The sequence below is a fragment of the Tursiops truncatus genome, chromosome 2 (genome assembly GCF_011762595.2).
Source record: "Tursiops truncatus isolate mTurTru1 chromosome 2, mTurTru1.mat.Y, whole genome shotgun sequence".
Lineage (NCBI taxonomy): Eukaryota > Metazoa > Chordata > Mammalia > Artiodactyla > Delphinidae > Tursiops > Tursiops truncatus.
The window spans coordinates 16,683,906-16,755,994 of NC_047035.1; positions in this window are offsets into that span (position 1 = coordinate 16,683,906).

Genomic DNA, 72,089 nt, shown 5'->3' on the forward strand with positions numbered 1-72,089 from the left:
GGGAAGAATAAGAAAGAAAAAGTCAAAAAAACATTGAGATGCCAGAGAAGTTAGACATCCTACTTTTGCAATGAAGAGTTAGGTGATATTTTTCCAGAATCTGGGACCACAAGGGATAAGTTAGGAGTCTGGGAATGGAGAATAGGAAGCAAAAAGGCTTTAAAAGGTGAAGGTGAAGGAGGAATGAAAGGGTAAAGAGCTCTGAAGAGGTGTGGCCCTGAGTGAAGTGCCCGAAAGGTTGAGTGGAGATTTTGAAGCCAAAGAGAACTGATGATTTTACTCTTGGTGCATTAAAGAACAGAGTTGCTCCAAGTATGAACAGGACTACCTGTTTCTGAATGACTTGAATGCTTATTAAAAATGTAGATGTCAGTCTGAGAGAAGTGCCTGCTGATTCGCCTTGTTAAGAAGCTCGTAGGAGATTTTTAGAAACTGACATGGGAACGTGCCTGTTAGAGAGCCATGGTCAGAGTCTGGACAAGCGAAGGGAAAGGGGATAAGATAGATGGTCCCAGGCCCTTTCTTCCCACGCAGAAATTTGGCTGCTCTTCTCCTCCTGTTTACCCAGCTATCTAGTTGTCAGGAATAGTTGCATATGTTTTGACCACACACAAAGGCTCACGTCTGCTGGGAATGGGTTCCTACCAAAAAGAGAAGAGGGAATTTCAAAGTTAGATTTAAGCAAGATATTTTCTCTTTGTTTCCTGAAATTGTACAGGAAAAAAAGACCTGATTTAGATGTGCTAAAAGAGATACGCCCCCTACACACACACACACACACACACACACACACACACAGAGAAATGGGATGGGTGATGATGGACGGCCCCTACACACACACACACACACACACACACACACACACACACACACACACAGAAATGGGATGGGTGATGATGGAATTCCCTGTGAATCAGCATCCTGAGGGCAGCCAGGGTTTGATAGTCATTCAGGGACTCATTTCAGTGGCCTTTCTCTGCTTGGGGAGAAAAAAAAACGATATGCTTTGGAGCTCATTACTGGCCCTTTACAAAAGAAGAGTGAGACACAAGGCACAAGTAATCAAATTGAATGTAGCTAAGTTTCTTCTTTGGAACTGAGAAAATTCATATTGCTCAATTTTGATCATCAATCCAGCTATAACTTTTTTTGACTTATTTATGCAGCAAGTCAGTATCTTTTGAGTGTTTTCTAGATGTCAAATAACATGCCCTATGCTTTGTATGGAAATTGGCATAAAGAACAATACTGGCTCTGGAGGTAGTCATCCTCAGTCTGGGAAAGAGACAGGGAAACACCTAAAGTCCATGCAGTGTGAACCAGCAGTCATTCTGGTGCATACAGAGTGCTGAGGCCTCCCATGTGAAAGGCCGGCATAGCACCCTGGCCAAGTCATGCAAGCGGAATGCTTTGGCTTTGACTCGAAATACGAATAAATGTTCACTAGGTCTTCCATGCTGTCCGGGGAATAAAAGGAATATTCTCAAAGGAATGTAGTTTAGGCAATATCTTTGTGTCATTTGTGCAAGGATGATTTTTGAGAGTTTGTCATTTTACTATTATTCTACCTTCCCTTTACCAGAACTTACTGGAGAAAAGCAATACTGAGATGAAGCAAAACAAACAAAAAGTTGGCCTTCCTTTACCCAATAACCAGCCGCGGTGTAAATATTAGCCTTGTAGCCACACAGCTAAATTAATCTGGAACTTTGATAATGAATTTATGAAGCTCCTATCACCTTAAAAGGGTGGTCTGGAAGTGAGATCAAGAAGAAAAGATTAAGTACAAATGGAAAGGACTCCACAACAGGATAAAAGGAATAAAGAAAGTGTACAGTGATTGGCTGAAAAACTTTGTGGATATAGGTCTCCATCACTTACAGGGTAGGAAGTCACACATAGGACTAAGGAGAAAACTAGGACATTAAAAAAAATGACCAAAGTTATGGAAACAGTAGAATAACCAGAAAACATTCTAATGTGCTTTGTGAGTGAAATAGGAGAGGCGATATCAGAGTCCTTGTGCTTTCCCCGAAGAGATGATCAGGGTAGCTAAGCCAGAATGCTGGGGGCTGAGGCCTTGATACCCAGAACTGCCTGCTCATATAAGCTCACCTCTGACTTCTGCTCTGCGAATCTGGTGTCCCAAGGAGGGAAGCCAGATGATTGCTCCTTAATGATTGCTCTTAAACTCACAGGAATTGAACAGGAAGAAAATTTTCTTGGCATTCTCTAATATTTTCTCATTTTCTGGCATATTTTTCCACCAGAAGAACAGAAATTGAAGGGAACAGAGGAAGTCTGACACGCATTTTCATTTCACAGAGGCCTACTAATACACGACTTTGGAGAAAAAAGCATCCAGCACGGGAACTACAGGTAGGGGATATATTTCAGCTAAGTTATTTTCCCTGGGAAAGAGGAAGCTTTATATCTGGCCCTTAAACTCTGTATATGTGTGTGTATGTGTGTGTGCGTGTGTGTTTAATTGTAAATGTTCTCCAAAATGCTTCATTAAATATTTGCTGACTGAAAAACAAATATTTGGTGATCATATATATTGCAAAAGGGTATTTCAGAGAAGAAATGGATATAACTGCTAAACAAATATATACACAAAGTGTGACAGGTTTTTCTTTTCCTCTCCAGCTATAAAAACTGTGTTAGGCATCCAAACACAGAGCCACTATCTTTCCCTCCTCCCATAAGAAACTTGAGTGCAAAATAAAACATTTTACTTCAAGAATGAAGGTACCATGGGCCAAATAGCCCTCTGATAGAGTGGGTTGCAGTTATGAAACTTGATCCCCACAGGCATTAGAATAACAATTTGTAGAAATGCAAAGGATAAATCTTGGGTAGAACCGAGGTGTTCCAGTCTGTGCAGCAACAGCAGCAGAACCCCAGCCCCCGAGCAGTAAATGTTGATGCTCTATGACGGATGCTACCAATTACCTCTGAAAGTTCCTGGCATCTTTGGTTGGGATCAGTGGTGCTTTTTATTCTCCCATGTGTTTCAGACCACTTCCTATACAAAGACCGCAAGTGGATAATTATGGAAATAGATACGATTTTAGAGCTGGAAGGGATCCTAGAAATAATGGGAGGCTAGGTCTTCACTTTGCAAATGAGTAACTGAAGCCCAGAGAGGAACACTGCTCCATCCAGCATCACAGAGCCTGGTTTTGGCCAAGCCTGGGACAAAACATATGTGTACTGATACCTGGTCCAGGCCTGTTTCTGTTGAGTATCTTTTCTTCAACCAGCAATGGCTCCTGTTCACCAGAGAAAACAAAACTCCATTCTGGTATATGGTTCTTCAAGATCTGCTGAAACCTGCTTGTTTCTCTAACTTTATTTCCCTGTGTTCTACCTTCTCACTTCCATCACCTTCCTTCACCAAGTACTTATATTATTTATTTTTTGTGGTACGTGGGCCTCTCACTGTTGTGGCCTCTCCCATTGCGGAGCACAGGCTCCGGACGCGCAGGCCCAGTGGCCATGGCTCACGGGCCCAGCCGCTCCGCGGCATGTGGGATCTTCCCGGACCGGGGCACAAACCCGTGTCCCCTGCAGGCGGACCCTCAACCACTGCGCCACCAGGGAAGCCCTCACCAAGTACTTTTAATTGGAGGTGCTTCCAACTTCCCACAGTCCCCTTAATACACCATGAGTGAGTTGTCCTCACTTGCAACACAGGTGGAATTATTCTCTGTGCAGCTTTTAATACTCAGATGACATCTTGCCTTCTCCACGAAGCCTTACCTACTTCCTACTTCATGGTAAGGTGCTTCCTTCCAGGATTCTCGATAAACTTCTCAAAGCATCTATTCAGTAGCAGCCGTTGGAACCATTGAAAAAAAGTCTTAGTCTTTCTTCTTGAAGACCAAGATCTTTTCTTACTTATTTCTGCATTCTCTCCATCTTTCCCTCCCCTAGCATTTGGCACAGACCCTGACACAGGGCAGAATCTCAGTAAATATTAAATGAAGAGAAAAAATGAGTAAACCAACTGACACTAAATTGCCAAAAGGGAGTGTCATTGACTAAGACATTCTTATAACCTATAATCCATAATGGTCATAGAGGATGCTCTTATGTCTCAGGTGACTGATTATACAAAGTTCAGGCTAAGATGACCAAATAATATATTTGGTATCTTTTCGTGGTTAGTAGCACAGACTTTGGAACTGGACTTTTTTGGTTCAAAGCCCAGTTCTGCTACTTAATAGATAGTGTGCAACAAATTCATAGATTACTTGCCTTTTGTGGGTCTCAGTTGCCTTTTCTATAAATATGCAATAATAATAGTATCTAACTCTTAGGGATTTTATAAAGATTAAATACATATAGATATACATTGAATATGTCTATAAATATTCACTCAACAGACATTTGGCAAATACTACATAAAAATGAGTTTTTCTCCTCCTTTTTCTCTCTCCCTTTTCCTACTTAATATAATAACAGTTATCACTAAGCTTAGTAAGTGAGGGCTTTACTGGGATGAGGGAGAAGCCAAAGAAATGCAAGAAAATAAAACCAAATGGCATATATTAATGATTAGGAGGTATGTTACTGGTTAAGAGTGCAGAATCTGAAAGATATACTATTCATTGGGTGTCAACATTGTGGTAGTTCCTGGACTAACCCCTTCATATACATCACTGAATCCTTGGTAGAATCCTGAAAACAGACATTTCCTTAATTTCACAAATAAAATAGGTTCAGAAAAGAAATTTGCCCAAGGTTGCACAACTGGTAAAATTTTAGAACTGAGATTTATTATGTGGTCAATGATTAAGATGTAGTCTCTGGAGCCAAACCCTTGAACTCAAAGCTATGCCCACCACCCATGACTGTCTGAGCAAGGGTGATTTGCTTAACTTTTGGGTCTCTGTTTTCTCATCTGTAAACTGGGTGCAATAATAGCCTATGTATCATAAGTTGTTGGGAGATTATATCAATTATACATGTAAAGTGCTAAGAGCAGAGCCCTGCATATATAGTTGTTCCTGCTCCAGTAGAGCAAGGCCTCTTTTGTCAACCTGCTCTTTTGATAAAGTTACTCAGATTTCCTGAGAGATGCCTTTTTGTATTTCTTCTATTTAAAGGGATGAACAATTTTATGAAACAAATAATACAAAGAAAAGAAAGAAGAAACTGATTCTTGCTCTTTAGACTTAAAGCAATTCTCAAAACCATCCCCTCTCTAAAGGCTGGATTAGCTAAATGTGTGATTGCATTGATGACAGCCAGATATAACATTAAATGGAAGTGCATGTTTTGGCCTACACAATTACTTGATGCTCAAGGTAAAGTCTTTATGGTTTAAATGAGACAGTACTTCTCTTTGATGAATAAGAGAAGGCATCTGGAATGAGCAAGTAAAGGCTATTTGTCCTTATAAGCATGTCCATTTAATTTGCCAGGTAGAGCATATAAGTGCAGAAAGGACAATGGTGGCATCCTGAAAAGAAACTCTTTCATGGGTCTACTAGATGACCGACATTCAACAATGACCAAGGTCTACGTCAAGTGCTTATAATGCACATACAGTAGCAATGGTTGAGAATGACTTTTGCCAGAGGTCGGTTCATCTGGTGCCACAGATCAACAGGGGCAGGAGAGAACGTGGAACACAACGACAATGTACGTAAGTGTCTGTAGTCTGCACACAATTCAGCCAAAGCGGAGGGAGGGCTTCCAGAACAAATCATTTCCATCCCTACCACCCATGTCACAGAACTTGTCCCATTAAACATGCAGAGCTCTAAAACACTCTGTAAAGATGATGTAATTGCTTTTAATTAGTGCTTATTAAAAGCTTCTGCTTGGAATAACTTGAGCAATACCATAAATAACTATAGTATTGGATTATAACCTAAAGAATTAAGTAACTACAAATTCATATTGATATAAATTTATAACTGAATAAATAAATGAAGGAAAAGCAACAAATCTTCCTTACTGGAGAATTTCAATGAATAACTATGGAAAGGTTAAAGACGTTAGAAAATCACCGTTAGAATGCCACAGTAGTAATTTCCAAAGACAAGAACCACAAATGGGTGCTGAAATGAGTACGAAAATTTAAGCAGAAAAAAGAATATTTGCATGTTCTCAAAGTACCTTATCCAAAATTTAGTAATTATAAAGAAAAAAGAAAAGTTTACAGTGGAGAATCCCAGCACACATCATTTTAACAAAGTAATCAAAGTTAAGATCATCGCTAGTATATATCAACATTGTTAACTCCTTACTGTCATGCACTGAAAAAGGGCATAGCACTTCTGCAGTATCCTTTTCAATAATGCATAATCTCAAGCAAATTATGAGAAAACATCAGACAAACCCAAATCCAGGAACATTTCACAAAAGTGTCAAGGTCATGAAAGACAAGGAAAGACCAAAGATTGGGCACAGATTACAGGGGATGTGACAACTCAATACAATGTTGGATTGGATCCTGGAACAAAAAGAAGACATAAGGAAAAATTGGTAGAATTCTAACGAGTTCTGTACTTTAATTAATAGTATTGTCCCAAGTTAATGTCTTAGCTTTGATTAAAGTTCTATGGTTATGTAAGATGCTAACATAAGAGGAGCTGAGTGTGGACTATATGAAGTTCTCTATACTACTTTGAAAACTCTCCTGTAGGTCTAAGTTGATCTCAAAAATTAACTGTTAAAATAATAGGTTTCAGAAAGGGACCATTTTCCATTTGCTATGTAATGTGCTTTCTTCCCTGGTGTTGGGCTGAATATCAGAGAGCTATTAGTCTTACTACAGTGCAGCTTCTATTGGAAGGATAATGTCTTGCCTTTCAAATTCATAGTCAATGAAGCAAAGGAGCCATACTGAAACCAAAAACTTAGTGAATCATGTTTTCTGCTCTCCTACCCTAGCAAAGATAGCTTTCTATACAGGGCAAAGTGTGTTTTAGCTGGTTTTGTATGAAAGAAGTCATTGAAACAAATATTGGAGCCATGCGTAAAAGGAAGTGGGATAGAGAACAGCATAATATTTGAAATATGGCTCAAATTAGGCAATAATAGAGAAAAGATTTAATGGGTCCCTGAGAGTCTGTGTGAGAGTGTGATTTGGTGTTTCCCAGAGAACATTCAACTCAGTATTAATCTTGTAAGATGTCTGGAAAGAAGGGTTCCGTTACAAATAACTTTGGGAAACCCCAAAGTATTCCACTTCTTTGATGGTCAGAAGGCATATTTGTAATTGCAAGCTACTGGAAATCTTACAGTTAAGAAAATAGAGAGAAACAAAACTATTTAATTTGCTTATAGTGCTAAATCCTAGACATGTGGAAGAAGAAATTTTCCCTATACTACCTGTTAACGTTAGGAAGGACTAGTATCTCACAGCTTTGAGAATGCCCTTCTATCACATAATTCCCTCCAACAGGTCCACGCAGTAAAGAAAGCAAAACTGGAAATGAGAGAGACAATGGTGAGGAGTATGGCCCTTTCTCTCTTCCTATTCTTCTGAATGAAAGAAAAGAAAAAAAAATACAGATTTTAATATCCTGTGGAAAAGGAAGCTGGAGATTAAATATGGAGGGAGAAGGTAGGTGGCAAATGAAACTTCATGGTCTGGGAGCATTAGTATATTATTGAAAAATCTAATTTTTTACCTTTTTTCTCTTCTTTTTGCAGTAAGTAGTAAGGACTGTTATCCCCTTAGCATCCTGGAGTCACAAGTTAGGACAGGAATAATGCAATTTAGTAAATGGGAACTATGTATATATAGGAATATTTTATTACGCTAACGAACTTGAAATTAATAGCCATTCTCCCAATATTCTGGGTTAAATTGTACCCACTTTCAGTGTTCTAAACACTGCCATTATTGCTATTTTATTTTACTTTATCCCTCCTTGTTCAAAATCACACATAAAATGTGCACACTTAATATATATGGTATACAGAGAGCAAACTGAACATGAACTGCTATTTCATGTACCTGCATGAGCACATTGCTCAAGGTAAAGAGCAGGGTATTTTGTCTCAAATAAAATCAGTGTGCATCTAAGCTGACTATGGAGAACATTTATTTCCTTTATTTATAATCATTTTCAAGTGGTAGAAAGATGACTATTTATGATCCTAATGAAAATCTCCTAGTTTTCAGGCATTTTGAAGTTATTTTAAGCTTTTCTTAAATTTCACCTGTTTGGAAAAAGAGGAAGTAAATAAAAGTTATTAATAATGTGAATTGCATTGTCATGGCAACAAATTTTTCCAGGTACTCTACTCTTATGCAACCATTAACACCTAGTCTCTATCATTCAAGAGAAATCATTTTCGGAAGGAAAGAAAATTCCTGTCATCAAAAAGGACAAGATCCTCTATGTAAATTCAAATTATTTGTCCAAGATGAAGATAGCTTCCCAGTCCTAAAATGATTACAATGTGCATTTTTCATATTTTCTTCTTGGTTGTTTTTTACTCTTATGGGATATGTATCACTGAAATAAAAAATCACCATCCCGGCTGAAGGATTAGCTTGAGATTTGTGACAAAGACAGTTATACATCAAAATTTGTGCTCCTATTTTGGCTGGAAAGTGGCCATGTTAACAGAACGTTTCCCAGACTGCCTTGCATTGAGGTGGGGCCAAGTGTTTAATTCTTATGTGTGGAATATGAGAGAGGGTGATATGTTTCATTTTTCGTGCTAATGTATCTAATGAGCTAGATATGTTTTCTCCCTATTGCTTGTCCTTCCTCTGGGGGCTGCAAAGAATATTGAGGCCCCAGTCAACTGAGAAGAAGGTGCAGAATGGAAAGAACTTGCATCCTCAAAGTATCACTTGGAGGACATCCCCCCATGACCAAGGATACCTGCACAGGTGTATTAGAGAAATAAACTTCTATTGAGGTAAGCCATGGAAATTTTGATGTAAATTTTTTAATACCAGATTGTAACCCTAACTATTATATGATGTCTTACTAGTTAATTGGGTCAAGACTTCATTAAATGCACTAGGAAATATTAGTCATGGTTGAATACATATATCTATTAAAATAAACAAGTTTTATTTTACATGATAGATAACCCAAACCAATGGATGACTATTGTTCTTCTCTGCCATTTTTATGCTGTGGGCCTCTAATTCTCATGCAGTTTTAGATCCAGTGATTTTAGGCTTGGTACCAAATTCATTAAAGTTTTGGTCCCTAAGCAAGCCTCACAAATTTTACTTATAATACACTAATCATTGTTAAGGGGACAAAAACACTAGTGGCTAAAATTTCTTATAAAGGGAAATAACTTAGAAACCTGATTGTTTGGAAGATTGGTTGAGTTCAAGATGTCTTTAGGCTTGTCTTCATTTTGTTCTTTTCTCGAGGGTCTAGGAATCAGAATAAAAGGAGTATTAAAGAAGGAAGGAATCTTTTTATCCTCACCTACAGGATGTCTGCTATACAGTCGAATTTGGTGCCATTAGTTTAAAAAAAATACCTGGGTTCAAGTCCAGACTCGCCATTTCCTATCGTGATGACTTTGGGGTTGCTGCTCATGGTTTCTGAGGAGCAGTGTGAATTCTCTCTTTGGTGATAGTGGTGGTAGAGGGGTTTGCAGTGGCTGATGGCTGACTTAAATGTTTCTTTTCTTTTTCTTTATTAAGACTTAATTTTTAAAAGAAGTCTTAAATTCATATCAAAATTGAAAAAGAAGTACAAAGATTTGCCATATGCTCAATGCTCCCACACATGCATACCCTTGTCCCTATCAGTAGTCCCTACCAGAGTGGTACATTTATTACAATTGATGAACCTACAATGACACATTATTATCACTCAAACATTCCCTTAGGAACGTAAGGGGGAAACACTTATCTGCCCCATGGACATTGACCTCCATCCCCCCTCGCCACTCCACACACCCTTTAGCTGCCAAGGTATAAGAGAGGAAGCCCCAGGGCAGCAAGTAAAAACTACTTCATTGATCTCAGGCAGAGGTTATACCTGCCAGAAGAGAAGCCATTGGAAGCTTAGGAGAAATTGGTTCCTGCAGCCATGATTCGAGTAAAGGTAGAGCAAGATTATTTTGAATTGGTGCAGGAGAGGGAATTGATACACAGCAAAGATTCCTTGTATGATTATACTTATATGTTTACCCCTTTTTTGTACCAAGCTCCCCATTAACTATAGTGTATATGGACATGACATGATAGAAGTCCTTTCTTAGAAAAAAAATTCTTGATCTCAATGAGCAAGTTAGGGAAAACTGATATATTTGAAGCAAATCAGGGAATACTAAAGACAATTTCAGTGCCAGAAATCGTGACTTAGGCTAAAGGAGTCAAGGAAGACTCTTGGAAAGGGGGTATGTAGCTTGCTCTGGAAGGTGAGTGGCTCTCATCACTGCACTGATTTCCAGTATTAATTTGGTAGCGATAATACTGATTGATCTCTACGTGTTTATAGGCATTTATAGTTTACACATTTCTTTCACATACGTGAACACATTTTAAAGAACATTTTAAAAAACATTAGCTCCAGGCTTCCCTGGTGGCGCAGTGGTTGAGAGTCCGCCTGCCGATACAGGGAACACGGGTTCGTGCCCCGGACCGGGAAGATACCACATACCGCAGAGCGGCTGGGCCCGTGAGCCATGGCCGCTGAGCCTGCGCGTCTGGAGCCTGTGCTCCGCAACGGGAGAGGCCACAACAGTGATAGGCCCGTGTACTGCAAAAAAAAAAAAAAAAAATTAATTAATTAAAAAATAACCATTTTTACTATAATCTCATAGGTGTAAGGCAAGCTCTAAATGCCTGGGGAAAAAACTTAAAAAAGATGTGTAGACAAAAATAAGATATAGACAAATATAGACAAAAATAAGGAGGATTAGGCAGATACAGCCTCTTAATTGGCAAGGATTGATACACTTTCTACTTTGCTGGAGATGGTTGGAGAGAACCCATTTCTAATCCTTAACATGAGTAATGTAGGTGTTCTAGATTTTAATTCACAGGGGCAGTTTTCAGCTTCTCAGTCTTTTCAATCATTTATTGTTTCTAATAACCATTTATTGTTTCTAATAGGCTCAAAACATTGTAAATCCAACAGTAAGGGCACAAAGCCACTATTGTTAAGTCATAGTCGACAATCTAGCTAAGGAGATAAGCCTTGAACAATGCATTTCTAACCCAAGGCAGTTAAGACAGTACTAGGAGAGACTTTCAGACATGTGTTAACAGCAGGGATGAAATAGAATGATTAGCAATTGATTTCTGTCTTTCCTCTGGGATGTATTTGGAAGCCACCTGTGGTGACAACTGCTGCTGGTCCCCTTGGCAAACCTCTAGCAGAGCCTGTAGCACTGCCCTGTCCAAGTCTTGCATTTTGCACATTTCAAGAAATTCTATCTGGGCCGTGACCGAGTTGGCTGCTTTTCCTCCGGGCATCACCCCTGGGGCACTCTGCACAGGGTCCCACAATGGCTTTTAAATCCAGAGGTAGAAGACTGAGGAAGGAAGAATATTTTGCAAGTACCTGTATAGATCAGAGATCTTGTCAAAATCTGGATTGGGTATTTAAGGCCAAATAAAAATCTGGGAATAAATACATGTACATATTTCAAAGGAGTGTTTTGAATATTCTTCCCTTACTTAGTAGTTGTAAATACTAAGCATGATTCAGATTTTTAGGAAAAAAGATTGTATATAAAGTTAAAGAAGATAATTTAATTACTGGCTAGAAAAGATAAGATATCAAATGGTAAATGATATATGACTTCCAAATTTATTTCAAGTGACAAATATAAATTTACCTTAATATTTAAATTTTATTCTTGCTTAAAAAAATTTGCTGATAGTCAACTAAACAGAAAACATATACATTTTAAAGAATTGCCTATCCTAATATTACTTTAAACTTGTAATTTTGACTTCTTTCACGTTTGACTCACATGTCTTCAAACCAAGTATTACATAAGGAGAAATTAAGCAAAGTGATATTGACCAGACCTTCTCCTAAAATTCCCAGGATTCTTAATTGTCAGGAAACACCTGAGTCCTGTATAAACAGTGTGGGTGAGTCTAGTCCTCAAGGTTCATTTTGCCAGGGAATTTACTGCCAGCCTATAGATGGCAGCAAACTTACATATCATTGCTCAATTTCTCCTTCCAGTTATTCTTTCCTGCTAGTTTTTCCAACATGAAAACAAGTTATATGTTATTATTAAACCATACAATGAAGAGAAAGTCATAGCTTTACTGGGACATAATTTCAGAGACCACTGGAAAATTAAGGGAAAACAAAAGCAATAAAAGAAAAATGCTTGGGATTAAGATTGGCAAAAGACAAGAAAGTTGATATTTTCATAGTCACAACTTGTTTCTTGTATGAGTGTTACTGAGTGGGAACTTGGGTACAGCTTTTTTATTAGACAATTTGGCACGATATGTTCTTTAGCATTGCCTAAGTTGAAAGATGTTGCCCTATTTTATAGTTTGGGTTTTTTTTTGGGTTTCAGCAAAGCATTTTTTAATTAATTAATTTATTTATTTTTGGCTGTGTTGGGTCTTTGTTTCTGTGCCAGGGCTTTCTCTAGTTGTGGCTAGCAGGGGCCACTCTTCATCATGGTGCTCAGGCCTTTCACTGTCGCAGCCTCTTGTTGCGGGGCACAGGCTCCAGACGCGTAGGCTCAGTAGTTGTGGCTCACAGGCCTAGTTGCTCCGTGGCATGTGGGATCTTCCCAGACCAGGGTTTGAACCCGTGTCCCTGAAATGGCAGGCAGATTCTCAACCACTGTGCCACCAGGGAAGCCCCTATTGTATAGTTTAATGATGTGTCATACTGCCAATAAAGACTTTCTCTTGAAGCAAGTGAGCTAGAATTGAGATATTTATGAGAAGACATAACCAATACATCTAAAAGAATAGGTAGCAATGACCAATTAGCCATAATGTTAAGTTTCATTGTGTAAGAATCATCCACTGAATGTTCTATTGCCATGGTCTTATTATCTATTGCCCCGTCTGAAGAATCATTACTGTTAAGCAGAGATTTAATTCAATTTATTGATGGCAAGCCCATTAAACCTTTGATATCAGTTGTATTACGTGCATCAGATTTCTTAACTAAAAATGGATTTTTTATGGGGAATAATAGAGGATAATGAAGATAGAAGCAATCAATGAAACTAAGGTCTAGTGATATTAGCACATCAATATTTGCATTTTAGTTCCCAAGGATCTGCACAGAGGACATCTGCCCTATTAGCAAGACTTCATGAGCCTTAAGAGATTTTGGTTTGCATTATTCCTTGTTAAACAAAATGTCATAGGAGCTAGGCCCATTTACCTTTTTAAGCCACCTGTCTCCTGGAAGAAACAGGTGTGTTGTGCAGGTGATGTTCTCAGTATAAATAAGCACTGACAAAGAAAGGCCGTGAGAGAAATACATTTACAGCAGAGAAGCTAAAATACTGACAGCTTGGCCATTAGTGACTAAGTATTGGGTATGCAACACCTTTTTCTTTCAGTGCCTGTTGAGGTTAAAAATTTGAGCTCTAAATGTGATAGTAGACTAGTCAGATATCAACCTGCTAAACTGGTATTTTTGAATGATTATCTATTAGATGATAATCATCATACTTTGATTATATCCAAATGCAGGTCTGTCATACTTTTATTTATGAGACTTTTTCAAGTAAACTTTAAATTGACTAAACCCACTCCCCCATGTTTTATTCAATGCGAGAATATCAGGGATATCACAGATGTGCCATATTTTTTTTAGTAACATAAAAAGTACATCATTTAACATTTAAAAATGTTTCTGTGTTTAAAAAAGCCTCTGGTACACTACATTTACTGGATACATGTTGACTATTATTATTATAATAATTTTTGAACTTACATGAATCTGATGAATGCTATCAATTAGAAAAAAATCATTGCTAAAGCACTGCTAAGCACTTTGAAAATTGCAGCAACTTAATAAATTCTCTTGGAATATTTACTGATTGAAATAAGGAAATTTTGGAAAGGGAATGGAGTTTACTTACAGAGCATCTCCTGTGAATCAGGATACATGCAAATTTCTTCACATATTGTTACAAAATCGGAGATACAACATTATAAAATAGGATTAATAATGTATTTTACAGATGAAGTCACTGGGAGTTAAATTTACTTTCATGAAGCCACACAGATGGAAAGTAAAACATCAAGTTTTCAATCCTCAGATCTGTCTTGATGGCCCACTGCACTGTCTTAGACAGAAGTTGCCAAATCATAAGCCTCCAGAGACTGAGAAAGTGACACATTAGACATTAGACAAGATGGAAGAAAGTGCCTGTACTCCAAAGTTAGGTAAATAATTAGGGAGTGGTGGAACCTCAGGTGACTTGGAGAGGGCAAGTTCCATATAAACATTGTACCTACCACTCTGCTTCAGAAATGTTTTAGTGGAGTTGTTAGATCATCCCATTTCTCAAAAGAAGCCAGAAATTCAGGTTGGTTGGTTTGTTTTTCTGTGAAACCTCCTAGTTTTTAAACTTTGGCAACTAATTTGAATGTGGGCAAAAAATAAAAATAATGGAAAGCATATCTAATGGTCACAGAGCCACTGCTTTTCAACTTCTGCCTTAGAGGGAGCTCTTGACCTACTTCCATTTTCAAAATAAAACGTATGCTAGCATGAAAAAAGAACAGGGATATATTTGTCCCACTTGACTAAAGAATAAATTTTTAAGGAAGAAGAAATAAAATAAGTTTGTATTGTGATAAAAAAATAACTCTCCTTGAGCCCACTTCCTTTGACTTCTTACTTCATTCCTTGAGTTATTTTTCTTATCTATTTATAGCTCTGAAAGAGTGATAAGAATCATGACCTATCTAGGTCTGGATTTAGACATTGCATTGGTCAATGAATGATGAACAGATTCTTGAGGCTTATACATGTTTCATGCAGTATGGAAAGAACTTGGGCTAGAAGATTAGAAATCATTTTTTCTTTTAACCAGGAAGTCACTTTTCTTGTATGAGCTCTGTTTTCTCTTATATGAAATGAAAACTTGGATTTCATCATAACTGGATAAAATGACCAATGAAATTGGTGAAGAACTGCAGTGCTTCATTTTCGTCACCAGTTGAGTTCATTTACTTTTCTACCTTTGAAGAAAGGGTCAGTGTTTAGGTCATGGTGATTAAAGACATGCTTGTTTCTGTTGATTCCCTGACTGATTCAGTCAATACTGAAGATCCACTAAACAATTTCAATCAACCTTTGAGGATCATGGCTAGAATAAATGGTGAAGGGTCACCCACAAAAGATATCTTGCTTAATTCAAATTTGATTTCCTACAATATATATTTAGTCTAATGATTATATCTAGGATGATCATTCACTACCACTTTACAAGTTTCTTTAGTACTGTCTTCAAGGGATTCTCCATTTGAAAGATCGTGTCAACCAAACAAATGTGTATAAGAAAAATATAAGTAACCCTCTAATTTTGCATTAATCAAAGACAAATATAACTAAGCATGCAAGAAAAGCAGTAATTTTCAAATGATATTAAATTGCCTGTTTAATTAGATGCTTGATATTTAGCTATCCTGTGCTTTTTTGTTTTTTCATTTTAATTAGCAAGCACATTCTTTCCTTACATAATAACTGGAAGATTCCTGTTGCTATCATAATTAACATCTAGGCATCCAGAGTTCGTAGAATGAGAATAACTTCTTTGATCCATGGTTTAGACTTTAAACTCTGTATATAATTCTTTTATCTTCAGAAATATTTCTGGACACCATTAGAAAGTTTCATCCTTTCAGGAGACTTTTGTAAGTGATTTGATGCTATGTATCCATGATTATTTTTTCCCACTATTTAATGGGGACACTGAAAGCGTACATATCCAAGAACGCTTATATCTTGACAGAGGGGTGTTCAGGATTAGCTCTAGACAGTAGAAAGTGGGCAAAATGGTTACATACCCCTTCCCGGCCTGGCCCCAATCTCCCCATGAGATTTTTAGGCTTAATCTCTCTTTTCACTTTCTGGCTAGCCAAATGCAGAGAATCCATTACAGGTTTCTGTGGTTCCAAGGGCCACCAATGTCATTTAGGAAAAAAGACCTCTCTTCCTCCAAATCTATAGGCTGCTTTGGGTTGTGTCAGGTGTGTGCCATACAATTATATTGTGTTAAGTTCCTGAGCTTTCAGGATTTCCTGCATCAACGCCTGGTGTTATTCATCCTGATTAACAAAGTTTCTGTCATCTTTCCACTTATTCTGCCCTTTCTCACAGGCTGGAAAGGGGATCCTTTTGTTATTTTTCAAATCAACCCTTGACTGGTTAATAGTCACATGATAACATTTCTGATGCTCAGAGTCTGAGTCTGGAAAGAAGGGATATGTGTATTTTCCCCATTTTCCAGATAAGGTCTCTGAGACATAAAGATGAAATGACTTCGGCCAAAGTCATAAAGCTAATAATTGATCAAGCCAATCTTGCCTTCTTGTCATAAGATCATTCTATTAATTGTGGAAGCTAAAGTCTTATATCCCATATCCTTAAGGCTGGATGTGATCAACTAATCAATGTCAGTGGAAGAGGGTCAACGTCTTCCTACCATCTAATGGAAGAACAACTCTGTATTTAACCTTCTAGACATATTGCCCATTTGGTACCCCCTTTGTTGTTTAATGAGAAGAATTTTATAGGACAGCATATCCATCATAACAATTGACAAAGTGATAGTGGCAAATACAAGCTCAGCAAAAGAGGTGTCTTTTGTCATATTGTTATATACATGTTTTCATTTTATGTAAGACCACACTGACCCATACTAATATTTTTAATCTATTTTCAGATAGTCTCAAATGTTGTTTTGAAAAAGCAAACATTTTTCCCACATAGGATAAGGATATAAAACTGAAAAATCAGTGTCAAACATTGGCTATATGAAGAATACCTTATTTTCATGACAAGTGAACCCATTTCTTTGCATATTTATAAGATTCATTCTTCAACAATTCCATCTGAATCTATGTTAGTAAAGACTTCAAATAAAGGATACACTGCATCTCTATCTGGCACCTAGTATATAATGCATGATGAAAATTGTTTTCTGAGTGAATGAATGGATGAATAAATGAATGAAATAATGGTTCCCAGCCTGGAAACCCTCATTATAAACCAGCAGAGAGTCAAGTGAATTTTTTGCTTTCAATGTTTTTAGAAATATGACAGAAACTGAACATTTTTCTATAATATTTTTACTCTAGGTTAAGTAAATCACCATGTTTCTTTCCTTTTACCTAGAATTCGATCAGATCAATGTGCCACGTTGGATGTCTCATGTTGTGAAGAAACTTTGATTGATATTATATGCCTGATTAAAAAGTAAGAAATGGATTAGCTGTTACGTAATCAGTGTTGTTGAATAGACAAGATTTTTCCAGAAGTGACTGATGAAACTGTATTATTATTGGTGGTTGAATATGTTGTATTCAACATTAAAACAATAGAAAAATCAAAGAAAATAAGAAATACTGCCTCATTTAACAGATATCTGATAATTGCTAAAAAAAAAAAAAAAAAAAATTACCGCGTCTGTATGTCCTGATTAGTACTTCGTTAAAAAATCATGAAAGCAAGTAAATTTATGGTTAATCCAGTAGAACACATACCTAGTTTGATTCAGTAGAGGACTTGATTCTAAATCATTATTAGTGTTGCCAGGCATTATTCTGTTCCAGTTTCTAGGAACTTTCCACTATTGTTAAATTTAAAAGGTAATCCTGTAAAACAATACGAGATTTTCTCCACTAAAGGGGAAATAAGAAGTCACACTTCCAATCAGCCCCTAATTCAACCTGAATTAAGCATGTCAACTGTTGTATCTTAGAGTTGGTAGACTTTATTTTTTTTCTGGATTCTGCATCCCTTTGGAATCTGTAAAGCTTGGTATAAACTTGGAAATCTCACAAAAACAGAATCTCATGAAATTTTCAAGGCTCTATGACTTGATCAGTTTGAAAATATGCTGGCACAGCCAGCATCAGCTCCAGCCAAGTCATGGATGTGCAGCGGGGCCCAGCAGTACAGAATGCAAAGCAACTTTAGAAAGTAAGTTCAAAGTGTTTTCAAAACTTCCCAGGAGTGCTGCCATAATTTCTGGGCAGTGGTTCAGGTATGAAAGTTCTTATTTCGAATGAATCTGTCCTGTAATTCCTGCACGGCAATTCTAAATGGAAAGGAAGCTAAGCTCCCTTTTTCTCAAGGTCATTCAAGCGTATTCTTCTCTCCAACATAAATATTACCCTTCAGTTCTCATTCACTAGGAAATAAGGCATCAGAAATTAGATTTTACTTGTCTCTTTATGAAGGAATGAAGGAAATAATGAAGGAAATCAACAATTTTTAGGACCCTCATTTTGTCATATTCTATATGAGATACTTTATAAATGTTATCCCCTTTAATCCTCATGAAAACCTTTTAATGTAAATATTGTTATTCTGATGTCACTGAAGAGGCCCAGAGAGATTGAATAATTTACCAAAGGTCTACACATCAATGAGTGTTAGAGCTGGCATTCAAACCTAACTCTGACATGAAATCCCAAACCTTCTTCTGTATACCAAGAATTTGCTTTGGAAATCGCTTTAGAATTTTGGAATGCAATATATTTTTGAAAGATCTTCCTATCTTTTAGTTTATTTCTAAAACATGCATGCAATTCCATTCCATTATGAGAGATTACAAGGGCCCAAAATCCACTTCCACACAGTTCACCAAACTCAAGGTGCTGCATGTTAATAATCAAAAGTTGAATGACGGTCTAAGCCTTGTAATTTCTAAATGATTTTATGGGTCTTATCAGAAACAGGAAATAATTCACAAAATGATTATTGATATCAAATGAATTTTTTGTGTCTTTTCTTTGGCTTCTTGGTTCCCTTTCAGAGCTTCCTGCTGGTCATTTAACAGAAAATGAAGCTTAAAGCTAATAAAAAAGGGAAAATAATATTGAGCTCACGGAGATACAAGAACGGATGCACGCGACAGATGGAACTTGGGAGATAATGACCAAATATGTGTGAGAATTAACACCATTCCATCTCTGTGTCCCCCACCCAGAAAAACATTACCACCTTCACATCACCGTATACTCCTGGACAGTTAGGTTAATTCAAATTACCCCTAGGCTCTTTATGGGTAACTCAGAGAGAAGGGATGCCATTCATGGAGCATGAAACTTGCTGGCATTGAAATTAATTTCCAAGCACCCCCCGATGAAGTGAGTTGCAATCAAATTGCTGGAGGTCCCATAGGAGCCCAGTAACACAGAGGGCCCACCTAAATTAAAAACAAAACCAAAAACAGAGACTCTCAGAGTTGGATGGATCCTTAGGGACTGTCTGATCCAAATTCTATCATTAAAACTGAGATCAGGAAGGTTAAGTAACTTTTCCGAATTTACAAAGCTTGTAAGTGGATGAGCTGGTATAAAAAAATCCATGGTTATGATTTCAAAGTGTAAGCTTTTTAATGACTAGCAATATTCTTTGGCTTTGAGCAATTAACTTCTCTAGAATTCCATTTCGTTATCTAGAAAATGGAGATGATGACACCCAACTCACGGTGCTTTAGAGAGGAGTATATGGCCATGTATGAGAAGTGTGGAGCTGAGCGCCTGCTACAAGGGGGCAGCTCTGTGAGTCATTACTGACATTTGCAACAGCAGTAGCAGTAGTAGCAGCAACAGTTCAGTTGTACTCGAATCTGGGAGAGAAACCATGCTTGGAATTCAGGCATTAATGCTCAGCTGAATGCCCTTTCCAATAAACCGTGTTTTAATTTCCTCAAACAAAATTCATTATTTGTGGAAGATTGTTTGGATAGTTTGGTAATATGCAATTTGGACTTACTGGTTTTCTTAGAAGCTTATATATAATATTTTCTTATGCATGATTTGTACTGCCTTTTTGGAAAAAAAGAGAAAGAAAAAGAAGGCAACATACACATTTGGATTTAATTTTTATATCTTCAGATGACTAAACACATTATCTTCTGCAAGCCATTTTGCTCTTATGAACCTTAAATTCCTCATCTACAAGGTGGGGATAAAATGTTTTCCCACCCAAAGTAAAGGATCGCTGTAAGGATTAACATTTTAAAATGAATATGGACATCCTGTTTAATCTTTTTTTTTTTTAACATCTTTATTGATACTGTTTAATCTTAATGAGCTTCACTTTCTACTCCAAATGCAAGGATGTTATCTGGCTAGCTGTCTGGCAGAGCTCTAACAGCATGTGCCTCTCATGGGGCCCTGGACAATTCCCTTATCGGGACGAAGACTCAGTGTCTGTATACACTTCATAGGGTTATTTTTGAAATAAAGTGTATAAAATGCCTGGCACATAGTCCACTTAATAAATTGTGTGTATTATAATTATTTTTAGTAGACCTGAGAAGAAAGAGTCACAAAATCTTTAGTTATATCGGAGACTTAACCCTCTGAGCTGCATGCAGTGAAGGGTAAAATTACCTTTTTTCTCATTCCTAATTTCTCTTCAATGCCTAAAATTGTTTTCTGGGACTCAGAAGCATCAATACATGTGATTCTGAATTTTGAGAGAATCACATTTGGAATTTTTGCAAATGTATGACAATTAGTAAGCTGGTTAGACTATTCTGTTAGAAACAATCTGCTTTTTATAATAAGAATCAGGGAGCATTTCATGCCTGCTGGAGAAGGGCGTGAGTAGGACTCTGGCCAGGCTAGTTCCATGGTAAAAGAAACAATTGAGTAGATGCCCTGGAGGCAGTTAGCTATCACTGTCATGTTGGCTAATAGTGGCAAGGTGACATCCATCCACTTGGACAACTTTATTCATGTCTCCAGCCAAAAACCTAATCACTTTGATGATTCTTCCTCAGTCTCACAGGTAGTGAAAGACAGTCATTTAAAATCTCAAATTTTGAAAGTCAAAGTCAATGTGCTAGAGCCCAAAGAGAGACTGTGAGGCAAGTTAAACATTCTAGGTTCCTTATGAATTAAGTTGTTAGTTCTTGAAGTTTACTTTCTCTGTGTGTGTGTGTGTGTGTGTTCTAGATGGATGTTTGCTGTGGCAGGCACAAAGACGTCCTCCTAGTGCCCCTACAGGGAAGGACTTGATACCCCACTGTAGAGTATGTGGTCAACAGCCATCTTCCAGTTCTCAGCAATTTCAGGGTCTGCCTCAGGTTCTGAGAGTTGCCTTGCTCCAGCTCACATCCTTCCACTATAGTGACAGTCCACAGTTGAGCCAAGCAGAGTTATAACGTCTTATTCTAGAGCTGCCTACTAGATTCACTGAGGTTACCCTGAACTATGTCACCCTGCATTGGAGTTTAAATTTTTCCTCTGCCCCATCTTTCTTCTTCCCTGTTCTTTCCACAGGTGTTGATCCATAATTAACATCTTACACATTAGACTCCATTTCAACTGCTGCTAGAGAACTTAACATACAACATAGGATATCGAGGGTGGTCCAAGTCAGCAGGAGACAAAATGGGGTTTTGAGCTAAGCCATTTACAGCTCAGCTAGCAATGAAAAACCCATCATGGCTGGTAGGTGGAGCACAGGTTGTCACTGGCATAAGGTGGCCTTCCATTTGGTAAATACTGACCTGTGGGAGTTGAGAGGATATATAAGTAGAAGGGAATGTGCTGCTGGACATAAAATATCAGGCAGTTGAGGTGGATGAAGAAAAGAGTAGCTATAAGGATAAGACATTAGATGGTTATTACTGTGCACCATTGCTGTTCTACATAAAGATAAATGGAGAGCTGAGGGAATAACATAGAACTTGAAAGTCATGTGCAGAACAGATTTAGAATGCATACAGAAAAGGCCTCATTTCTTCTAGCAGAAGAAAAATCAAGGATCAAGCCTAATATTTATTAGTCAAAGTGGTTGAACTTCAGAAGAATTAAATGCCCAAATAAGACAAATATGTTACAAGAAGCTTAGGGCCCTATTTGAAAGTAAAACCCGAAAACCTGGTACCCTGACACTTGAGGACATCTGCATGGACATACACCCAAAGATTTTAACTCTCCAGGCTCCTTGGGAAGAAAATACGCAAGGGTCTTCCATGTTCATAAAAATTTTAGGGGCTCAGTGGTCAGAGGCATGCTAGGACAGCCTTTCCAAAGTAAAAACAAAACAAAACAAAAACAAAAAACCACAAACAATACTACCTTTTCATTTTTCACATCCTACCATGAAGAAGTAAACAAAACTCCTGGGGGGACTTCTTGGGGTTCTGGAGGCAGCATACTCCACACCTAAGGACAGAGTGGTCTAGCTCATATACTGTGTGAGTCTTTGCATGGGATCTTGAAGAGGATAGACCTACTGCAAGTCTACCCTATGGTGCAAGCAACCCCACTGCTTAGGCCATACAATCTGGCAGGCCCTATGGTATTAGAAGGAGTGTTGGTAGATAAAGGCTTTATGTATAGACAAAGATTGGAAGATTGGGGGAAAGGGGTGAGATTCAGGCATGTGGGTTGACATACGGGAGTGGACAAGAGTGAAGGTCCTTGCATCACATATTGATGCTACCAGAGAGCATAAAGACACTAAAACAACCAAGTGCAAATACGACTGGTCAATTAATGTCAACAAACTTCTCATCAGCTTTCCCAGATCTGGCACAACGAGCACATTAAAAAAATGGCCTTGATAGAAGGGACAGAGGACCAACAGCATGGAATTCTGACTTACAATGGCTTATCTAGCTGTTTCAGCCTCTGAATGGCCAACTTGCTAACAGTGTCAAGCCACTGGTATGATACCATTTTGGGGAGACCAACTGATTACTTGCTGGTAAGTTGACTGCATTGTGCTTCTTCCATTCTGAAGGGACAGCGGTTCATTCTCATTGAAATAAATACATATTATAATTGTTGGTTTGTCTTTCCTGCCCTTGGGGCCTCTGCCATCATCACTCACTATTCAAGAACTTAGAATCCATTGTCATGGGATGCCACATGACATCATGTCAGACAAAAGGATACACTTTATAGTAGAGAAGGTGTAAGAGCATCCTCAGAGGTATCCTTTGCTAAGGAAAGCATTATAGTCATCCATGAGAGAAGCTTTTCCTTGATACCATATTAAAAAAAAGATTTAAACAGTGGGTTCTTATACAAGAGGCATTGAAACACAGAATTAACATTATGTTTGAAGTAGCTTTATAGAGCAAGCAGAGGTGATCTTTAGATGATCGGTCCTTGGATCAAACCACTGTAAAAATAAATAACACTGCAATATAACTTAGTGAATATATTTCAGAAGAATAACCAAGCCATTGAGGTGGAGCTCTCTGTGTAGCTTTCTGTTATTTTGAGTTGACAAGAGGATAAAATCAAATGTGCTTTATATAGGTATGTATATAATTATTTATTTATTTACTTGCTTTTTGTTGAGATGAATAATCCATGAGTATCCACCATTTCAGCATATCTTGTGAGCAAAGGTATTGAATGAATTCATTCTAGCAATTTGCTCAAGGAAGTATATATAATATATAGCAAAGAGTATTGGAAGATATAGTGTTTCCCTTCAGAACAAAGGGAGGGCAGTCTTATGCCCACTATACAAGATTATGGTCCTTAAGCTCTGAGTTCTTCTCTTCTATCAACCCACTTCAAGTGCCACCTGTTCCTTTTCTTGTCCCTTTGTGAGAATTGAAGCTCAGGGAACCAGTGGAAGAAAATGTGGGGACTCTGGCTACTGCCATTGCTTTGAGTAAAAAGTCCTTTGTCTCTGACCCTGGAGTCTCATATCTTCTGCCTGAATCCATGAAACTGAGACAGATTAACTTGTTAGTTTGAAAATAGGGTAAAACTTCAGACTCTTCACTGTTATTGATATTTATTTATTTAGATATGGAGTTCTGAGTAGATAGAATGTCTTTTAGACATTTTCTTTTTCAAAAATCTTAATATTCTTCCCTTCCTCAAAGGTACTGGATAGTAATCAAGATAAGATTGACATTCTTATATGAGGTTGGAGAAACTAGATATATCTTCCTAGTGTAAGAGAGCATTTTCTTTCTCTGCTGTGATGTGAACAGTTACTTGTAGGTTGGGTCAACAAATATATATATATATATATATATATATATATATATAGAGAGAGAGAGAGAGAGAGAGAGAGAGAGAGAGAGAGAGAGAGGCAAAAGCAGAGCCAGAGAGACATAGAGATAGATTAATTTTAAGAAACTGGTTCATGCAATTACGGAGGCTGGAAAGTCCAAAATCTGCAGGGTAGGCTGTCAGGCTGAAGACACAGGGGACAGCCAATACTGTAGTTCATGTCTGAAGGACATTTGTTGGCAGAATTCCTTCTTGCTCAGAGGCAGTCAGTCTTGATTCTATTAGGCCTTTGACTGACTGGATGAGCCCCTTCCGCCTTGTAGAAAACAGTCTGCTTTATTAAAAGTCTACTGATTTAAATGTTAATATCACCAAAAAAACCTGCCTCACAGAAACATCCAGAATAATGTTTGATCGAATATCTGGGCACTGTGGCCCAGCCAAGTTGACATATAAAAGTGACCATCATAGGTACCATTGTGTAGTATATATACATGTCTCATGACAGTCACTGCAAAAAAAAAAAAAAAAAAGATTCTGTTGTCAAATGATTTTGGAACAGAAGCTGTACAAGTTTATCTTCCTTGATAGTTATAATACACATCAATACAGTAAATGTTCTGAAAAACACTATAGTAAACTCACTAAACATTGTTAAACAAACTTGAAAAACAAACTTTTAAAATCATGTAATATGTTTGAATAAAACATTAACAATGGTTGGGACTAGTATTCTATGAAATGCTTTGTTAAATAGTCCTTTGGAATATAGCAGGAGTGATATTTTTAGATGATATTTTAATGTTTCATTAACCTTAATTCTTCAAAGAACTTTGAAATGGAAGTTATAGAATATTTACTCACCCATCCAACATTTTGTGGCTCATCTATATCAGATTCCCACTGCAATATTAGAAAATGAAAGTAATTTTTGAAGAGGACTTTCATTATGTAACACAGTCTTACCCCTATTATATCTTTTCTGTATGTTTTGCATTTTTCAAGCCATTTAAGAAACAATAAGTGTGCACACTAAACTATTTGCATATAATGTTACCTTTAGAAGCTTATAGTTTACATGATCCACAAATATTTTCTGGAAAGAGCTAGATAATAAATATTCTAGGCTTTGCAGGCCATATGTCTCAACTACTGGACTCTGCCATTGCAGTGCAAACACAGTCATCTACAGTATGTAAATAAATGGATGTGGCTATGTCCCAGTACAGCTTTATTTACAAAAACAGGCTGTAGGTTGTATTTGCCACCCATTTGTCTAGAACAGCACTTTAGAAAAATAAAGAGAATCATGAATGGAAACCATATGTGTAATTTTTAGTATTCTAGTAGACACTTTAAAAAGTAAAAGGAAACATATGACATTAATTTTAGTAATGTATTATTTAATCTAATATATTAAAATAGTATCATTTCACTATGTAATTAATAAATACATTATTAATATGATATTTTGCATTCTTTATTTTTGTACTAAGTCCTTGAAATCCTTGAAATATGTATATATATATATATTGTTTTCTTTTGTTTTTTTTGGTCATGCCACACAGCTTGCTGGATCTTACATCCCAGACCAGGGATTGAACCCAGGACCTTGGCAGTGAAAGCACGGAGTCCTAACCACTGGACCGCCAGGGAATTCCCTAAATCCAGTATATATTTTATTACTTTCAGTATATCTTAATTCAGACTAGCTACATTTCAAATGTTCAAAAAATACATATGTATAGTTGGTGACCATCACGTTGGACATTATATCTATCCTCTCCACTAATTGAGGGTTCTGTTTCTTTTCAAATAAAGAATAGTCTTTCTATATTTCTGCTAAGATAGCAATCAAAGATGAGCTTTTAAAATATAATGAATAATTACAACTTCAATACATCTCATCCCTACCAAGATAGAGTTTATAAGTCTAAAAATATTGTAAATGTTGCCAATAACAGTTTAAAATGCTTAGTTTATAGCCAGATGATGCATTCACATGAATTAAAATTTATAGGTATAACAGGGTATGCAAAGAAAAGTCTCTTCCCCACCCCAGTCCCTGTCATTTAGTTTGCCCGACCAATATAATTTTCTGGTTTATTCTTCCAAAAATATTTTTAGTTACCTATTTTAATAGCTTCAAAGTTCAGGTAAGGAACACCTTGTTATGTTTTCAGTTCTGTTAGGATACAATATGGACTAGTTTATGAAGGGAAATATTTAGGACATTTCCATGTAGGTCTTAATGAGAGTGTCCTAAATATTTCTTACCTAAAGAAATTTTACTAGTTCTCTCTGGGCTTCCACATTTAAGCTCTTGCTCTCATATAATGCAGCACTGAGATTAAGATAATTTTGGAATGGTAAACTAATAGTGATATGCACCTTAAGTGCTTGTACTTATTTTTTAATAGCTTAATGTAAACTAGGAGAAGATCTAATGTACTTTATTTATATCATACGTAGTTGCCTACAGTCCTGTGTGTATGCGTGTTTAAGAACAGTAGCTTCAAAATTGCAAGACAGACAGAGGAGATTTATGATAGGTAAGACTGATGGTAGATGCTGAGAATAATAAAATTGTCAGACAAATCAGTTGTGGTTTAACACAAGCCAATCAGTTGTTAGAAGTATTTGGTAGAAAAACAATAAGAGAACCATTTACTCCAAAGACCAACATCTTGCTTATTTGATAGAATTTATATATATATAATTGGATTTTCAGAAGTCCTAATTGAATCTACCTTTGCTATACTGACTATAAATCCGAATGAGCTATTAAATTAGCCAAGAGAGAGATACTCATTTAAAAATTCTGCAACATATATTTCCTTCAGAATCTGCCATCTGATTATACTTCACCCTTTTAAAAATCACATCCATCAGCAGCAGGGTAGAGAACAGTTGTAGTATTTATTTACTGGCGAAGTAAATCTTTGTATTGCAGATCCTCTTTTTAACATCAAAATTGTATTCAAGACTCTCCTAACAAAATGCTGTCATTGGGAGCACGTCAGAAAGACCAAATTTATGCCTCTCATGATAGCCATAACTTGGCCACAATGCATGTAATTAAGGTATCAATTTAACAACCTGTACAATAACACCGTTCTATAAACATGCAGGAAGCAGTGAGTTATGGCAATTATGGGTCCTCCCTCCAGTGCTGAATTTCCTCTTTGTCAGAGATTCATATTCAGGGCCAGACAGTGTGTCCTTACGGGGTGTGGAGTGACAGCTGTCAGCTCGTCTTCTTCTCCTCTTCCTTCTTCTCCGACCATACAAGTTGAGCTCCCCTGTTGCACAGCACGGCAAACTCGATGGCTCACTTTGAAAATGATCTCTGTGGCTCCTTGGGGTCTTTAGAGAGACGGTAACACATCATGACCAAGCCACACCAAGGGTTTTATTGAAAAAATAAGTCATCTGCTGCATGCACACAGCTAAGTCTAGTCAGCCTTTCTCTAGAGGGCAATCTAATTCTGAGCTGGAGTTTTCCCTTATGAGAAATTCAGACAATATACAGTGAAGTGAGGCTAAAAGGTGATATCGTGTAAACTGTCCATGAACTGATGAGAGTTCAGACTATGAAAAGAATACACAACTTTTTGTACAACAAGAAGATACTCAGTGCTGCAAAGTTATTTCTTTAAAAGTGTATACGAATGAAAAAAACTAATTGGAAATGTAATCTCTTCTCACAGAGATGATTAGAACATTCTAGTTTAATTCTAGAGAAGCTAGCCTATCATTTGGTTCTTTCTATGCCTCCTTGTTTATCTGTGTATGCTGCTTGGCAAATGTGTTTATGTCCTTGTTAGGCTTTAACTTAATCTCTCCTCTCTATTGAACTTGCCTCCAGGGCACATGGTTCATCTATGTTATCTTTCTCTCTGGCCTGAAGAATTTCTCTTAGGAAAGAACATCCAGCTTGATTCCATTTGTTTTGCTGCTTAAAGATCAGTATGAACGAGTGGGGAGTAGGTAGGCAAGAAGGGTAGGGTAGAAAAATACTATTCTATCTTTAGCTTTTCCTCTGCAAGATTTCATCTTGGTGGCAAGCTGAGGTAACAGAATCAGCAGCTTAGTTCTTATAAAATTCTTTGAGCTGCTTTGGGACTTCTTAGCTAAAGGGACTTGTGAGGCTTTCCGAAATGTATTTTTAGTGAGAACCCCCAAAACCTTTTCCTGAAAGCAATATAACTTCAAATGAAATGTGGGATTCAAGTCCCAGGTGAGCCACTTGGACAAGGCACTAACCCGGGACTTCAGTTTCAACATTTGTAAAAATGGTGACAGTAATAAAACCTACCTCATATTGTTTTTCAGAGGATTCAAGGAAATGTGTGTGTATAGAACATCAAACAATTGTTCCCTTAATTACTAGTGCCTTTAGTTAAAAATGATGGTATTCGTTATTGTTATATGGTGACAATAGGGTCAGTGAGCACTGGAGGAAAAAATAAGGTATTTATATATTGGCTCTCTGTTAGCTGGAATGGGTTAGGCTACCAAGTGGCATAGAAGACAATATTCACTTGTAATCTTGGAAGTGAAATAATGCAACTGTTTAGTATTTTAAAATTTCTGATATTGAAGAATGTGAGACAATAAGCTATGAGCTCTATCTATCTAGTTGATTGGGTTAGCTCTCTTTCATCTGGAATCAATCATGCACATTTTCAAACTTCTCTTCATAACAATGCAATAAACCCTGAGTGCAGAGTGGGTTGCATGTTAAATGAAGAAATAGCCTACGTTCATGCTGTAAATGTGATCCCAGAACAGAACGAGAATTTAGATCTTCTGGTCCTGTGACCAGCATCAATCCACCAAGCTCTTTATTTTGCAACCTTAAAAAGCCAAACAAAACTATCCTCATTTGAAGCGCATATAGCTGACCTCTAAGAAGATCTCCAAAGTAGAAGTAAGCTGAACTCCAGCTTTATAAATAAAGAGTAGTTGATATATAAAAATGATGCTAGCCCTGGAGCAAAGAGAGCTTCCCTCTGAGACAGGATGGATCACGTGCCAGGGCTGAGAAGCTTCCTGTTGCTGCAAGGTGTTGTGCAGTTGCTAAGATTGAATACCGAGATCCCCCTCTGCTTGGGATCATGAATAAAACCGTGTGGCACCTTTGATAAGACTGTTACCCTTGGAGCTGGACCAAATTCCATTTGGGAAGCTGTATTTCCCATCTATTTTTCAATGGCTCCCTATAATTCCATCTTGATTTAAGTTACTCTGCCATTAATCATTTACCTCATTTCCTCTCATATTTTAGAAACTATAATAATAAAAACTCATCACATAATGGCTAATACACTGTGCCAAGATAAAACAAAACAAAGCAGCCATTAACAGTGGAAAGATATTTTAAAAAAAAATCTCACTAGCATCCTGGGATCATGGAGAGAAAAAAACAAAACAAACATTGTCCTATTTTACAAGAGAAAATACCTAGAAAAATATGGGGTCAAGGACTGAAATTGACCTGGTTGATAATCAATCAATAGCCTAATTAATTATTGACTGTGTATCTACATAATTACTAACGTGGCCTTTAAAATTGACAGTTTGGACATTTTCCCACTTACATTTGAGGATTTAACTTCTGCGAATCTATTTGTAGAATTTCTCTTTTCACCTTGGTTGTTTGGTCACTGTTACTGATAAGGCATAAGAAGTGACTTTCAGTGTCATTTGTAACTCAAAAATATCTGTTGACATTAAATCCATAGCAAGAGCTGAGTCACAATGCACATGGAAATGTTCCCTGGTTGTACTTCAGCTTGGGGTACTGAGCTCAGAGATGGATTTCAGAGGATATCAAGGGCTGACTATTTCTTATACTCTATTTAGTCCTGTTTTATTTGTACCTGTCAATTCTAAAAAGCTTGCACTTATCTGGCCTTAATAATCATAAAATGAGATTTAAACATCTTTGAGCCAAATAGCCCAGGTAAATTATGTCATTGTGTTTTGTCAGTGAATTAAGGTGACACCTTAGAAGCAAGACATCATCAAATTTTTGAAATAGAAGAAATCAAGCTGGAACCTGGTCTGGCTCTTCCCCCCACCCACCCCACACAAGCTTGGGGCAGGGGTCACATCTCCATCTACAGCACTGTGGCCAAATTCCCCTCTAGCCTCTGAAGGATCGTGTCCATTGAGTGTTCATAGTTCACATCTTTACGGCATAGCCTGAGGGAGGCAACGAAATACAGGAAAGGAACATCTGCTTTGGTGTCGCACTTTCTTATTTTGCCTTCAGAGATGCTGTGTGAATTCGGGGATAGAATTCTTACCCTCATTTATTCTTAATCCCAGATTTCTTAATAAAAATTTTAAAAATAAACATCCCTTCAAGTATTTCAGAACATCTCTATTTTCTCAAATTATCTCTCTTTATGTCCCATTTGCTTATTTTTTTAATGTACTTACCAAGCTCTTCTGAGGTCGGCCTTCTGCCGTCTGAGAAGCAAATGGTCCAAAAAGAGTACTCATTTCTTGACTCCTCTGTGTTCCTGAACCAACAACAATAGCAACCAAAGTAAATTAAAAAAATAAAAAAACATCTTGAGATTCCTCTGTGATCAGTGTGGGTCCACTGGGATAACTGTGCCCTGAGTAAACCCCACTTAAACTTATCCAAGAGCTAGTGATAGCATTTATGGATGGAAGGATTGTGGACAAGTGTGCAAGTGTCATGAACTCTCTGGGAAAGGATGAAAGCATTTCATTTTCCCAATTTAGTATGATTCCTTTTCACTGGTAAGCACTAGAAATATGGTAAGTTCATCCAGTGTTTTAGGCTAAAAATATGTCCTGAACATTGCATTGCAAAATAGATAACACAGATCCTGCTTATCCTCGCTCATCAAGTATTAGATTTCATGCATTTCTGGTGAAAGATAAACCCATCATGCTTATGGATTTTTTTCTTTAAGCAGACCTAAAAGATTTTATAAGGTCTGTCATTGGAAACCAATATGAAGGAGCGAGAGAAAGAAATTGACCTGCTGCTACAGGAGAGACCTGAAATATTAGATTGTTCCCATAACGCAAGGGCCACTGAGCATGCAAACCCCCTCTCAGCTAAGCTCTGATGCAGGCAAGAGTGACAGCTATTTATTAGGACAGAAAACAGGATATGCACTTTACAGATCAGCGACATGATGTAAATATTGACTTGCCTCAATTTTTAAGCTGATGAAAGGGTGTTTGTCATGTTAAACTCTCCTTCAGCAAATTGGTCCTGTCAACACGGGATGATGGGAGGGGTGGATATTGACGTGAAATGAGAAAGGATTTGCAGAGTATTTGTATTTTTTTCTCATTTAAAATACATGGAGATACTTTCTAAGTCCCCATGGAGAAGTAGAGAGACAGGATCTCAATTTCTGGAGCAGCATGAGAGGAAATTCTCTTACTATCTCTTGGTTAAGGAAGGACCTTTACTCAATCATGGTCATCCCAGAGAAAGATTACGGTGCTAATGTTTTAGCATTACGATACCCACTTAACTTCCCCAGATGAAAAAGTTTATCTTTTTTCTTTTATTTTTCTTTGAACAACTTTGGGAAATTTTCAAATTTGATGTTTGAGGAAAGTACCAGAAACTTAGAAGATGGCATCTGTCTTGCTTTTGCAAATCTGTCCCTCTGAGTGGCTGCAATAAAATCCTCATTCCTCGTGGTAGAAAGAGGTTTCTGCTGGGGTTAGCAGAGGAAATCCATCTGTTTTCCTGGCTAATTTTACTGACTCATAAGTGCATCAGAAGCCCACTTACCTCAGAGCCTCTACCTTCTTACATTTAAAAGTGCAAAGCAGGGCTTCACTGGTGGTGCAGTGGTTGAGAGTCCGCGTGCCGCTGCAGGGGACGCGGGTTCGTGCCACCGTCCGGGAAGATCCCACATGCCGCGGAGAGGCTGGGCCCGTGAGCCACGGCCGCTGAGCCTGTGCGTCCGGAGCCTGTGCTCCGCAACGGGAGAGGCCACAACAGTGAGAGGCCCACGTACCACAAAAAAACAAAACAAAACAAACAAACAAAAAGTGCAAAGCATTTCACTGACACCTGCCTTAAGTCATTGTTTTAAGGCTTGATTTAGAAGCAAACAGAGAGTTTAGTGGGCTTTAAAAAAGAAGCTGCTAGAAGATTTAAGGTTTCATGCACTCAGGTTCTCCTGCCACTCTGCTCTGATGAATGCCATGGGGGCTTTAGGGCACATCCAGAGTGGTACTGTTTCAGGTCAATTTTCAAGATAAATGAATTGTATAATAGAGTCAATTAAATACATACACTCTCTTCTGTCAAAAGGTATATAAGAATGAGACTCAGTTTATACTCTACAACACTTTGTATTTCTACATACCTGTATGCCCCAAGTGTGGTTCATAGTCAAGCAAATCCTGGGTTTAGAGGTAAGAAACTCCCACCCATTTTTTGGCACCTACCAGCCCTTGGAGGCCATCCAGCTTCATGGGGAAGGAGGACAAAATACTGAGCTAAAGACACATTGCTGCAGTGTTGCTTCAGGTAGCATATCTGATTATTACCGAGTGATGACTCACCATCTGGTCAGAGGTTACGGACAAAGGATCACCAAAGCAATATTTCTTAATAATTCCTTCTACCTTCTGATCTGTTTAGTAAAACATTTGGGCTTCAGCCCTGACTCTGCATATACCTTTGGCAAATTAGCGTTATTCAAGTTTGGGCGGTTTGTCAACTCAAAGTTAAGGGGGCTGGGAAATAGGAAATGTATAGGGTATCTAGTTGAGAGATGAGAGAAGGTCTGCATGACGTTAAGGTAATAAACACGCCTGTGGTTAAATTCTGGCTCTGTCATTTCATGGTCTTGAGCAAGTTTTCTAACCTTTGTGAGCCTTAGTTTAAAACTCTCCCTCTCATTCTTTTTCTCTCTTTTGCAGGCTCTCTCTCTCTCTTTCTCATCTCAGCTTCTGTGTCCTTAATAGCATTTGCCAGTTTCCATGGTGTAATAATTCCACAATGGCAGACTTCAAGCTACTCACATGGAGTCAGTGAATGTGGATTTGGGACAAGATGTGCAGAAATGGCTCTGGGGAGCTGGTGTGAGCAGGCTCCAGCACGCCGCTGGGTGTAAACTACTCCATACAATGCCAGACCAATGAAAGTTTGGTGTGATCATGCAGAAGAAGAAGATGCAAGTGCCCATGCAAAAATCATGACAAACAGAAGATGCACAGCCCTAGACTGTGAGAGGAGAGAGCATCTCTTGTTCTCAGGACAGTGAGAAAGTGGTGTATCTATCCTGGGGTCAGGACCAGGTTCTTACTGATGCAAAGGTTGGACAATTCATAAGAAGCTGGGCAGTGTCTAGGTAATTTGTAGGTGGTAAACACTGTCTCTGGCTTTCGTAAGAATGGTTTCCATTAAATGCAATCATTTTCAGAAAAGTGCCAGGTTCTGGCTTAAATTCTGCCAATACAAAGATATCCCTTCTGTCAGAGAACACAGATATCTACAGTCAATGTGACAGAACAAACGGGTAAGCAATGCAGTCCATGTCACAGTGGGGTAGCTGAGAGCTCAGTTTACCTTGGGAAGTTCAAGGCACCATTTGAGGGAGCGTGAATATTTTATTCAGTGTTGGGAATGGATAGGAATTTGATGAGGTATCTGAGGCAAAGAGAATCTTAGCTTGCAAAGGTGTGGAAAAGGGAAAGAGTGTTTCTTGTCTGGGGACCTTTTCTGCCATCATTTCGGTGTAGATGGGATGTAGAGTGTGAGTGAAGAGCATGCATACATGAGCATGGAAGGATAGGATGGGGCAAGTCCTCAAAGGTCCTGTATGTCCAGCACAGAAGTATGTCTTTATCTTTTAAAAATGGCAACACACTGGCAAGTAATGCCATCACATCACTCATGTGGGACCACAGGGCACCTTATTGGTGGAGAAGTGATGAGTTTAGCCCCTTAAATCTAATAGTTGCCTGAACAATTTTCTCCATATAACTCTTCTTGCATCTAATTCTCAGGTTAATCATCACCTCCACAGAGAAACTTCCTTCGTTGACACATTTGCTTATTTTTATTTTCCATAGAGTTTCCAATAAAAGCAATTTTTCTGTTTTATAGCTCTGCACCCAAGTTTCAGGAATAAAAAATATACCACATTTGCTTTTCTTTATAGCAATTTAATTCTGACCTTAAATATTCATTCTCTTAGGATGATGAGAAATTCAAGCACTGTCATTTTAGAAGCTTTTTGCCCCAAGAGTTCTGGAAAATTCCTGGGATGCAACATAGCACAGAGCATTAGGAAGATTCCTCACATTATGTGACAGCCCTCTTCCCAGCCTCTTCTGCACCATGCTAAGGACATGGAGAAATTTGGGGAAAATAAGGTCCAGTCTTTTTACATCTGCCATACAGGTATTCCCTGTTCAGGTACTACCACTACTTGGGGCACTTGCTGAGAATATGGCTATCAGGGGAAGACTTGCTTCCCTTCCAAGGATCTAGGGGTCACCTGCCTCTTCTGCTTGAAATAAGATAGAAAGAAAAACAAAGGGGAAGACACACAATTATTTCTTTTAATTTAGTCAGAAGTATTCATGTGTATTATTTTGGGGTGTTTGTCCCTATCCTAGTGGACCTTGGAGGAATTTCTTGGTCTCCAAGCTATGGGCAAAGTGTCTGGTGCACAACTGGGTTTTTATTAATATGTGTTAAATAATTTAATTTTTTCTAACCCACTGAATAAATTTTTTACTAACATAATTTTGCCAAATGAAGAAACTTAAATATAATTATTTGATCCTTAGCAAGTACTTTACAACTAAGGAGTTGACATAATCTTAAATATTCTGGCTAGTTTCACTTATAACAACACATGTGAGTGTTGTTATAAGCATTGTGAGACAAAAACTGAAGGGTCCAGAGCTCTATATTCACTTTTCCTTTTCTTCTAAATAAGATGTTAAGGTCCCTAAAACATATAATGAAGTCTTTAGGTTATCTAGCTCTCAGGAAGGTTGATTTTTTTTCTCTTTATCTTCTTAATCAAAATTCTACACCAATTAAAAAACAAAAAAGACATTGGGGCTTCCCTGGTGGCGCAGTGGTTGAGAATCCGTCAGCCGATGCAGGGGACGCGGGTTCGTGCCACCGTCCGGGAAGATCCCACATGCCGCGGAGCGGCTGGGCCCATGAGCCATGGCCGCTGAGCCTGCGCGTCCGGAGCCTGTGCTCCACAACGGGAGAGGCCACAACAGTGAGAGGCCCGTGTACAGCAAAAAAAAAAAAAAAGACACTGAAATAAAGTCTTTTAACCCTCCCCTTATATTGAATTTTCTATATAAGTGTGAGCTATTAAAGATACTGATTTTTTCTTCCCACAAATTGATGGCCTTAAAATGCTCATTAACTGGAAGTTATATGGGCATATAGCTACTCAATAAAGGGTAGCTTCACCAGTGACAAGCAGAAAAGTTCACAATAAGCATAAAACCAATGAAATCGACCAATGCTCTTAGCGATCAGACTCTTAAGTTAGAGAAATTTTATATTTATTCATACTCTGACATCTTTCAACTCAGAAAATCACCTTTCCCCACTTGAAATAATCCAGAGAAGGCTACTCTTTTATAGGGCTGCTTGTATGACCTTGATTTTCAGCATTTTCCAGGTCCAAAACCATTCGTAGGTGCTTCTCTAAACATTATACCAAATTAATTATATTTGTTCAACAATCATCTATACTAACCTCTTTTCTATAGTGATCTCAATTAGCATGTAGCTACTATTTTCTCCTGTAGGCAAAGGTAGTGTCATAAAAAAGGGCAAATATTTAGGATTTGGAAAACTCAGTATTGCTGGCCAAAGAAAGTGGGCAAATACCCATGTCACTGGCTTTGCTCTCTCTAACATAACATTTGATCTTGGGATAGTTTTTAAGATCAAAAAATTCAAATGCAATGGTCAGAAAATTACTCTGGACAGAGTCCTAATTATTCTCCAAAAGAAGGGGTCCCTGAGGTCTCTTCGAGTCTTGGAGAGTACGTGTTAATATCTATATCTTTGTCTGAACTGGCTTATCTCCACCATAGTATCGCCAGCCTGTACTTGTAAATTAGAATGGTCTTCCGCATTACATTCTCTTTAGAGCAAGATTCTGCTCTTAAAACCCTTTTTGAATATCACTAAATATACATATACTAAGTATTTTGTAAAGATTAAAAAATGTTGTGAGTCTATTTTTTTAAATTTGTGCTCTAAAGTAGGTTCCACTCCCAGCAATAAACAATAAATTTAAGAAAAAAAAATTACAAGTGTAAGAGTATTCAGTTTCTTCTGATCTGGCTACCCAAATTTTATAGTTCATACTTTTTCTTTTAAGTCTTCAGCCATGTGGCTTAGTACTAATTGTTATGTTTGATCAAATGTGATTTATGCATGTGCATGTCTCAGCACTGATTTTTAGAGACTGATTAACACCATCCAGGTGCTGGCTGATCAGCCAGTAAGAGTATTGCCCTTGCTTACATAACTATGATCTGAAATACTCAGAGAAAAATAAACCTTGAAACCAATAGTGCATTACAAGAATAATTCTCAATATTCAGTATAACACTTAGCACATGTATTCAACTGTCAAGTTGGGCTTTATGTAGAGTTTACAAAATCGGATGTTGTTCATATGTTGTATCTGCATACTTTTCAGTTTTAATGCAATCTTATGATAATTCCAAATTCTGAGATCTTATTTGCTTTGGAAAAGTAACAGTCACCATAGGGATATATTGATATGGACTTTGGATTCCCTGAAGTATTTTTGCCAGGACTCTGGGCGTTCAAATGCCACGGAAAAGGTAATAAGTTATTTATTGAAAAGAGTGTACAATTTTGATAAGAGAGGGACATCAAATAAACAATGTTTTGAATTGGGAGTTGGTCATTTCAGACAAACATAAGAGCTATTCTGTGAAAGACCCTGGCTTTTGAACAGGTCTTCATTTCTGTATGAGGCAGGTCTCATTGCTACTGCAAACTTCTCTGATCCAAAGAGACTTATATTACATTTATGCAATTAGTGTAGACACAGAATTTAGTACTCTTACAGTTTTTAGCTTGTTTCAGTCTCATCTCTCCTTTCCTTAAATATAATCAGGGAAGATGGTTACCTCAACTAAACCAGATTGAAAGAGATGCCAAACAGATGTCACTTAACTCCTGTAGAAGAACACAGAGTGGGAGAAACATTTCATAGCTGTTGTAAGTCAACAGCTGAACACCAGTCAAAAATTCAGTCCCCAGAATACCGAGATGTCGATTTGCAAAGAAAGGGGATACAGAAACCAAGGAGAGGGAATGAAGATTCCAAATTTTGAACTAAATAATTCTATGTGAGGCCAAGATATTGTCTTCATTCTTTTTAAGTGTTTAAATTGTGTTGCTCTGTTTTATACGGAAATATTGTTAAATAGAAAACAATAGGACTCAATAAAACAGAAATAGAGACCAAGCAGGAGAGTGAGGAGAATGAAGTAGAAGAAGCAGAGAGAAAGGAAAGGCAGCTTTGTGAATCAGAGACCACGGCAAGAATAACCAGGGTTTGGGGAAAAGATGTGAAGCTATCATGAATGTAATCCAATTGCTTGGCAGTAATTCAGGAAACACCTAGGGCCACAGAAAAACATTTCCATTTTGGGATACTCTGACAACTTGAAAGAAAGAATTAAACATACATGCAAGGTGTATCCACAGATTCACAGGAACTCTCAAGAATTTAAAGCACAGTGATTCTCATTTTCCTGACTGTAAAGATGAGAAAACTGAGGTCTAAGAAGTAACTGTTTCTGGAGGTTATATAACCAGTATAAGCCAGAACCAAGCTCTTCAAATCCTGCATTCTTCCTGCCTCTTATAGTACCTTGCTTGCTGGTGTTCTGATGCCCAAGACTGTGTCCTTTCTCCTCTTAGATGAATCACATTTAACCACAGTGTCAATAGTATAGAAAAATATTTTGGTACTCTTCTCTAGAAATTGTAATCAGAAAAAAAAATTGTTAATAACCCTGGCAGGGACAGAGTATACACTCCACCTGTAATCTGAGAAAACACTGCCTCCCTCCTACAAATGCCACATGCTTTTTGAAGCAGCACATCAACAGTCCATCATCTTTATGGTCAACTTCACGTTAAACTGGGATGGCCTATCACACATGGGGGAGGTACTAGTTGGAGGGGGGTTCACATGATAGTTTTGTTAAGAACTAGACCAGAGACTGATGGATGGTTGGTTCCCAGAACCATATTGTTTCATTCTGGATAAATATTGATTATACAGTATACATGTGCTTCTACTGATTAGATGGACTACATCATAGGTGTTTCCTGTAGCCTAGAAAAATGTACTTTGAAATAAGAGTTTTTTTGCTTCTTCCTCACCTAGTGAGAAATCTTCTCTTTTTCCTTCAACAAATCCAATAAAGTTTTGCTGGAAACAGAATTTGGAAGGGCTTTCCTTAATTCTACCTTCTTTCTGGCATAATCAGATCCTAAAATCCTGAATATCAAGGACACTCTTCTTTTCCATTTTGATTCAGAAATATGAAAACTAATGAATTATTGTTGGTTTTGCTGGATACATATCCTTAATATTTTCAGAGCAAGTGTATATCAAAAAAATCAGAGTAAGCTTACCATTAATTGATTTAATGCAGGGTCGTTTGTTGGCACAATAATTGTTTATCTATGCTTGTTAAGACTCTCAAAAGCAAGAATTTCTATTATTAAATATTATTATCACTTCTGCAAGGAAAACTTTTCCTTAATTGATTTTTATAAGGTGTTGGCAGTGATATCTCTATTTGTAAAATCCTCTCTCATTTCAATAATGTAACAGCTGAATTCAATAATTTCAATAAAACACAAGGGTTTATTTCAATTTTAATGAAACTAACTGTAATTTATATATCGCTCTTGAGCACCGTAATTCACACTATCCATGGTTGTAATCTCATATTAAAAATCAAAATATTGTGTAACACATTTAGAAAGGGTATGAGAGAACTTCATTCTTTGAACTCAAGTGCAACTCTTCATTTTGATCTGAACAAGCTTTTCTTTGCTCCGATTTTAGAGATGAGTCATCTTGAAAAAAAAAAAAAGTGCCTCACATTGTCTTTCCTACTGCCCATAATTCACCCTTCATCCTTAGCTCATAAATCAGGGCTTTCACCTTTCTCAGCTTTTGAAAACAAATCCAAACCTTTGTAAATGCATTTTCTATTGATCCAGTGCTTATGAAAACCTCTACTTTTTATTTATTTCTTTATTTTTATTTTTTAATAGATCTTTATTGGAGTGTAATTACTTCTGTTGCACAACAAAGCTAATCAACCATAGGCATACACATGTCCCCCTATCCCCTCCCTCTTGAGCCTCCCTCCCATCCTCCCTATCCCACCCCTCTAGGTTATCGCAAAGCACAGAGCACATCTCCCTGTGATACACTGCTGCTTCCCACCAGCCAACTATTTTACATTTGGTAGTGTATATATGTCGATGCCACTCACTTCGCCCCAGCTTCGCCCTCTCACCCCATGTCCTCAAGTCCATTTTCTATGTCTATCTCTTTTTTTTGTTGTTGTTTGTTTGTTTGCAGTATGTGGGCCTCTCACTGTTGTGGCCTTTCCCGTTGCGGAGCAACAGGCTGCGGACGCGCAGGCTCAGCGGCCATGGCTTACGGGCCCAGCCGCTCCGCGGCATGTGGGATCTTCCCGGACCGGGGCACGAACCCGTGTGCCCTGCATCAGCAGGTGGACTCTCAACCACTGCGCCACCAGGGAAGCCCTTCTATGTCTATCTCTTTATTCCTGCCCTGCACCTAGGGTCATCAGTACCACTTTTCTTTTTTTTTTTTTTTTTAGATTCCATATATATGTGTTAGCATACGGTATTTGTTTTTCTGTTTCTGACTTACTTCACTCTGTATGACAGATGCTACGTCCATCCACCTCGCTACAAATAGCTCAATATCGTTTCTTTTTATGGCTGAGTAATAGTCCATTGTATATATGTACCACATCTTCTTTATCCTTTCATCTGTTGATGAACATTTTGGTTGGTTCCATGTCCTGGCTATTGTAAATAGTGCTGCAATGAACGTTGTCATACATGTCCCTTTTTGAATTATGGAAAAAACTCTACCTTTTAAGCTCAGGTCTACCATTCATACCCAACTCCCATATAAATCTCAGTTTCAAACTGAGGAGAGCTAAACTGGTTCAAACAGATTTTGAAAACAGAATCTCTCTTCATGGAAAACAGTTTGGATTTGAAGGAAAGACCAGTCTAGAAAAAAGCCCTATGCTTTCCCAAGACCACAGAGTGAGATATTGCACTGTACGTTTTCTGAGATTCATTTGGTCAAAAAAAAAAAAAAAAAGAAACTTGCTCTGTTGGAATTGAAGTGAGCTCATAGAAAGTCAAAAGTTCATGGGATGATGCAAGAGCGTGAGAAGAGCTTTAGCTGGCTGTAGAAAAGTGATGACATTGCTGAGTGACAAACTGCCTGATTAGAAGAGATTGGGGGAAGGACAGGTGAAAGGGTCTTGAATTTAAGTTGAGAAACAATGGCAGAGGTGGCAACTGTAAGTTCTTTATGTGAGGAATGATGTCATGAAGTGGCATGTCATGAAGTTCTGTACCAGGAACCAGTGAAAGATGGATTGGGATAAGGCTAATGACTAACTGACTCCTGCAAGAGCTGTTGAATTCTGAGGTAAGAATAAAAAGAAAACAGTGCTAGTACAATCGTGTGAAGCAACCTTTGGCCAGTGTCCAAAATCTCTCCAATTTTTCCATAGATCACCCCTTTTTGATAGAGGAAGTCAAATAGAAACACTAGCCCTCAGACATTAGGTATTTCTTTATAAAGTCTTGCATTATAGTATACCATGCAGTGGAATTTAGGATGGAATTAACTCTTCCCCCTAAACTCTCAAAGGAGATAAAACATACTCAAAGATCTCCACAAGAACAGGTATGGTGACTGTTTTACACCTTGTGTCACAGGATGTATCTCAGGGGCCCAACATAGTCCCTGGCAGGCATTAGGTGTTCACAGTACAATTTACTGAATGAATGAATGAATAAAAATATTCTTGGTTAAGTAGCATAACTGGGAGGCTGAGCATAGTTTTATTGTCAATAGATAATTTGTGGGAAGACAATATCTAGGCAATACCCAGAATGAATTAAAGAACAGTGTAGTGGACTTGTTTGGAGTCATTTGTCTTGTTGTATAATTCAGGATGTGACTGAGTGCAAAATATTCTGATTGATACAGGGAAGCTCCTGTGTTCATGCCTGGGGAGACAGTATATGGACTGAAATTTTCTGTAAATTGAAACCCATTATTTTTCCACATTGTTCAAGGTGGTATGCCATGGTTTATAAAGGACTCAAGGAATTACTTCTTTCCTAGTCTAACTTGAACCTTATCAACAGAGAAACTGTAAAGTTCATTGGAGAAAGGCAAAGTCTCATCTTTGTCTATGACTTGTCATCTTCCAAATGCTGAAGCTGCACATTTTAACAAAATCTATCAAAATTAAAACATTTTGGAGAATCTGGCTGAAAAATTCTGATGGGTATTTATAAAAAATTACAACTGGACCACAGAATAGTTTATCTAAATTGACAAAACTATAAACACACATACATACACATTCACACACAGAATTCCTAATTTTTAAAAAAAAATTATTTTGGGATGGCATTGCCTTGCTATATACATTTCAGCTGTTACTAACAGTAGCATTTTTTCCCTTAACTAGAAACCATCTATTGATGCAATTTGTGTAGGAAACACCAATCTTTCCAATAAACTATTTTTTTTTTGTCAATTTACAGGTCATCTTTTACTTGACATTCAAGCTTATCACTCATGTAACCTGAACTTTGAGTCTTATCACAGGCAAAAGCTAAGTCTCTCTTAACTCCCTTATATTTACTTTTGGCTCACATGCATAATTGAATTTTGGCCTTTGGAAGAGACTCTACATATTTGTATGTAACTGAGCCACAAGTGACAAAATAATAATGTAAATTAAAATCTATTTTAACAATCTAAGACTCATTAATCCCTTCTAAATGTAAAAACTTAAATCTTTTTTGGAACTTAAGTAACTTGTCTTTTCTCTTTCAAACCACTTCACCAAAAATAGTCTGGAGAACTAAACTATATAGAAGTAAGTTCAGAAATTACATATTCTCTTTATTCTTCCATTATTTTGTCTTAAGAAAAGCAAAAAACTACTTGCAGAAATTTACCCAAAAATAAACTGCTCAAACAAGTAATTGAACAGGTAAGATTTTCCCTTTTTAGCCAAAGATAAAGTGTTTCACAATGTCCCATTGTGATGCTGGATTTATGTAATTTTTCAATAGGTCTAGTAATTTTTGTTTCATACATATAAGGATATTTTAACAAGTATATGCATTTTATCTTCCTGGTAAACTTCTCTCAGTTATTTCTACATCAATCAGACAGATCAATAATGCACAGAGATTTAACAACACAATGAGAAAGCATGGTCTAATGGGCATATACAAATTCTGCAAAGAAAAACCAGAACAAACACTCTTTTCAAACATTATGGCAGATTTTATTTCCAATTATATGATCCCTTACCTGTTAGAGTATCATTATTCCCAACTGTGTCATGTCTCCAGATAGACTGAATGTGTACACCAGCCTCAATGTCAGAACTAGTCAATGACTTGCTCTGTCCAAGAGAGTGTGAGCAAATCAGGTACAATACAACTGAGAAGGAGCAATAATTTGCTTGTGTGGTATGTTTAGTCTCAAATGTTTCTATTATTTGCCATGAGGACAGTATGTCCCAAGCAGGTGCTCCTCCTTCACCACAGGTACTGGAAAGAGAAGACATGTGGAGCTCAGAGGAGCCCAGTAGAATTGAACACAATTGGAGCTGATGCTCAGCTCTCGTATAATGTGAGTTAAGAGAAAAAGGTTTTGCTGTTGTTGTGGAAAGCCACGGAAAAGAGGAATATTTGTTATTATAACAAAAGCTGACAGATACAGGAACATTGAACATTTACTTACATTGACTACGAACTAGGATATAAAGTAATTCTCAACAAATTTTAATGAATTTTCTCTGACCTCAATGCAATTAATTTAAATAAAAAATTTAAAAAATATCTATCTATCTATCCATCTTTGTAACTTGGAAATGACGTTAATAAATAATGCATGGGTCCAAGAAAGAAACCAATGGAACTTTTATTTTAATATGTGGAAATTAAGTACATATCAAAACTGAAAGGGTATAGCTAAAGGTGTACCTGAGAGCAATTTTCAGTCTTAAATGTTTACCTGGGAAAATAAGAGGGGGAATAAGGACCTACTGTATAGCACAGGGAACTCTGCTCAATATTATGTGGGAAAAGAATTTGAAAAAGAATAGATACATGTATATGTGTAACTGAATCACTTTGCTGTACACCTGAAACTGTCACAACATTGTTAATCAATTTTACTCTGATATAAAATAAAAAGTTAAAAAAAAGAGAGGGGAAAAATACAAATTGATTTTTCAGTTTAAAAAGTTAGAAAAGTAACAACAGAATAATTAGTACAAAGAAGAAAATGAAAATAAAAGCAAAATCAAGCAAGAAACAAAGAATCCATAGTCAAAAAAATGGGTTTTGGAAATGCCTAGTAAAATAGGCAATGCCCTAACACAGTTGAGCAAAAAAAAGACACACACACACAAAAAAGCCAAGTATTATGAATTATAGGGGCTGTCACAGCAGATAATACAGATATTTTTAGAAGCAGGAGAGAATTCTCTCAAATTTTCTGCCAATAAAATGGAATGCTTATATCTTGCTAAGACCAACTCAAGAAGAAATGGAAATCACAAGTAACCTCAGAAATTGGAGAAGTTGTAAAAATCATCCCACGTAGCACAGATAAATTAATAAATGAGGTTGAATAAATAAACATAAAAACTCTTTGAGAAGAGAAAAAGATGGAGCGTTTTCCAGTTCATTTTATGTGAGTAATATACTTTAATACCCATTCAATGAGGAATAGTATAAGAAGGACAAATTTAAGGTCCTATTTCTTCACATTTAAGATCGAGGCAATAAAAATAAAAACTAAAAATACAGGCAGCTCAAACTCAACAGAGAATAAAAAACAAATTTGTCCTATCTTAGAAATACAAGGATATTTTATATATATCTTAGCCATAAGTCTATAAATCTGCATGGATTTAAGCTTACCATACAAAAGTCAATCACATATCCATACTCCATCCACAAAAAAATGAAGAATGAAATTTGTAAAAAGAGATCAATTTCAACATTTACAAAAGTATAACATTTTTGGACCAAAATCTATACAAACTATGTAAGATACATGTAAAAATTTAAAAAAAATCACACCTCTTTGCTATAAAGATTTAATATAATCCTAATCAAAATCAACAGAGGATATATTAATTAAACTATTAATATGAATTCATTATTCCAAAAAATCTCCTTTATTTATAAATTTGTGACACAAACCAAATATAAAATTTAAAAAGTATCATTTACAATGAATAGCTTTTCAAATTAAAAATGTCTAGGAATAAATCTTTAGAATATTTATATGTAAAATTAAATTGCTATAAAGTGATTCAAAGATCACTACATAGGAGACTATCAAAAATACTAGGAATAATTAATAAAACAACTATACTATATTCATGGAGTAAAAGAATAAACAATGTAGAGATTCATATTTCCCCCAGATGTTCATAGTTTTAATGCAGTTGTAATGAAAATCCATTAGTCATATATAGGTGTATGTGTGTGTATGTGTAAAATTGACAAGTCACTTAAAATATTATATGGAAATGCAAAGAGCTAGTAGTTGAGATGCTCTAGAAGATAAAAAAACATGGTAAGACGACTTTTAAAACCTGTCCTCTTGTAGATTATTTCAATCTACTAGTTGAAATAATTCAACTAGTAGATTATTGCACAAGGGTAAACATACACACACACAAACAAAAGACATAAGATACAAATAGAACCAAGCCAACTTTGACACTTATTTGAGGGAAAGATGACATTTCAGAAAAACAGAGCTAAAACAGTTTTTTTCAGTCAACATTTGGGAACAAATTGGTATCCAGAGTCAGGGATGGTAAAGAATATTGACCACAACCTTACACCTAACCCCCAAAATCAATTCCATGTAGATTACACATCCAATTATAAAAAAGCACCAAATATATAATATAAAAACTATGTACAACTTTAGAGTGTAATACAGAAAAATCTCTTCATGTTTTGAGATAGGGAAAGATTATATAAACAGTACAAAAATGCACCAATCACAAAGGAAAAAAAATAATGAATTTGACTATATATTTAGAGCTCTTGTTTGTGTAATAAAAAGGACAGCAGGCAGAGGTGGGAGAAAGAGACCACCATTAAGAGAATCAAAAAAAAAAAGAGAGAAAGAAAGGCAAACAGTACAGTTAAAGAAGATATTTACTATAAATTTAGCCAGAAAAATGATATCTAAAACATTAAAAAAAATTAAACTCAATAAGCTAAAGAGAGATCAAATAGGATAAAAAGTGGACATTTACAATGGGAATAATATATGACCAATAATCGTATAATCATATGGAAATAACTCAATATTATTAGTAATCACAAAAATGCAAATTTAAATCATGATCTACCACTACCCATCCACTAGAATAGCAAAACATTAACAAAAACAAAACAAAAAGTTGACTATCAGATGTTGGTGAAAATATACTGTAGCAAGAACTTTCATATACTTCGTACGGATGTTCAAATTGGTCTTCAGTTCAGCATTTATCTATTAAACTTTGAGTTATGTATCCCTTATGACCCAAAAATTTCAGTTTCAGCATTACTTTAGAGAAATATGTGTGTGTATCCAAGAAGATATTTACAATAATCCATAGAGATGCAATTCTTTTTTTTTTTTTTAATTGGGGTATAGTTGTTTTACAATGTTGTGTTAGTTTCTACTGTACAGTGAAGTGGAGTTCCCTGTATTATACAGCAGGTTCTCATTAGTTATCTATTTTATACATGTTAGTGTATATATGTTAATCACAATCTCCCAATTCGTCCCACCTCCCCTTTCTCCCCTTGGTATCCATAAGTTTGTTCTCTATGTCTGTGTCTATATTTCTGCCTTGCAAACAGGTTCATCTGTGCGATTTTTCCAGATTCCACATATTTGGGTTAATATACAGCATTTGTTTTTCTTTTTCTGACTTACTTCACTCTGTAGGACAGTCTCTAGGTCCATCCACGTCTCTACAAATGACCCAACTTCTTTCCTTTTTATGGTTGAGTAATATTCCATTGTATATATGTACCACATCTTCTTTACCCATTCATCTGTTGATGGGCATTTAGGTTGCTTGCATGACCTGGATATTGTAAACAGTGTTGCAATGAACATTGTGGTACATGACTTTTTTTGAATTATGGTTTTCTCATGGTATATGCCCAGTAGTGGGAATGCTGGGTCATATGGTAGTTCTATTTTTAGTTTTTTAAGGAACCTCCATACTGTTCTCCATGGTGGCTGTATCAATTTACATCCCTACCAACAGTGCAAGAGGGTTCCCTTTTCTCCACACCCTCTCCAGCATTGATTGTTTGTAGATTTTTTGATGATGGCCATTCTGACTGGTGTGAGGTGACACCTCATTGTGGTTTTGATTTGCATTTCTCTAATAATTAGTGATATCTAGCATCTTTTCATGTTCCTCTTGGTCATCCATATGTCTTCTTTGGAGAAATGTCTACTTAGGTCTTCCACCCATTTTTTGATTGGGTTGTTTGTTTTTTTGATATTGAGCTTCATGAGCTGTTTATATATTTTGGAGATTAATCTTTTGCCCGTTGATTCATTTGCAAATATTTTCTCCCATCTTGAGGGTTGTCTTTTCATCTTGTTTATGGTTTCCTTTGCTGTGCAAATGATTTTAAGTTTCATTGGGTCCCACTTGTTTATTTTTGTTTTTATTCTTAATAGTTTCGAACTGGAAACAACTCACATTTCCATAAGATAAATTAATTGTGTGGTATATATTCATGCCATGGAATACTATTTAGAAATAAAAATGAATGAACAATACAGGTATGTCACAACATGGATGAATTTTCAAAACATAAAGTTGTTCAAAAGAAGCAAGATGGAAAATAATACTTACTGTATTTTTCCACTGATACAATACTTAAAAACAATCAAAATTAATCTGTATTGGTAAAGTGTTCATCCTCAGATAATACAAATATAAAGCACAGCAGGTAAGTGATTATCAATGAAAATAGCAGACTGTTTACGTTCAAGGAAAAGAAGGAGATTGTAATTGATACGAAGTATATGAGGGACTTCTGGGGAGAAGGCCATATTCCATTTCTTAGTGTTAGCATTATAGTATTTTATGCAGCTGCTCATTTATATTTTATGCACTCTTCTGTGTGTCGTATTTCACAGTAAAATAATGTCTTAGAAAATGTGTACAGACTTGCAAATTGGGAAGAAGATCAAAGATATTTTTGAAAAAGCCCATTTAGGAGGGGAGGATGCAAAGACATATGACAAAGTATCAGTAATTACGATGATATGGTGTTTACACAGGGAAGGAGACATTGACCAATTGAATAGAATGGAGAACTCAGAAGCAGACTCATAGTAAGAATTATATATATAAAGAGATAACATAGCAAATTATTGAGGAAAGAATGTGTTGTTCAACAAATGTAGATGAAAAGTGTATTATGCCTATGTTAAAAATCAAATCTCTAGCTAACGTTATGCACAAAACCAAGATCCAGATGTATTAAACTTTTAAATACCTAAAGAAAAATTTGAGATTATAAAAATAATAGATGAATATCTTTCTCACCTCAAGATATGGAAAGATCTCTTAAGCAAACACAAAGTCTGGGCCATACCTACAATGACTAAATTAAAATTAAATAGTTCAGTTCATCAAAAGGCACCTTTTAAAATGTGAAAGGATAACCTAAAAATCTAGAAAAATAATTGCAGCACATTTAATCAACAAAGGATTACAACATATCAATAAAGGAAATGTCAACAGTAGTAGACTTGAACATGTATTTAATAACTATATAACTAGATATCAATCTCACTACTAACCAGGACAATGTACATTAAGGACATAATGAGAAACCTTTCTACAATCATTTGATTAGAAAGAGCTAAGAAGCCTGATAATATCCAGTGTCAAAGTGCTGTGCTACACATTGTTGGTCAAAGTGTAAATAAGTACAGCAGCTTCAGAAAATAAATTAGCATTGTCTTATAAAGTTGAATATTCACATGACCTGTGACTTGCCAAGTCCAGAGCTAAGTATACACTCAAGATGAATTTTAGCTTATGTGCATAGATTTATTCCCAGAAATGTTCAAAGCATTTCTATTCATAATAGACAATGAATAACTAAAATACTTTCAATGGGAAAACTAAAAAATGTGACATATCCCCACAATGGAATATTATACAGCAGTGAAAATAAATGAACTGTGACTAAACAAAAAGTGAAAAATTGTAGTAGCAAAATTTGGAATAATATAGAATTTAAAAACAAACTAAAGAAAAGTAAATGAATTTTATTTTTATAAAATTGTACTCAGTTTTGATTTATGTGTGTATATGCACATGTGTATGGTAAATACATATTGAAATACACATATATATAAATGTATGATATATATGTTTATATATCACACAAAATTCAATGTAGTTGTGACTTTTAGGAAAGGTGATAACATGAGGTTGTGAGATACAGAAAGAGCACAATATGTGATTGGGAATATTCCAGTTTTAGGCTTGGATGGTAATTCCACTATAATTTACTGCACTATTGAAAGTAAATAAATGACCAACTGAATGAAGATAAAACCCTGAAATTGCTTGTTTTATCTGTATACTAAAATCAGCTCTCTAAGGACTTCCTTCATCAGTTTTATGAAGACCAGGTGTCCTGTAGATTTCCAGCAGTAAACCCACTACTTAGAGACTGATAACCAGTGTGCAGTTGTCTACTTTCTCTTCCATTACAAAGCTACTCATTATCCCTTTACTAGCTATGTAAACTGGGGTAGTTATTTAAGACCTCAAATCTCAATATTTTTCCCTTCTGTGTAACAGAATGAAAAATATCTACCTTGCCTACTTTACAAGGAAGTAGTGGGTTCAAATGAAGCAATACAGGAGAATATAGCACTTTTACACAGCTAATCAAATATTTTATTAGAATGATCCTCATGAAGCATCTTAATGCACATATTATTAGAAATTTCACACACATATGAATGCTAAATGTTGTCTTTTGATACATTTAAAGCTAAGCCCATTCATCAATAAATACACACTAGCAAGCATGTTCTTGATACAAAAGATTACATGGAAGCTTGGAGGTTCACTGTCATATAAGGTAGGCTCTCCTCAGTAAAGGTAACTGTCCAGTTAGGCAGGTGTTGTGGACAGATGCATGTAAGTTATAATCTCCAAGGATTAACCAAAAAGTTATTCCTAATACTGCTGCTACAGCTTCCAAAAGTTATTCTTCCCTTAATCTCCCTATTTGCTCTATAAATCCTATCTTAAGAGCTCTCACCTCAACATCTCCCCTTCCCATTCACAGGGTTTTGGAGTGGAGAATTTACTATTTATTTTTGTTTAAACTGACTAAAGTCCTCATTTCAAGGCTGTGTTCTCTTTTGTGTGGATCTATAACTTTATGTGCGAGATGTTGCTTGAATAAATGTTCATCAACTCAGGTGCAACATTTTAATCTGAGGTTAGATCATTATGGATTCATCACTTATCCAGTGAGAATAAGCTAAATTCTCCCACTTTTTTTTTCCATAGTATGACTTTGAAACCTGACTTAGTTTTGGTTGAAATAGGCTAAACTTCTTTGACAGCAATTATGTAGTTCCTGAACTACTGTGACTGAGACTGCCTCCAGGCAAGATTTTAGCAGGAGACTTTATACTGCTAACAAAGTCTAAAAAAAAAAAAAAAAATTACATTTCTCTTGTTGCTTTCCCATCTCAGTATCTGCACCATTTTTCAGAAAAAGAGTCAATAATATTTCAAACTGGCAATGAGAACCAGATTAAACTTAAATGTTTGCAAGAGATGATAGATAGATAGATAGATAGATAGATAGATAGATAGATAGATAGATAGATGATAGATAGAAAGATGATAGATAGATGATAGATAGATCTATAGATAGATAGATAGATAGATAGATAGATAGATAGATAGATAGATAGATAGATGATAGATAGATAAATATAGATAGATGATAGATAGATAGAAGATAAATAGAGAGATAGAGTCATCATATCATCCTGAGATTTTAAAGATAGTTTGCAAGTTAATTCAGCAGAAAATTACAATAAATATTAAAAATTTCCTAAATACTATCTTTAGTCTTTTCTCAACCAAGGACCAACTCATACTCTATTTGGTTCAATATCTTAATCATACTTCAATCTAGCAGACTTAAAAACAAAACTGGGAAATAATAAAAATAAAATAAAAATATACTCAAAAATAACATCTTACAAGAAAAGTAAGAAAAAACTATTTTCAAGTAGATTTTATGTTCTTTAAGTCATATTCTAAATTGGTTCCAAGAAGAAAGTGATGTTGTGACCTGTTAAGCAAACACTGTTTTCATATTTTTTATGTGCCATTAAATTTGGATGTTTACTTTTTCTGTAGGCATAAGGTTACTGAGTGTTAATAACTTTTTGACTAGGCTATTGTGCTTGTCAAAATCGACAATTTATTTGAGTGCAAGGAATCCTTTAAAGATGAGTAGTGAAAGGTCATACTAAGTTTCTCTGAAAAATGATACATTTGCAAAATTAAGATGTTGTAGTGCTTCTAAATATCTCAGCTTGGAATTCTAGAACTTTAAGAATGCTCTTGGAGATTTCAGGTTCTAGACACATAATTAGTTAAGAATGTGCCTATTTATCCTCCACAGGCTGTAGCTGGCATAGCATGCACTATGGCCTTCCCGGCAGTTGGACAGACATATTTTTCACCAATGGCTCCCAGACTTCCAGAAACACTTCTCAGTTTTTAGTCAGTGTTTAATATACATTGGTTGAGATGAATTGACTAAATCTCTTGAGATAAAATAATTTTAGAAGTCAGGGTCATCATCTGTTGCTTACACCCATGGTACAACCTCATGATGGTATTATTTTCTACACTGTAGTCTTAGGTTATGTGAACTTATAAGACAACTTATGTATAAACTTCTTTTAGGAATTGTTATTGAAACTAGCCTAATACATGCTCTGCAATATCTTGTACTAATTATTATGTCCACCATTTACATATCAGCCAAAGAATGTATTAGAGTATAAAGGAGAATTTGTAAAGAAAACTTGGAATAGAACAAAAACATTTAAAAGGAGATAATTTAAAACACAACAGAAACGTAAGTAAATTTAGAACAGAACAATATCACTGTCTTCCATTTCGGGTAGTATACACTAAGAGAAACACCATCCAATCCTCTTCTGTGTCAAATAGCCTAGAGTTAGAAAAATTGAGTCTTCTAAAGGGACAGAATCTTGTCCCTTTTATTCTCTGCTTTCCTAAGGTAAATAACTGGTGAATCATTCGTAGCCAAAGGCAGAAGGGACTCATTCCATCACATTCACTATTTCTACTTCAGAGGGTTCCATATGCTTACAAATCCATATCAGAGTGAAGTCTTTATCCCTGGGTAGAAGAGAGGTAGAAAGGTTTGAAGAAAAGCCTATACTATATCCTTTATTTTAGCCCCTGCCTTCCTGTAAATGAGCTTCTTTTTTAAAAAGCTTGCAAGCCAGTATGTCTAATTCAATGAGCCTCAATCAGGTTGGTAAGGAAAGTAGAAACAGGAATGCTGAGCAGTATAAACTTTCCCTATGTGATAATAAAGTAACAAGGAGATTTCCATCAGTTTGTGAAACCCTAGGCAGACCCAGTTTCCACCTCCCTACAGATAAGTCTTGTTATTCATAAAATTTTGGAAAGCCTAGGTCATATTTAAAGGAAATGGAGGATTTTCCCAATTTCTAGGTATCCAATATGGTTTATTATGTTTGCATAGCTTTGGCACAGAGTAAGAAAAATAATCTGCATCTTCGATGGGTAAGTGACATCAGTCTTTCCCAGAGGAGTAGTATATTGTGGCTGAGAGCATGTACATATGTTGGAGATGTCACGTGTATTAAAATGTACCAAATGCTTAAAATCCCTGAGCTTCATTTTTTCTAAAATAAGGATAATAACACTACTTTGTTAGATGTTTTTGAGGGCAAAATAAGATATTATATATGGCACATAGGAAAACAGCAGCTTCTATAATGAATATTTCTCACTTTCTCTTTTCTGTGTCCTTTCCTCCCATTTAAGATTAGAATAGGGAATAGGTATGTGTGGGTCTGTACCTCCCCAGACTCCACCTGTTGGTGGCATTGACTGGACCGAAGTTTGGACATGTATTCCAAGCAAGTCGCTCATACTCCTTACCTGAAATTGACCCACAGCTACAGGGCAGAAGGATGAAATTCATTCTGCTACACCCGCTAAGTTGGGTCTATGATCTTGAAGGTGTTAGGAGTCATTCTCCCATCAAAAGAGTGAGACCTACACAAAGGGAAGCCAAACTGAAAGATGGGTGGGTGTGCTTGGGAAGAAAGTAAAAGGCTTTGTGATCATTTCAGCTCTGGCTTCTAGCTGTGACTGAAGCTATATCTACTCTTGGAATTACCATTTATATCATCCAATTAGTCTGCCCAAACTTTTTCATTGCTTTAGCTTATTGCCCTGGGGTTCTGTCACCGACAATTGGAAGTTCTGACTGATATAATCAGTATCGACTAACGACTTTTGGGCTTCCTTGGAATCCTATTGCAATACTCAGCCACATTTTGGTGTAATTAGGATTTGTGGGGAAAAAAAATCCTCTTTTGCCTGATTATGATTGTCATTTTTCACTCTTCATCATAGTAAGGATTGATTAATGGGAAAAAAGAGAGAGAGAAAAAAGAAAAAAAAATTAGTCAATCACCTACTCTAAATTTAAAAATAAGGTTGTAGATTATGTTGCTCATCTCAAGTATGATCGAAATTGTTGTTTTTCAGTACACATGACTTAGTAAATGGGGAATATGGTGCTTCTTGTTATATATTGTACTTTCTAGCAACTCGCCAAGCTTGTATGAATACCTATTTTATCACTAACTAATCTGTAATTCCAATAAAGCAAGTTAATCTCTTAAAAGTTCAGTTTCCTTTTTGGTAAAATATGGAATTTAATAATACACAAATCTTAAAGTTGTTTATGTAATAATTGAGAAAGTATGTGTGTATAGCTCAGCTAGTTTCTGGTGCAGACAATACCATCAATAAATGGAAACTATTATCATTGTTCTTCCAAAGGATATTAACCTATCTGGCTTTATCAACTTTCTCTGTCTCTCTCTAACAAGGGATTACTTCCTTGCTTTGGGAAATGATCTGTGTTTATGTACACAAATTACCAAAAAAGCACATTCTGATTCTTTCAACTTGGTCTCTTCATAACTAGATTCCCCACCTCTTCTGTAGCTTGTCTACTGCTTTTAAAGCTGAGTTTACTTGATCAAATGCTTCCAACTTAATATGGGTTTCAAAATGAAACTCAAGCCAGCTGTACTGAATTGGAGTCTATAAGCATAATTATTTTTAGGAGACCCTGTAGAGGTTAACATCATTATTTTGATTATGAATCACATACAGAACACTTTATTTTTGCAAAGAACTTTGGCATGGTTTCATAATTTAAAGTCCAGAGTGACTCAGTGGGGGATGTGTCACCCATTACAGATGGGGAAAGAAAAGCCAAAGAGAGTTAAACAATTGCAGAACAAGTTCATCATTAACCAAAGTATCTGGACATGGGTTTCCTAAATACATATGTCTGCATGAGACTGATTAAACCAAGGAAGTGAAAATTCACACAACTGGATATCATTAGTTTGGCTGTTTCTCTTTTTTTACCCCTAAATAAACATTTGGAGGAGAGATTTAATTAACAGAAACAATCCATTTTGATGGTGGTACGACAGTGACTTACTTGACAAGTTCATAGGTTTAAGAAATTAAAGAAACTAGGTCATATTGATATTTCAAATTATTTATCCTATTTTTCTTTCAGTGTAATGCTCTCCATCCATTAGTCAACCATTGCTATCTTGAATTCATTTTAGAACTGTAGCTTTCACTATTTATGGCTCATCTGTCTATAACTACTGTCAATTGACCATAGTAAGATCAGTCCTATATAACAAATTATGAAATCTCAGATTATAACCTGTTTTATGATGCCCTATTTGCTTAAGTCATACTTTCAAAAGAGAGAGAGCTTCATACAATTTAAAGGCTGAATTTTTCAAAAACCTATTCAGTGTTTGTACATATGCAAATTTGAGATAAATTAAAAAACTCTCCAAATAGATTGAGTATCTTTAAGAGAAAAATATTGCTCACAAAGAAACCTTTCTTAAGAATGAGGATTAACTATTTCCTACTAATATATCCTGAGTGAAGGTGTACATTTAATTCATGAAATGGTATCACCTGATTGAAAGTCAGGTGGGAGAAAATAAGGTTCTTAACAAATATTTACTTCACTGTTCACAGGCAAGAGAAAATCAGATCCAAACTGTTTTATGCAGAAGAGTAACAATATTAAAAAGCTTAGGTGTAGGCTCCAGAATCAATTTGATCCAGGAATCCAAATTATATCAAGTTTTGGCTTCTCTTCATTTTTTTCTCTCTTCCCATGATGACCCTAGCAGACTCAGGCTCACATTCTTTTGATTCAATCCATTAAATAAAAAAGAGAGAGAGAGAGAGAAAACTTATGTTTCTCTAAGGCCTTAAGGCCTGATTTTTGTTTATTTGTTAAGTTTTGGACAGAATTGAATCACATAGCCCCCCCTGATCTATATTGTTCACTGACTTATTTCGTTCAATAAACACTGAATTCTAGAAAAAGTCTGAAGTATAGACCCTTCTTATGATAAAATTTATATTAAAACTTTCAGCTTTTTTTTTTCTGGAACAAACAGCTCTTAAAATATGTCAACTGAAAGAATCTATTCCAGAAGACAGCTGACTCCTCTATCTAATTGATTCTTTAAATGTTTTGCTTTCTCTTAGGAGTTTTACCATTCCTGTAATGCTTCTCAGGATTGCACATTATACGATATCTGAGAGACAGTTCTAGTACACCAAAACTTAATTCAAGGAAGCCAAATTAAATCACCCCAATGATTCAGTAATTTACCAAGAAGACCTTCAGACTCCAAATTAAAAGGAGTCAACTTCAGTGCTTAATTGTTTTTACAGATTTTTTTCTTCATCGATTTTAATTAAGGTCTTCCTTGTCTTGTGAGCTTGGAGGACTTTCATTATCTATTGAAATAACTTTATTTGAAGTCAGGATGGCTAGAAAGTCACACAGACCTAATAATTTTGCAGGAGCAAGTTACTCTGACATATTGGGAAACAAGACTCCAACTTTCCCTGTCAGTGACAGTTACAAGTACATATTGATTTCTGTTCAATGTCTCTTGAGTACCTAAGAGGTGGTAACAATTCTAGAGAATATGGAATATAAGAGCCTAAAAATGTGGGCATAACTTTGGAGAAGGAAATTCCTTTTGGGAAGCTGACCCCTAAGATTCTCTGTAAGAACTGATTTCACAATTCTTCAAATCAGCTCATTTTCCTTAGGCTGGAGAAGGGTCCACAGATTTCACAGCTTTCCCAGCTGCAATAGAAACAGCAATTTTCTATCATCTCCTTCCTTCAGGGGCTACCAGAAGCTAAAAATGTGTTCAATATAGTATTCTGTTTAAACGTGGAGGATTTGCTGTTAGAGAGACTAGGTTTCACATCCCTGGTCCAACACTCACTAGTGTATAGCATTGGATAATTACTCCAAACATCAGTGTTCACATTTGTGAAATGGGGAAAACACTATTATCTACCTTAAATTTGTAATATCCTTTTCATATTTTTGAGTATTAAATGGGTATAAGCAATGCTTAACAATGTGTAAACATCATTGTGTAATAATATGTTTTTGTACAAAAGAAAAGGGAGAGGGTGATTACTTTTATCTTTCATGGTGAGTGATCAGGGAAGCAGGGCCAGTATTAGGGTGAGGAGAGTAAGGCACTCACCTACAGCACACCATTTAAATGGGGATCCAAAACCTCAGTAACAAAGATAATAGTTTAATGAAATATTTTAAAAACTAAGAATTAATATAAAATCCTTGATAAACAAAATATAAAAATGTTTAATAAATGCATAGTCCAGAGTGATATCCACATCATGCTGTCATAAGATGTACCTCATATTTTCCTTCCTTTAACCTCTGAAATTCGGCATCTATCCACAAACAAAATTGTCTTTGAGGGAACTGTGGAAACCAGCACCATGCACTAAGAGACCTGGTAAGTGTCTAACCCACCTGTTTGTTAGTTAAGGCAGACAAATCCCCATATGGGCTCTGGAACTGTCAGGATCCTGTGAACTGTCTCCAGATGCTCTCAGCCACCATCTGGAAGTACCTGGAAAATACTGACTTGAGCAGATACCCACGGACAAGAAAGCCTTTGCATAACTCCAGGTTTCTGGAAAAGTTTCAGCATTCCACTGTAGCCAAAAAAAAAAAAAAAAAAAAAAAGAGTTGGGACACAATGGAGTGGGTAAGAAGATCTTTGCCACATCATCCCTCCACCTAGGCAGCACAGCTTAGAGAAGAAGGACTGGGCATCTCTCCCTTGGGGGAAAAGTGAGGGTAGTCCATGAGTTCTCAGCTTCCACAGCTGTGCCAGAAGCTGCTATAGAAACCTATCTCTCTCGTAGCACTAAGAGTATTAAAACCAGAGCTCCATGACTGTGGAGAGGGAGGAAATGAGGGAAAAGGTGGGTAAGAATATCAGAGGGCATGAAAGGAACATGGTTCCTGCTGAATGCCTTCTAGAATCTAGCAGGAAGCCTGCCCATGAGCTGCTGGGAAAACCTCATGTACAGGCACCCCCAGTAACATGAGTGCCAAATGCACAGCTCTGTAGCCGGCTCCTTGTGCACACTTCTGAGCATGAGAGTGAGAACACTCTCGGGTAAATAGAGAATGTAGGCAGAAAACAAGCCAGGGTCTACTGGCAAGGGAGAAACTATAATGTTGAGCAGTAGGGATAATCAGGAAAACAAAAGAGAGGTTACCAATACCTGTCCTGGTGCACTGTAAGATCAAGAGAAGATGTACAAGATTAAAGAACTTGGAAATAAACCCATTAGAGGAGAACAAAGACAAAAGAATGAAAAAGAACTAAGAAAGCCAATATGATCTATGAAACATCATCAAAAGAACCAATATCAGAATCATTGGAATTCCAGAAGGAGAAGAGAAGAAAAAGGGAGCAGAAAGCTTATTTAAAGAAATAATGGCTGAGAACTTCCCAAACCCAGGGAGAGACTTGGACATCTAAGTTCCTGAAATGAATATGTCATCTAATTATTTCAATTCAAAACAATCTTCTCCAAGACACATCATAATGAAGCTGTTAAAAATCACAGATAAAGAGAGAATCTTAAAATCAGCAAATAAAAAAGATGGCAACCTACAAAGGAACCTTCACTGAACTATCAGTGGATTTCTCAGAAGAAAAGTTTCAGGAAGGAGAGAGTGGAATGATGTATTCAAAGTACTGAAAGAGAAAAATGGTCACCAAAAATACTCCATTGGCAAATTTATATTTCAGAAATAAAGGATAAATAAAGACTTTCCCAGGCAAACAAAAACAGAAGGACTTTACCACTAGATTTGCTTTACTAGAAATGCTGGAAGGAGTTCTTTAAGCTGAAATAAAAAGATGCTGATTAGTAACATGAAAACATACAAAAATATATAACACACAGGTAAAGGCAAATATATACTGTCAGATTCAGAAAACTCTAAGTTTGTAATATGATGTTGTGCTAACTAAATATATTATAGTTTAAAAGAGTAATAAAAATAACTGTATTATAATTTCTTAATGAATAGAGAATACAAAAAGAGGTAAATTTTGACATTAAAAACATAAAAGGGGAAGAGTAAAAGAATAAAATTTCTTATGTGATCAAAGTTAAGTTGCTCTCATCATAAAATAGACTTATAAGTTATTTGATGAAAGCCTCATAGTCACCACAAAGGAAAAACCTATAGCACATTCACAAAAGATAAAGAGAAGGGAATCAGAGCATATCACCACAGATAAACACCAATTCACAAAAGTAGGCAGCAAGAGAGGATAAGATGAATAGTGGAACAAACGTCAGCCATAAAACAACAAGAAGGCATTACTAAGCCCTCACACATCAATAAATCTTCTAAATGGAAATAGAATGAATTCTCTAATTAAAAGTCACAGAGTGGCTGAACAGATTAAACAAAAAAAGACCCAACTCTATGTGTCCTAAGAGAGATTCGCTTCAGCTTTAAGCATACATAGGCTCAAAGTGATGAGATGGGAAACGATATTTTACCCAAGTAAAAACCTAAAGAAAGAGGGGGTAGCCATACTTAGATGAGACAAAATAGACTTTAAGCCAAAGATAGTACCAAGAGACAAAGAATATCATTATATTATTATAAAGGGGTCACCTCATCAAGAAGGTAAAAAAATTGTAAATATATACCCACCCAACTGGTGAACACCTAAATATATTAATTAAATACCTACAGATTTAAAGGGACAAGTAGACAACAATGCAATAATACTAGAGAATTTTAATACACAACTTTCAGCAATGGATAGATCACCTAAACAGAAAATCAACAAGGGAACATTGATTTGAGCCATGCATTAGATCAAATGGACCTAATAGACATATATAGGATATTCCACCTAAGAGTAGTAGAATATTCATTCTTCTCAAATATACATGAAATTTTCTCCAGGATAGTCATATAGTAGGCCACAAAACAAGTCTTAGCAAATTTAAGAAAATTGAAATCATACCAAGTATCTTTTCCAATCACAATGGAATGAAACTAGAGATAAATAACAACAGGAAAGGTGGAAATTTTACTAACATGTAGAAATTAAGCAGCACACACATGAACAACCAATAGATCAAAGAAGAAATCAAAAGGGAAATAAAAATATCTCAAAATAAATGAAATTGAAACACAACATATCACAACCTATGAGATGTTGCAAAACAGCTCCTTAGAGGGAAGCTTAAAGAGATAAATGCATATTTTAAGACAAAAAAGTCTCAAATAAACCACCTGACTATACACATCAAGGAATTAGAAAAGAAGAACAAAATAAGCCCTAGTTTGTAGAAGGAAGGAAATAACAAAGATCAGAGTGAAAATAAGTGAAATAAGGATTTGTAAAGCAAGAGAAGAGATCAATAGAGTGCTGGGGCCTCTGAGGTGTCTGTGAGCAGCTGGAGAAGATCTGGGCCACTGCTGGGGCTTCATGATCCAATTCCTGGGTGCCAAGGAGCTGCTGGACTGGGACCAAGGCAGGCAACAGCCCTCAGAGATGATGGCTCAGAGGGGCTTCTACCAATCTTCTAGGGTTGCCAAAAAAATATCAGAAGACTGGGCGGCTTGAACAACAGAAATTTATTTTTTCACTGCTCTGGAGGATGGAAGTCTAAGATCAAGGTGACAGATATGGTTTCTCCTGAAACCTCTTCCTTGGCTTCCGTGTGGTTGACAGGGTCTTGGTGCTCTGGTCATGTGTCAGGCCTGACCCTTTGAGGTGGGAGAGCCGAGTTCAGGACATTGGACCACCAGAGACCTCCTGGACCCACATAATATCAACCAGCGAAAGCTCTCCCAGAGATCTCTGTCTCAATGTTAAGACCCAACTCCACCCAACGGCCAGCAAACTACAGTGCTGGAGGCCCCATGAAAAACAACTAGCAAGACAGGAACAAAACCCTACTCATTAGCAGAGAGGCTGCTTAAAATCATACTAAGTTCACAGACACCCCAAAACCGATCACCAAACGCAAACCTGCCCACTAGAAAGACAAGATCTAGCCTCACCCACCAGCACACAGACACCAGTCCCTTCCACCAGGAAGCCTAAACAAGCCACTGAAGCAACCATACCCACTGGAAGCAGACACCAAAAACAATGGGAACTACGAACCTGCAGCCTCTGAAAAGGAGACCCCAAACACAGTAAGCTAAGAAAAATGAGAAAGCAAAGAAATATGCAGCAGATGAAGGAGCAAGATAAAAACTCACTAGACCAAACAAATGAAGAGGAAATAGACAGTCTACCTGAAAAAGAATTCAGAGTAATGATAGTAAAGATTATCCAAAATCTTGGAAATAGAATGGATAAAACACAAAAAAAACATTTAAGAAGGACCTAGAAGAACTGAAGAGCAAACAAACAATGATGAACAACACAATAAATGAAATTTAAAAATCTCTAAAAGGAATCAATAGCAGAATAACTGAGGCAGAAGAATGAGTAAGTAACCTGGAAGGTAAAATAGTGAAAATAACTACTGCAGATCAGAATAAAGAAAAAAGAATGAAAATAATTGAGAACAGTCTCAGAAACCTCTGGGACAACATTAAAAACACCAAAATTCCAATTATAGGGGTCCCAGAAGAAGAAGAGAAAAAGAAAGGAAAAATATTTGAAGGGACTATAGATGAAAACTTGCCTAACATGGGAAAGGAAATAGCCACTGAAGTCCAGGAAATACAGAGAGTCCCATGCAGGATAAATCCAAGGAGCCAAGACACATATTAATCAAACAATCAAAAATTAAATACAAATACAAAATATTAAAAACAGCAAGTGCAAAACAACAAATAATATACAAAGGAATACCCATAAGGTTAACAGTTGATCTTTCAGCAGAAACTCTGCAAGCCAGAAGGGAGTGGCAGGACATATTTAAAAGGATGAATGTGAAAATAAACACAACCAAGATTACTCTACCCAGCAGCACTCTCATTTGGATTCGACAGAGAAATTAAAAACTTTACAGACAAGCAAAAGTTAAGAGAATTCAGCACCACCAAACCAGGAAACACAAGAGAAGGAGAAGAACTATGAAAACAAACCCAAAATAATTAAGAAAATGGGAATAAGAACATATGTATTGATAATTACCTTAAATGTAAATGGATTAAATGCTCCAACCAAAAGACATAAACTGGCTGAATGGATACAAAAACAAGACACATATATATGCTGTCTACAAGAGACCCACTTCAGACCTAGGGACACATACAGACTGAAAATGAGGGGGTGGAAAAAGATATTCCATGCAAATGGAAATCAAAAGAAAGCTGGAGTAGCAATTCTCATATCAGGCAAAATAGACTTTAAATTAAAGACTATTACAAGAGCCAAAGGACACTACACAATGTTCAAGGGATCAATCCAAGAAGAAGATATAACAACTGTAAATATTTATGCATCCAACATAGGAGTACCACAATACATAAGGCAAATGTTAACAGCCATAAAAGGGAACATTGATAGTAACACAATCATAGTAGGGGAATTTTAACACCCCACTTTTGGCAATGGACAGATTAACCAAAATGAAAATAAGTAAGGAAACACAAGCTTTAAATGATACATTAAACAAGATGGAATTAATTGATATTTACAGGACATTACACCCCAAAACAACAGAATACTTTCTTCTCAAATGCTCATGGAATATTCTCCATGATCTGTCATATCTTGGGTCACAAATCAAGCTTTGGTAAATTTAAGTTGAAATCATGTCAAATATATTTTCTGACCACAATGCTATGAGACTAGATATCAATTACAGGGAAAAAAAACTGTAAAAATTATAAACACATGGAGGCTAAACAACATGCAAATAAATAACCAAGATCACTGAAGAAATCAAAAAGGAAATCAAAAATGACCCAAAATGTATGGGATTCAGCAAAAGCAGTTCTAAGAGGGAAGTCTATAGCAACACAATCCTACCTCAAGGAAAAAGAAACATCTCAAATAAACAACCTAACCTTACACCTGAAGCAACCAGAGAAAGAAGAACAAAAAACCCCAAAGTTAACAGAAGGAAAGAAATCATAAAGATCAGATCAGAAATGAATAAAAAAGAAATGAAAGAAACAATAAAAAAGATCAATAAAACTATAAGTTTGTTCTTTGAGAAGATAAACAAAATTGATAAACCATTAGCCAGACTCATCAAGAAAAAAAGGGAGAAGACTCAAATCAACAAAATTAGAAATGAAAAAGGGGAAGTAACAACTGACACTGCAGAAATACAAAGGATCATGAGAGATTACTACAAGCACCTATATGCCAGTAAAATGGACAACCTGGAAGAAATGGACAAATTCTTAGAAAAGCACAACCTTCCAAGACTGAATGAGGGAGAAATAGCAAATATAAACAGACCAAGCACAAGTACTGAAATTAAAACTGTGATTAAAAATTTTCCAACAAACAAAGGCCCAGTACCAGATGGCTTCATAGGCGAATTCTGTCAAACATTTAGAGAAGATATAACACCTATCCTTCTCAAACTCTTCCAAAATATAGCAGAGAAAGGTACACTCCCACACTCATTCTATGAGGCCACCATCACACTGATACCAAAACCAGACAAAGATATTATAAAAACAAATGAAAACTACAGACCAATATCACTGATGAACATAGATGCAAAAATCCTCAACAAAATACTAGCAAATGGAATCCAGCAGTACATTAAAAGGATCATACACCATGATCAAGTGGGGTTTATCGAAGGAATGCAAGGATTATTCAATATATGCAAATCAATCTGTGTGATACACTATATTAATAAATTGAAGGATAAAAACCATATGATAATCTCAATAGATGCAGAAAAAGCTTTTGACAATATTCAACATGAATTTATGATAAAAACTCTGCAGAAAGAAGGCATAGAGGGAACTTACATCATCATAATAAAGGCCATATATGACAAACTCACAGCCAACATCCTTCTCACTGGTGAAAAAACAGAAATAATTTCCAACAATATCAGGAAAAAGACAAAGGTGCCCACTCTCACCACTCTTATTCAACATAGTTTTGGAAGTTTTAGCCACAGCAAACAGAGACAAAAAACAAATAAAAGGAATCCAAATCAGAAAAGAAGTAAAACAGTCACTGTTTTCACATGACATGATACTATACATAGAGAATCCTAAAATTGCTACCAGAAAACTACTAGAACTAATCAGTGTATTTGGTAAAGTAGCAGGATACAAAATTAATGCACAGAAATCTCTTGCATTCCTGTACACTAATGATGAAAAATCTGAAAGAGAAATTAAGGAAGCACTCCCATTTACCACTGCAACAGAAAGAATAAAATACCTAAGGATAAGCCTACATAAGGAGACAAAAGACCTATATGGAGAAAACTATAAGATACTGATGAAAGAAATTAAAGATGATACAAACAGATGGAGAGATAAACCATGTTCTTTGATTGGAAGAATCAACATTGTGAAAATGACTATACTATCCAAAGCAATCTACAGATTCAATGCAATCCCTATCAAACTACCAATGGCATTTTTTACAGAATTAAAACAAAAAATTCCACAATTTGTATGGAAACACAAAAGACCCTGAATAGCCGAAGCAATCTTGAGAAAGAGAAACAGAGCTGGAGGAATCAGGCTCCCTGACTTCAGACTATACTACAAAGCTCCTGTAATCAAGACAGTATGGAACTGGCCCCAAAACAAAAATATCGATCCACAGAGCAGGATAGAAAGCCCAGACATAAAGCCATGCACATATGGTCAACTTATCTTTGATAAAGGAAGCAAGAATATACAATGGAGAAAAGATAATCTCTTCAATAAGCAGTGCTGGGAAAACTGGACAGCTACATGTAAAATAATGAAATTAGAACACTTCCTAACACCATACACAAAAATAAACTCAAAATGGTTTAAAGACCTAAATGTAAGGCCAGACACTATAAAACTCTTAGCAGAAAACATAGGCAGAACACTCTATGACATAAATCACAGTAAGATCCTTTTAGACCCACCTCTAAGAGAAATGGAAATAGAAACAAAAATAAACAAATCAGGGCTTCCCTGGTGGCACAGTGGTTGAGAGTCTGCCTGCCGATGCAGGAGACACGGGTTCATGCCCCGGTCCGGGAAGATCCCACATGCCGTGGAGCAGCTAGGCCTGTGAGCCATGGCCGCTGAGCCTGCGCGTCTGGAGCCTGTGCTCCGCAATGGTAGAGGCCACAACAGTGAGAGGCCCGCATAATGCAAAAAACAAAAAACAAAACAAAACAAAAATAAACAAATCAGACATAATGAAACTTAAAAGCTTTTGCACAGCAAAGGAAGTCATAAACAAGATGAAAAGACAACCCTCAGAATGGGAGAAAATATTTGCAAATGAAGCAACTGACAAAGGATTAATCTCCAAAATATACAAGCAGCTCGTGAAGGTCAATATCAAAAAACAAACAAACCAATCCAACAATGGGCAGATGACCTAAATAGATACATCTCCAATGAGGATATACAGATTTCCAACAAACACATGAAAGGATGCTCAACGTCACCAATGATTAGAGAAATGCAAATCAAAACTACAATATGGGATCACCTCACACAAGTCAGAATGGCCATCATCAAAAAATATGCAAACAATAAATGCCAGAGAGGGTGTGGAGAAAAGGGAACCCTCTTGCGCTGTTGGTGGGAATGTAAACTGATACAGCCACTATGGAGAACAGTATGGAGGTTCCTTAAAAAGCTAAAAATATGACTACCATATGACCCAGCAATCCCACTACTGGGCATATACCCTGAGGAAACCATAATTCAAAAATAATCATATACCACAGTATTCATTGCAGCACTATTTACAATAGCCAGGACATGGAAGCAACATAAGTGTCCATTGACAGATGAATGGATAAAGAAGGTGTGGCACATATATACAATGGAATATTACTCAGACATAAAAAGAAATGAAATTGAGTTATTTTTAGTGAGGTGAAAGAACCTAGAATCTGTCATACAGAGTGAAGTAAGTCAGAAGGAGACACACAAATACCATATGCTAAAACATATATATGGAATCTAAAAAAAAAAAAAAGGTTCTGAAGAACCTAGGTGCAGGACAGGAATAAAGACACATACATAGCAAATGGACTTGAGGACATGGGGAGGGGGAAGGATAAGCTGGGACGAAGTGAGAGTAGCATTGTCATATATACACTACCAAATGTAAAATAGATAGCTAGTGGGAATAAGCTGCATAGCAGAGGTTGATGGGCTCAGTGTTTTGTGACCACTTAGATGGGGTATAGGGACGGTGGGAGGCAGATGCATGAGGGAGGGGATATGGAGATATATGTATGGATATAGCTGATTCACTGTGTTATACAACAGAAACCAACATAACATTGTAAAGCAATTTTACTCCAATAAAGATGTTAAAAAAAATGATCAATGAAACTAAGACCTGTTTTTTTGAAAAGATTTTTAAAAAGACAAAGCTTTAGCTAGACTAAGTAAAAAAAAAAAAAAAAAAAAGAAAGAAAACTAATAAAATCTGCAATGAAAGAGGAGACATTACAATTGAGACCAGAGAAATACACAGGATTAGAAACAACTGTGGACAACTGTATGTGAACAAATTGAATAACCTAGAAGAAATGGTTATATTTCTAGAAATATGCAAGTTGATATGACTGAATCATGAAGAAATTCAATATTTTAATAGGTCAATGATGAGTAAGGAGATTGAATCATTAATCATACATCTTCCCAATATAGAAAAGCCCAGGACCAGGTGGTTTCAGTGGTGAATCCTACTAAACATTAAAAAGAATTAACACCAATCCTTCTCAAATTTTCCCAAAAATTGAAAGAAAGGAAGTACTCTCAAACTTACTTTACACAGCCAGCTTTATTCTGATACCAAAGCCAGATAAAAAAATGCAAGAAAAATGCAAGTGTAGACCAACACTTCCAGTGAATATAGATGCAAAAGTTTTCAACAAGATATTAGCAAATCGAATTCAACAACACATTAAAAAGTTCATTCACCATGAACAAGTGAGATTTATCTCTTGGATGCAAGGGTGGTTCAACATACTCAAGTCAAGAAATATGATACATTGTATTAATGAAAGAAGTCATATGATCATCTTAATAGATGATATCATATGACAAAATACATGTTTTCATGATAAAATATGTCAACAAATTGGGTATAGAAGGAACATACCTCAACATAATAATGACCGTGTATTACAAACCTTACAAACCCACACTGACATCATGTTGAATAGTGAAAGTTGTATAGCTTTTACATTAAGATCAGGAACAAGACAAAGATGCTCACTATCACTAGTCTTATTTCACAAAGTACAGGAAATCTTAGCTAGAGGAATCAGACAAAATAAATAAGTAAATAAAAGGCATTCTAATCATAAAGGAAATAAAATTGTGTTTATTTGCAGATAATTTGATCTTATACTTAGAAAATCCTTAAGCCTCAATCAAAAAATTGGTAGAACTCATTAGTGAATTCTGTTCATTGGCAGGATATTAAGTTAACAGACAAAAATCATTATATTTCTATACACTAACAATAGAATAATATAGAACAATATCTTGAAAAAATAAAGAAAACAATCTCATTTATAATAGCTTCAAAAACAATAAAATACTCAAGAATAAATTTAACCATGAAAGATCTGAACAATGAAAACCACAAGACTGATGAAAGAACTTGAAGAGGACACAAACAAATTGAAAGATATCCACCTTGATGGATCAGAAGAATTAATATTGTTAAAATGTTCATCCCACCAACACCGTCTGTTAAATCATTAGTCACTATCAACATTCCAATGATATTTTTCACAGAAATAGAAAAAAATCTTAAAATTTGTATGGAACAAAGACCCCAAATAGGAAAAGCAATCCTGATAAAGAAGAACAAACTTGTAGGTATCACTTGTCCTGATTTCAAGCTATACTACAAAGCTATAGTAAACAAAACATTATGGTACTGGCATAAAAATAGACACATCAACCTATGGAACAGAATTGAGAGTCCATGAATAAGTCCCTACATATACAGTCAACTAATATTTGAAAAGGGAGCCAAGAATATTCAATGGGAAAGTGGTATTCTCTTCAATAAATGGTGTTGAGAAAACTGGATAACCACATGAAGCAAAATAAAACCAGACCCTTATAACACTTATAAAAATTAACTCAAAATAGATTAAAGTCTTAAATATATTACCCCAAACCATAAAACCCCTAGAAGAAAACACAGGGAAAATGCTGCTCAACGTTAGTCTTGGCAAGAATTTTTTGGATATGACACCAAAAGGACAAGCAACAAAGGCAAAAGTCAAGGAGTCGGACTGTATCAAACTAAAAATCTTCTCACAGCAAAAGAAAAAAATCAACAAAATGAAAAGGCAATCTATGAAATGGGGAAAATATTTGTAAATTCTATGTGACAATGGATTAATATCCAAAATATATAAAGAACTCATAAACTTCAATAAATAAATTTAAAAATATGATTAAAAAATTGTCAGAGGAACCTCAATAGACATTTTCCAGAGTACATATGAATGTCAAGAGGTTCATTAAAAGATGAACTAATTATCAGGGAAATGAAACTAATGATCAGGGAAATGAAAATTCAAACCACAATGAGATATCACCTCACACCTGTTATAATAATTATCATCAAAAAGACAAGAGATAACAAATGCTGGCAAAGCTGTGGAGGAAAGGGAACACTTCTGCAGTGTTGAAGGAAATTTAAGTTGATCCAACCACTATGAGAAATAGTACAGTGTTTCCTCGAATTATTACCTATAAAATAGATTACCATATGATCCAGCAATCCCATTTTCGGATATATATATCCAAGGGAAATGAAAACAGGATATTGAAAATATGTCTGTACTCTCATTTTTTACAGCATTATACACAATGATATGGAAACAAGATATGGAAACAACCTAAGTGTTTTTCAATAGACTAATGTATAAAGAAAATGCAGAGTGTTTGTGTGTGTGTGTGTGTGTGTGTGTGTGTGTGTGTGTGTGTGTGTGTGTATGTATAATTAATGAAATATTTTCTAGCCATGGGAAAAAAAGGAAATCCTGCTATTTGTGACAACATGGATGAAACTTGAAGGCATTATGCTAAGTGAGATAAGTCAGACAGAGAAAGACACATATTATGTGATCACATATGTGGAATCTACAAAAGCTGAACTCATAGTAGCAGAGTGGAATGGTTACCAGGAGCTGCAGGGTTGTAGAAATGGGAAGAATGTTTGTCAAAGGGCACAAACTTGCAGTTACAAGATGAATAAGTCCTGGAGCTCTAATGCTCAGCATTATGAATATATTTAAAAATATTGTATTATATACTTCAAAGTTGTTGAGACTAGATCTTAATTGTTCTTACCACAAAAAATGATAATTATGTGACATGACGAAGGTGTTAGCTAACGCTACAGTGGTGATCATATTGCAGTATATAAATGTATCAAATCAACATGTTGTGCACCTCAGACTTACACAATGGTATATGTTAGTTATATCTCAATATAAATAAAAGGAAAATAAATAATAAAAAGATATCAGAAGGCAAAAAAAAAAGATATGGTTCAATCTTGAGTTTGTGTAGTGTCAAGGCTCACTGGCTTCCCCACCCTCCCAGTTCTGCAGAAAATGTTTCACAGAGGAAGCAAATACCTGTCGCAGTATTTGAAGAAAAGACAAAGTGGAGCTTGGCAGGTAAACAAGAGGGGAATGGAAAGTCCACTGAACACTGGGAACAGGCTATGCTAAGGCACACTGAGCCCAGTATGAATCCAAGAACTGTCATCGAAACCAAGAAATATAAACTGGATTACAGCAGTTAGAAAAGTTGAGAAGATACTGGAAAGACAGACCAAAGCCAGATAATGTCAAGGGTCTTACATGTCAAGCTGCGTATCAAGACTTCATTTGGTGAGATGTAATACACAGAACTCATCGATTCTCTTCATTTTTGATACTTTGACCTAATGTTATTAAAGCTCCTTTGCCTTATTTCTGAGGTCCTTAGTGTGGTTGTTATTATTTTAAAGATCATGTTTGTTTGTTTTTTTTTTTAATATCATAAAGCAATGGAATAAAAGAACACTGCTTACATATAATTATCAATCAATAAATGTTAGCTATTGGTATTATCATCAATATCACAATTATTATTATTTCCTCAGATGATCTTTCCTCTATGCTTTTCATATTAAAGATAAGACCACTATAAAGTTTGCCTAAGCAACCCAGAGGGAGACAGCAGGCTCTGGGAATCACTCCGCATGTTCCCCACTCTTAACTCCTTGTCCTGCATTTTATACTTTCAACAGAAACTCCTTCATTCACATCAGACACATCCAAAAGCCATCAATTATTAAAATACCACCCTTCCAGAATCCCTGCTTTTATTTTTCTTATATCCTGCCAATTGTCCTGTGCCGACTACTGAATATCCACTTCTATAAATTGCCGTATCTCTAAAAGTGCTTACTCTTTAATTCTGAGAGATTTGCTTCATGTTTGAAAAAAAAGTTTTTATATTTTAGACTGAAAGATGCATGTGCAATTAACATTCATGACAATGGCAAATCTTTTTAAAGCAATGCTAGGGTTAAATGGGAAAAAGACTCTCATCTCCTCATGCTACCTTGGGAGGAAGGAAATTTTTAGGATACTCTGTTTATGAAAATGTAAGACTCTATCAGTTGTCCAACTGGCCCAACAGCTTCAGTCTCTGGAGGAATTGAGATACATAGACGTATTATATAAAGTAGAGGTAAGTGGTACTTTATTTTTATTTCTTTTTTCTGGGAGATGTTACAAACTAAATCCTTAACTGCAGGGACTTGTCAAGTGACTCAGCTGAGCTGTACTTACCAACTCACATGGAATATTGACCAAATCCAATAACATTTAACAGCTCATACTGAGATCTTTTCAGAGGCATATGGACAGATAAATCCTCACAGCATGATACAGCAGCTATGGAACACACAGAAACCAAGTACTGTCTGAGATGTATAGAATTCAGCTCTTACAGTTAAGATATCAATTTATTCAATCAACTACAATGAAGAAGTCAGAGATTAAAACTACCCAAGTGGTAGAGGTAAAAATCTGGGTCATTATACATATACTTAATCCTTTTTTCAAAAGTTTTGCTTTTCATCAATTTATCTCAAAGTGGAATCTCACTCAATGACTGTAATTGCCTGATTCTGCACAGATATTTTTCCCTATAGGAATACTGAAGTTTTGGACAGATTTCTTTTTCTGTTTTACGTGGAATAAGAATAAGCGACATTAAATGACTTTCCCATGATCTCAAGGAAGTCTCTGATACTGCAATCAAAACTTCCAAACTTCTCATAGTAATTTTGTATATATGAATTCCATGTGTAAGAGACATTTTATAGTTCAGTTGAGAAATAGAAGCAAAAGAGAGGCACACGAGAGACATGTGCTCAATAACTTATTTCTCTGTAGGAGGCAATGTTCCAATTAGTAAGTGTATCCACTAGTGGTAGATTTAACAGTACTGAGGAATAGCTTGACAAGGATACTAGGGAGGGTTGGGCAAAACTAAGTAAACCAGCTTGGCTTCTCCAACTGCTAAAGATAACTATCATTAAATTTGCAATAGGATGACAACAGTAATCACAGTAAAAATTAGTGTTACCTAGCCGGTGGTTTGTATTTATTTTCTGGACACTGTGCTAAATACATTTCATGGATTCTGCCACAAGTTCTTAGCAAGACTACACAACTTCAGCATGATTGCAAGCAAATAAGTGGAAGATGTACTTTGAACTCCAGTGGTTTGATGTGAAAAATGCAAGCACTTAGCCACAGCTTTCCAAAGATTTCCAGGACCATTAAATGTGTCCTGAATTATGGGTTCATAATCAACATATCCCTGATAAAAAGTGGACCTTAGTGACTTGATGGCTCTCCCTCAAATTCTAAACTGATTTTTATTCAATTAGATTTATTAGAGCATTATAAAGTTATAAGTATTAAAAGTATTGTGTACACTGAGGTGGGACCAGCAGATTTAGATTATGCCAGGATGTCCTGGATACTAACCACTGTATCCAGAATTCTGATTGCGAAAGTTATTCCACCCCGAATGGTCTTTGAGGTAGAAACATACAAACCAAGGCAAAGGAAGGCAAACAAAATTAAATCGGATTTGAGCCTTAACACTTTATAAAGAATTTTGGTTAGCTAGGTTGGAGAGTAGAGCTATAAATCCTTCGAACTAATTTATGTGTATCTCAGGACTTAGTTACTTTGCTAGGTGTTTTTGGACTAACCAGTGGTTTCAAATGAAAGATTCTTAAAGACACAACTTATAGGACTAAATCCTAGGGAAGTATAATGTAGAATTCTAATATAGAGCCTAGGTAAGCCTCCCCCCCTTTTTTTAAGGTCCTTAGTAATTTTGATGTCTAACTAGTTTTGGCCACCATTGCATAGACCCTTTAATCAAGTACAATGATTCCATTTCTAGCATAAATGGCCTAATCAACATAGCAGGACTCCTAGTGGATGAGGTGCCCTGTTCCTGCTCCTGTTCCTGTCATATCCATATCCCTGATATGGGCTGAGAGATGTGAGTGTATGTTTGTGGTCTGCACTGGGCTAA